General features: G+C 40.6%; 8 protein-coding genes across 15 annotated transcripts in view; 5 read left to right on the forward strand and 3 right to left on the reverse strand.

The window, feature by feature from the left end:
* The first annotated feature begins 434 nt into the window (after nucleotides 1–434).
* LOC103978633 (squamosa promoter-binding-like protein 12) lies at nucleotides 435–5,906 on the forward strand. Of its 3 annotated transcripts, none has more exons than XM_009394483.2 (5): nucleotides 435–591; nucleotides 910–1,515; nucleotides 1,643–1,779; nucleotides 3,848–4,108; nucleotides 5,197–5,906. In XM_009394483.2, exons 2-5 carry the CDS (start codon nucleotides 932–934, stop codon nucleotides 5,526–5,528), a joined length of 1,314 nt encoding a protein of 437 aa, XP_009392758.2. In that variant the 5' UTR covers nucleotides 435–591; nucleotides 910–931; the 3' UTR covers nucleotides 5,529–5,906. The 3 variants fall into 3 exon arrangements, with proteins under 3 accessions (XP_009392758.2, XP_009392759.2, XP_018679621.2); XM_009394484.2 differs by having other exon boundaries at nucleotides 453–754; XM_018824076.2 differs by having other exon boundaries at nucleotides 453–1,515.
* Nucleotides 5,907–6,334: 428 nt separating this feature from the next.
* LOC135632677 (pollen receptor-like kinase 4) lies at nucleotides 6,335–10,101 on the reverse strand. The gene is made up of 4 exons (XM_065141341.1): nucleotides 10,017–10,101; nucleotides 7,947–9,017; nucleotides 7,224–7,844; nucleotides 6,335–7,149 (listed from the first exon to the last, which is right to left on the reverse strand). The coding sequence occupies exons 2-4, from the start codon at nucleotides 8,623–8,625 to the stop codon at nucleotides 6,506–6,508; spliced, it is 1,944 nt and encodes a 647-aa protein (XP_064997413.1). The 5' UTR covers nucleotides 8,626–9,017; nucleotides 10,017–10,101; the 3' UTR covers nucleotides 6,335–6,505.
* Nucleotides 9,835–18,037, reverse strand: LOC135585809 (uncharacterized). Of its 3 annotated transcripts, XM_065141342.1 has the most exons (10): nucleotides 17,916–18,037; nucleotides 17,679–17,793; nucleotides 16,651–16,832; nucleotides 16,371–16,516; nucleotides 13,732–13,823; nucleotides 12,035–12,378; nucleotides 11,099–11,168; nucleotides 10,719–10,781; nucleotides 10,289–10,475; nucleotides 9,835–10,099 (listed from the first exon to the last, which is right to left on the reverse strand). In XM_065141342.1, exons 1-9 carry the CDS (start codon nucleotides 18,014–18,016, stop codon nucleotides 10,290–10,292), a joined length of 1,299 nt encoding a protein of 432 aa, XP_064997414.1. In that variant the 5' UTR covers nucleotides 18,017–18,037; the 3' UTR covers nucleotides 9,835–10,099; nucleotide 10,289. The 3 variants fall into 3 exon arrangements, 1 of the variants encoding a protein (XP_064997414.1); XR_010494740.1 differs by lacking the exon at nucleotides 9,835–10,099 and having other exon boundaries at nucleotides 10,390–10,475; nucleotides 10,719–10,966; XR_010494741.1 differs by lacking the exons at nucleotides 9,835–10,099; nucleotides 10,289–10,475 and adding an exon at nucleotides 10,913–10,966 and having other exon boundaries at nucleotides 10,742–10,781.
* A 413-nt stretch (nucleotides 18,038–18,450) lies between these two features.
* On the reverse strand, nucleotides 18,451–24,169 carry LOC135634329 (probable serine/threonine-protein kinase PBL17). The gene is made up of 6 exons (XM_065144739.1): nucleotides 23,906–24,169; nucleotides 21,994–22,319; nucleotides 21,057–21,192; nucleotides 20,080–20,216; nucleotides 19,441–19,564; nucleotides 18,451–19,182 (listed from the first exon to the last, which is right to left on the reverse strand). Exons 1-6 carry the CDS (start codon nucleotides 23,934–23,936, stop codon nucleotides 18,587–18,589), a joined length of 1,350 nt encoding a protein of 449 aa, XP_065000811.1. The 5' UTR covers nucleotides 23,937–24,169; the 3' UTR covers nucleotides 18,451–18,586.
* Nucleotides 24,170–26,910: 2,741 nt separating this feature from the next.
* On the forward strand, nucleotides 26,911–32,616 carry LOC135581084 (transcription termination factor MTERF2, chloroplastic-like). 3 transcript variants are annotated; one of them, XM_065143493.1, is made up of 7 exons: nucleotides 26,911–27,631; nucleotides 28,489–28,626; nucleotides 28,731–28,977; nucleotides 29,629–29,738; nucleotides 30,488–30,670; nucleotides 30,992–31,209; nucleotides 31,787–31,923. In XM_065143493.1, the coding sequence occupies exons 1-7, from the start codon at nucleotides 27,044–27,046 to the stop codon at nucleotides 31,800–31,802; spliced, it is 1,500 nt and encodes a 499-aa protein (XP_064999565.1). In that variant the 5' UTR covers nucleotides 26,911–27,043; the 3' UTR covers nucleotides 31,803–31,923. The 3 variants fall into 3 exon arrangements, with proteins under 3 accessions (XP_064999565.1, XP_064999563.1, XP_064999564.1); XM_065143491.1 differs by having other exon boundaries at nucleotides 26,912–27,631; nucleotides 31,848–32,616; XM_065143492.1 differs by lacking the exon at nucleotides 28,731–28,977 and having other exon boundaries at nucleotides 26,912–27,631; nucleotides 29,625–29,738; nucleotides 31,848–32,616.
* Nucleotides 32,617–32,754: 138 nt separating this feature from the next.
* On the forward strand, nucleotides 32,755–37,232 carry LOC103975200 (putative disease resistance protein RGA1). Its single transcript, XM_065143485.1, has 2 exons — nucleotides 32,755–37,059; nucleotides 37,154–37,232. The coding sequence occupies exon 1, from the start codon at nucleotides 33,848–33,850 to the stop codon at nucleotides 37,049–37,051; it is 3,204 nt and encodes a 1,067-aa protein (XP_064999557.1). The 5' UTR covers nucleotides 32,755–33,847; the 3' UTR covers nucleotides 37,052–37,059; nucleotides 37,154–37,232.
* A 4,579-nt stretch (nucleotides 37,233–41,811) lies between these two features.
* LOC135633694 (disease resistance protein RGA2-like) lies at nucleotides 41,812–45,457 on the forward strand. Its single transcript, XM_065143490.1, has 2 exons — nucleotides 41,812–45,063; nucleotides 45,156–45,457. The coding sequence occupies exon 1, from the start codon at nucleotides 41,879–41,881 to the stop codon at nucleotides 45,053–45,055; it is 3,177 nt and encodes a 1,058-aa protein (XP_064999562.1). The 5' UTR covers nucleotides 41,812–41,878; the 3' UTR covers nucleotides 45,056–45,063; nucleotides 45,156–45,457.
* Nucleotides 45,458–47,868: 2,411 nt separating this feature from the next.
* LOC135633693 (putative disease resistance protein RGA3) overlaps nucleotides 47,869–52,011 on the forward strand; it is a 5,122-nt gene continuing 979 nt past the window's right edge. The window contains exons 1-2 of one of the 2 annotated variants that reach the window (XR_010495093.1): nucleotides 47,869–51,416; nucleotides 51,512–51,564. Coding sequence is in view for 1 of the 2 variants with exons in the window: in XM_065143488.1 (XP_064999560.1) it covers nucleotides 48,217–51,408 (3,192 nt within the window). In the remaining variant the exon portion in view is untranslated. Of the gene's footprint in view, nucleotides 51,417–51,511 lie in introns of both variants that reach the window. The other variant, XM_065143488.1, reaches the window with a different exon arrangement.

The following is a 52,011-nucleotide window of genomic DNA, read 5'->3' on the forward strand; positions in this document are numbered from 1 at the left end:
CCTGAGAGGTATGCAACAGAGCAATCAATCCATTAAGCTTTGCTGCTGTTTGTGTCAGGAATGCATGTGGTCATCCCCACCCAGAGATCACTGTGGCATTTCACCTTTTTACTAAGCTTTGATTAGATTCAGTAAACTATCTTCCAATTCACCTGGTCTCTGATGCTCTCCCTGTCTGCGGACTGATCCAGTGTAGTAAAACAGTAAAAACCTTTCTTGTAAGGATGAGAGATGGAGGTGACAAAGGTTGATGATTACTGTCGTGCACAGTGCTACTGTGCAGAGATAACAGGGACATAAAGAAAGAGGTAATTGAGAGATGGCAACAGCCCACTTGTCATTGAATGGATAGCAACAGCCCGCTTGTTTGATTGCTGGCTCCTGCCGTGGACAAGGAGATGGATGAGTAGGAGGGAGGGTGTGGGTGCTGCGAGGGGCGGGGGTGGGGTGGCGGGGTGGGGTGGGGGAGTATTCTTGAGCCTGTCACTGTACCTGCTTGAATAGTTTACTCCCCACCATGGATTGAAGTCGCTGGAGACCTCTTCTCCTTGCCTCTTTGACTTTGGGGTTTGGTCGGCGGCAACATTACAGGTACTCCGACTGCTTTCCCTAGGTTTTCAGATCTTGATTCCTGTCCATGCTGCTTGACGCCCATGAGATCTTGATCCCTGGTAACCCTACGGAGCAACCGTACATGAAATCTTGATTCTGGGGCGAACAGTACATCAAATCTCTTGTTCTTGATTACTTTTGGGTAATAGTACATGAAATTTTTGATTTTTTTTGGGGGAAACAGTACGTTAAAGATCTGATCTTTTCAGAATTTTTTTGGGTGATGGTACATGAAAAAGCTCATCTTTTTTCCCCCTCTGGCTTTGATACTTTATTTCGGTCTCCGTTGGTCGATAGTGCATGCAATCTCTCTGCTCGGATGATGGATTGGAATGCGAACGCTTCCTTGCTGTGGGATTGGGACAACCACGCGCCGTTCGGAGGGAACTGTAAGCTGTTCGGCGGCGGTGCTTCCTCTGGCTCGGAATTGGGGAACGGTTCCTCATCCAAGAGCACCATCTCTGCTTCCTTTGATTCCTTATCGAAAGCAGGAAAGGAACCAGAGGCTGATGCAAACCCGAAGACTCATGAGAAGAACAAGTTTTTGCAGGAATCTGGTTCTTCCCTGCTTCCGGCGGCCGCGGCCGGGTTGGAGGAATCACAGATAGGGCTAAAGCTCGGTAAGAGAACCTACTTTGAGGATGTTTCAGCTGAGAGTAACTCAAAGAACCACCCTTTGTCGTCGTCGTTGGATTCTGCGTCGGTACCGACTGCTGTGCTTAAGAAGTCGAGAGTGTCACATCAGAGTGCACAGAGTACGTGCTGCCAAGTTGAGGGTTGCAACATTGACCTCAGTGGAGCCAAGGACTATCACCGGAAGCACAGGGTCTGCGAGATGCATTCTAAATGGCCCAAGGTTATCGTCGGTGGTCAGGAGCGCAGGTTTTGTCAGCAATGCAGCAGGTTACTTGAGACTAAACGACTTTGAGCGTCCTTTTCTAACAGAATAAAAGTCCCTTGAATTGTTATACATATTACCCCAATCATTATGCTGCAGTGATTTCTCATCTCATTGTTTGATTTGTTCAAGGTTCCATGAGTTGTCTGAGTTTGATCAGAAAAAGAGAAGCTGCAGGAGACGTTTGTCTGATCATAATGCACGACGTCGGAAGCCACGGACGAACTTAATCTCGTTCAATTCGACAATTTTTTCTTCATCGCTTTATGGTATAAACATTTCTTTTTTTACCACTGTTTCCCTTTTGATTTGTTTTAATCATGTAAAGTAAGTATGATTTACGCTAGGCTGTTTACGAACATTGTCTTCGCACAAGAAATGGTATCTTAAAGGTACGCTTCCCCGCTTATTTAGGAGAAGACTCTTAAGGAGTATTGTTGGAACCTAATGGACCACTACATTACTCGACTCTGCGTTGATCGTATCATTGCTACTTTATATATGTGCCTTGACAAGTTGAAATTGCGAGACAATAAAAATATTGCAGTGCTTTTATGTAGCTGTGGCTTACTAAACTAGAACTAGTGCGCTCTTATTTGCTCCTTCTCTTGACATGCAATGACATCTGCCTAAACATCAATTACTTTTCATTTCTTTGTAATTTTGTGAACACCTATTTTTTCAACACATCGACAAAAAAAAAATCTTCCATTTTTTGATCACTCTCTGGTGTTATAGACTCATGTCAAGTTCATGGTTTCTAGTTCTTAGTAGAATTATGATCCTTTTTCACTTGATAGTCTTGATTCCTTTTCATCAAAACAGAGTTCTATGATCCTTGTTTTAAAAGATTGCTCAATAAGTTTCAGATCTGGACAGTCAAATGACTTTAGCAAGGAAACTTCATTGTAAAAAGCTGGATGAAAGCCATAGTTAACTGAATAACCAAAAAAGCACACACTAGTTTTGATAATTATCAAGCGTGAGGCTACCTCCGGAAAGACTGCACTGGTGAAAAAGATTATAGGATATACATTATTTTTAACTTGTTGTCTTTGTTTGTGGACTTTGTGTTACACTTATCTTGCACTCATTTGACCCAGTAAACGTATTCGTTTGTGATGAGGACTTTTTTTCTACATAATGTTTGTTTTTTGTTCTGCAAAATTACATGATGGACGAATGATAATTGGCTAAACACTCGAGTCTTCATATGATTGTTCGAAAGGCTTTGCGACAACACCCACCAGATTGACAATTTATCCTATGAGTGAGTTTAGTTTGATCGAGCCTGTCCTTATTCAAGCTCTGGGTGAACTTTGATTAAACTAAGTCAAAAGTAAGTTGAAGAACACAAGAATAAATTATGATGTCTTGTTATACAATAGAGTATGTAATTACAATCCTTTGCTTGGTTTCATTACCTCCGGTAGGGCAATAATCATATCTGTCTGTTGGAAGTTCAACTCTACCTTGAATACCTATTCTTTATCCTAAAACCGAGAACGAAACATTCATTTAAAGATGCATTCATGTTCATTTCACTCAACTCTGCTTATTGCGTGAAGTAGGCTTAGAAGGCCATTCTAAAGAGGTAAAGGGAGAGCATGATTCCTTCTGGTCTCTAAATATTATCTTAAACTTAACATGTCACCACAGATTACACTCATTAAAGAGTGATAATAATTGTGCCTGGCAGAGTTATGAAATGTAAAGTTTCTGAACACATTTTCCATGGTCATTATTCTTTAAACAGTAGGTCAGATACCACATACGGTATGAATGTTGTTATTTGAGAATATATATGTTATTTATTCATTCAATGATGATGACCCATTCTAACCAGAGAACATAGATCAAGGACAACAGAATCTTGGCCTTAACAATTTCTTTTATCTTATGTTGTCTATAAAACATTGACAACACTCGGTTGTACATCTTCCATATTAGCTCTTCTAAAGGATTAAGAACAATTCAGTTGTGTCTTATTAAGATGGTGATCAAAATGGAACCACCATCTGTAATCAAATGACACCTTAAGACAATTTGCAGATTAACTATCATTGTGCTAAAAAAAATTCCATTGTTCTCTACTGTAGCTATGGCGATTGAACGCCAAATAGCAATTCTATGAGTTCTTACATAGTTTGTTCATTCTTTTCATCTTACGGCATACTTCTAGCTATGATCAACTGTTATATTATCTTGCTCACACCAGTCTTCTATTGACTATTTTTCATATACTATATCCAAAAACCAACGAGATACTTCATAATTATATGAAATAGCTTTTCTGTACTGCATTTCTCATTGCTGAACATTACCTGGCTTTTGCAGATGATAAACATCAGATGAACTTGCTATGGAATAAGGCTCCTTTTGGTCATATGAAACCTGTGGCAAGCACCAATATTGAAGGTTTGCCAAGTTTCAAGCTCACACAAAAAGGGTCATGGGAAAAATCACCAAAAGACGGTGGCACTGATGCACAATTGCATTTGCCAAATGCTCAGCTATCAAATGGATTTTTTACGCTTTATCCTGATGTAGACAAGCTCTTGCCACTCAAAGGCACTGCCACTGAAGTTCTCAATCAAGGTAACTTATGTGTTGACATGAGCTAACAGTTAGGAAGCTGTCATTTATCTGTTGCTTTTGTCGAGTGATCTATGGTGAGCCCTCAATATTCCAAATTGTTCTCCTTGGAATTGAAATTTATATCTCCCTATGCACAATTCATATATCCCTATTGCTAAACTTTCAAATATTGGAATCCATATGATGAATATCCCTGGTGTGATCAATATCATGATTGAAATCTTGGGACAAGAACTCCCCAGTGCAGTCATTGAACACGTATCAGTGGGAATTGACCTCATTTATATCTGTTTTCATCTTTCCTATATATCCTAGACAAGTTAATCAGTCATGTTTTGGTGCTTTCAGTCCATCGATATTGGCTGTGATTTCATCTTAGTTTGCATTTTACGTTATATCTACAGTTGATATTCTATGTTATAGGTATGCACGCTGTTTTTCCAGATTCTCCCTGCATAAGAGAATCTGACTTTTGCATCAATTTTTCCGTTAAACCTTCCGGTTTGTTGGCATCTAGAGTAGTTTTTCTTTGTAAATATCAATTGTCTTATAGAGAGTAAACACGCGCAGACTTCTTAGAATTGTTTTATGGGATTGTCATTGGTGACGTGTCATATGCAGATGTCTATAACGAATCAGGCACAGGAACATTCAAAAAACATGAGGGCAAACCTGCCTCGTGTGGTTTTTGTCTGCAATTCCATTTGCTCTATGTGTGCTAAGTTTGTATTGTTCCATTATTCACTTAAGTTGATGTAACTATGCATAAAGTCATGTTAGATTTTGTGGCTTATAAAAAGGAGCATTCATGATGCAATGGTAATAGGATCATAATTTATTAGAGATGATATCAAGAAATGCCTCGAAGTGGCCAGAAGGGGGTTTGTCAATGTCAAAGCTAAAAAACCTAAACTCGGTTCTCCTTCAAGCACATGGTATGGGCATTTGCCATTTTGATTATGTAGAGAGCACTCAACCAAGGCATTTGTTTTCTGGAGAACAATCGTGTTTCTTTCTTTGTGGAGAATGTTATTATCCTTTGTGTGATCAACCACAATAGTTTTGCTGATGTCTGTTCTCTTTTACAGGTTCAGAGGCATCTGCAGGGGCTTTGAACTTGGGCGGAGCACCAGATCTTCGTCGTGCTCTCTCTCTTCTGTCAACCAATTCTTGGGGCTCTCCTGACCCTGGACAAACTTCTTCCATCGTCGAGTTTGTCGATGCTAGCCACACCAGTACAGCACAGCCCATGGTACCTACGATCAACTCCTCAAGTCACTGGATACACGGGCAACCTCTAGCTCAACAACCTCAGCTGCTACCATTTACGATGCACCGAAGTGGCAACCAGCCCCAGGAGCTACTGCTGCAAAACACCCCATATCGGGACAATCTATTTGATCCCAGTCAGATTCACTGACATGGGCTGAAGAAGTCGATGGTTGGTTTTTTACGGTAGGCGACAGCTTGTTGTAACTCTCCACTTATTTTTTTAGATGCCAGACTTGCATCATCTTCAAACTGCTGCATCTACATTTTGGCTCAAGCTGCTGCTGCTGCATTGTGAAGAACAGCTTTATGAGTTGTTCTTGGTTGTGTTCATGCAGAGTAGGTAGTAGGTTATGGTGGATTCAAGGACATGATCTGTATTATCTTTCTCAGACTGACCTCTTGTGCCTCCCCAAACATTTGGTACTGAGTTGCTGTAGTTTCTTTTTTCACCTTTTGCTTGGCACTCATTTAAGTAGCAAGAATTCCTTGAAATATATCTTTGCATCCGTGTCGGTGATTCTGATCACAGCATAACTCATGCTTGAAGATAGTCAAATTATATGAATGTCAGCACATATATCTGTTTCTTTTACTCTTTATTCTTTCAAATGTGTTTGCCACCTCGAGTTAAATTGTCTCCAACTATTTATGTGTGTCACCGTTCATTTTTCACGGACTTAACTGGTTTTAATAATTTTACGACATCCGCTCATTAGTTCATAAACGATCATCTTTTATATTGACTTTCGTATTATTTTATAGAACAAGAGTCATCTTATCGCAAAACAGAAACATCGAAATCGCACAAGCAAATAACACCATATCGAATTATAGATATCAAGATCACACAACCAAAATAGAAGGAATGCCAACCATCCATGGAGCCACCGGAAGATCTCCAGGAAGAACAGGGAAGAAAAAGACAAATATGTGATTTTGTCCTAAATTAACATATTAAAAATAGACAAATTTGATCAGTTTACACACTCCACTTGTATCAAGAAACATCTACAACACTAATCACCCACATCTGCTTTTAAATGTTTGGAATGGAAAGGTAAATCGTGTCACTTTTCTTTGAAGTCTTCCCCTCGAGTCATTTCTTCAGTTTCGTGGACAGAGAACTCATCTTTCCATCATGGCTTTCGAGGAGAAGCCTTCGCCCTCGCTGCTGATCAAAGAACGCTCCGTACCACCTTCTCTTTCCTTTAGCTCTTCGATCTTCTCCAGCGCTTCCTTCATCTCCCACCTCTCGTCGACATCTGCCTCACAGCACGCAATACCTATCTTCAACAGCTTCAACATCTCCTCCTCGCTGTCCTTGGTTCCCTCCATGTTCTTGTCGAACACTTTGCTGGTCCCCTCTTCTCCGGCGACGGTGTTCACCCAGCTCGCCAAGTCCGCGCCGGCGCTCCCCTCCGCCAGATGATCCGCCGGAAACTTACCTGTTAGGATCTCGAGTATCAGCGTTCCGAAGCTCCACACGTCGCTTTTCTTGGAAGGTTCGCCGTGTTGGGCGCACTCCGGGGACTTGTAGGCCACCATGACCTGAGACGCGGCAGCCTTCTTCATCACCGGGACGAGGGCGTAGTCTGTGAGGATGGGCTCAAAGGAGGAACTAAGCAGCACGTTGGAGGACTTGAGGTGGCCATGGGGGACGGTCAACATCGGGAGCTCGTCGTAGAGGTAAGCGAGGCCTCTCGCGACGCCTTTGACTATCTTCAACCGCGTCGGCCAGTCGAGCGGTGGAAGCTTCGAGCCGCGGTTACCTGCGCATGGAGGCAGCTCATGATCATGTGGAGCATGAGGTCGCGAGGCAGATCATGATCGTGCAGTTCACTACCATGTAGCATATGGGCCAAGCTTCCATTGGGGATGTACTCGGTGATCAGCAGCTTCTCCTCCTTCTTGTAGTAGTAGGCCACCAGAGGAAGCAGGTTGGGGTGGGACAACCGCCCCAGCCTTCTCATGTGCTCTTGGAAGTCTTCTCTCCCCACTCCTTTCATCTCCTTGAACCGCTTGACGACGACGGCAGGGCCGTCGACCAGGGTCGCCTTGTAGGAAGACCCGAAGTTTCCGCTGCCGAGGACCTCAGCGGAGGCCCGGAGGAGATCTTGCATGTCAAACTTCCTCCTCCACTCCACAACGAACGACAGCTTGCCCTGCTCCTTCTTAGGGGCCTTCTTCCCTCCGCCGTGGTGCTTTTCTGGTCCAAGCTCAGCATCGGCTGCTGCCTCCAAGTGCTCGATCTTTTCGGAGTTAGTACTGGTTTGAGGTCGGTCCACCGTGGTCTCTTCTTTTTTGTTACGGCGGCGGAGGAGGAGGAAGACGATGAGTGCGATGACTGCTAACAAGACTGCGACTGCGATCAGAATGATAGCGACGAGGAGAGCGGGCGCGAGCTTATGCTTCTTTGGTAGATTGCACGAGACAAGCAGCGGCGGGCCACACAGATTCTTGTTGCCTATGGAGTTCATTTATGACTCGGTTACGTTGATGTGATGTGATGTGTGTGTGTATATATATATATATTGATGAGAGAGAGGGGAAGAAGAGGAAGGCTGACCTTCAAACAAGGTTGCACTCATATTGCTGAGCCTCACCGGAATCGGGCCCTCGAGGTTGTTGTAGGAGACGTTGACGACTTGCAGCTCCGGCTGCCAGAGATCCGGTAGGTGCCCCTCGAAGCTGTTGCTGTCCAGCCCCAGATCCATCAGTTTCTCCGGCACCGTCAGAGAGGTCGGGATCGGCCCCGAGAAGTTGTTGTGAGACAGCCACACCTTCTTGAGCGCTCGCATCGTGGAGAACATGCCGTCCGGTATCTCGCCGGAGAACCGGTTCCACGATAGGTACAGAGACTTCAGCGCCGGCAGCTTCGTGAAGTCTGGTATCCCTCCCTCGAGGCTGTTGTTGCTGAAGCTGAGCGCGCGGAGGCTCGGCAACCCCGTGAGGATGTCGAGGTCCAACGCGCCCAACAAGCTCATGCTCTCGAGCTGCAGCGTCGCCACCTTCCCGTTCTCGCAGTAGACGCCGGCCCATGCCGACACGTTCTGATCGATGCACGGGCCGCGGGTGTCGACCCAGGTGGCCAGCACAGCGTCGCCGCCGACGCCAGGGGACAGCGTCGCCTTGAACTGGAGGAGAATGCGGCCGTCGTCCGACGCGCCCGCGGGGTGCCGCCACGGAATGAGAGAGAGGAGGAGCGTCAGGAGCTGCAGCGGCCATGGCACGGACTGGTCGGCCATGGCGCGGCGCCAGGGAGCCTATGGGGTGGTCCAACCGGCAGTGGCGCGGACTGGGATGGGAATGCAGATGGGTTGTGACAGCATTGTGGTGGTGATGGAAGAAGGGATGGGAGGAGGGAGAGGAGGGGGAGGCGGGTGGAGGGTGGAGGTGAAGGGCTAAGAATAGTTGGGGAACGAGGTTGGGATGAAAGCGACGGAGTCCAATTTTGGTTACATGCTATGTCTCAGGTTGCCTACGAGCTGGTTTAATCTGTTCACAGAGACTTCCATGGCCAGCCATCGAAGAAGAGGACGACACAGGTTCCTCCATGTCAGGGGGGGGCCGCATGCATGCACCAACCTCTCCATGGCCACCACTCTCTGATTGGTAGATGGATCAATGGCCCACCAGCCTGCAGATGGGTCCCACATGAAAACCAAGGTGAACGATACAACAATATAGCATAGCATGGAAACAGGTGAAAAATGCTACATCTCTGTGAAGCCTGATAGGGTGTAATTAAAGACTACAGATTGTATATTAGCTGATAGAAATTAATATTCCCATATGATGTATGTAATGAGGGAAAGCATGCACATTGGTAATTGGCACTTGATATGCATGTATCATAACATTATTTCAGAGCTTGTTGAACAGTAGTTTTGTGCAGGCTAAACAATATGAGATGATAAACTTCTTCCATGGCACAAATAGCCCATCAGAATGCTTCATCATTCATAGAGTTTTCCTGCTTGCAATAATGAATTAATCAATCAATGCAGGTATCAAAACTTGGTTCACTAATATGAACAGCTCAAACGACAATCTGAATACTGTAAGTTCAGTGTCTTGACTTCAAAGCTCAATCTTTTAACTGACTGTCTTTTGTCTGGAGATTTCATAATTAGCTCACAAACAAGGTAACTCTGAAAAAGTTTTCTTGAATTTGATAGATCAATTAAAAAGTTACATTCTAGATCAAATCATAGAATAAGCATGCAGGAGAGTCGAAGAGGTCAAGACTATCTTATTTATTCAGATTGTGCATGTTCTAATTCTAAGATAAAATTGGTGGACAAGATTTATGTGCACAGATAGCCATAATGATAAATGCCCTTGCTGCCATGAAAATTGGAATTGTGTGTTGACTTGAAACTCTGGAAATATCATCTGCAAAAGGGAGTTGCACAAAGATTACTGCCACTAGGGTGCACATATTAGGAAGCAGGTTCAAATCAAACAAAATTCCTGACATTTTATATCAACTTAACATTCTTAATTCAACATGTAGTTTACAGATAAAATATTAAAAGAAAAAAATTAACAGCTCAAACAAAAAAAAGCTTGTGTAACAAGTGTTGGCAATCTAAATGGAAGTGAACACTTTGATCACAATCAGAGTTCTCTGTACCTTTGTCTTCTGGAACGTATGTGAGCAGGTCAGGTTAGGCAACAGCAAAACCATTTAGAGAAGCCAGATCAGACTTCACCAAGCTGCAAGCAGGTACAGCTTCGAATTCAATAGCTGGCTACTTGTGAAAGAGAGTGTGCTACACTTAATAGCTAGAAATGCCTAAAAGAAATGAAAGTTCTATGGCTGTGGATGATATCATCCTAGTCAGCATCTTTAAAGCCTTAAGTTAGCATCTTTAAAAAAATTAAGGAAAAAAGTGACTATTTCACCTCATCTAATCAAACAAAATTCTTGTTTGAATTCTTCATATCCGACGTTAACAAGGCAAACGCCGTCAGGAGGAGCAGGAGGGGCTGTGGCACGCCTGCATGTGGCATCCATCAGCTTAATTAGAGCATCATCATCTGCGCCTGCTGCTGCCTCTCTGATGGCAGTTGCCACCAGAACTCGGACCATCTGCAGGAAAACCGTGCAGGGCACCAAGAGTTGATTGATGATCTTAACTGGATTATGAATAGGCAAACAAGAAGAAACCAAATATTTCGCCAAAATGAACTAAAAGCAACAAGTTGAATTTATCAGATAGTGGCTGGTTCAAAACAGCCTGTTACTGCATATCAATATCATTTAATGTTAGAAGATTACTGGTACCTTAGCTGCTTAAAAGTTTCAAAGCCATGAGTATAACAGTGATATTACCTTCCTTAAGAAGCGATTAGCAACAAGCTCCACACACATCACCCTTTGAAGATGTTCATAGTCCTAGAAACAAACAAGCATCCTCTCAGAATAAAAACACACATTTTTCAAATTATGACATGTTTCAGTTGCACAACAATGGACAGGGATAACCAAGACATAGGAGTGACATGGACACAATTTTGAACCATTACCGTATTCCAGTCAAAAACAACCCAAAAACAATCTGATTTGCAGAAAGGAAGTCACTGAAGTTGAAACATTTTAAGATAAACAGTTTAGTAAATAAAAGGTGAATCTCATATATAGGCAAAACAATTTCCAAACAATAAATCATTCTTGCGACTTAAGATGCAGTCATGTTTGTAAGATAAAATAACCTCAGTGTCACTGGGCAATTTAGTTTCTGCAGCTCGAGCATGAAACATAAAACACTCTGTTGGTGGTCCACTGCAAGAATAAATCAGGGGAGAAAGAAAGTCATATAGTGAATTGAAATAACTTCTATATCAGTAGAACAATAAAAGATTCAGAGTCCCAATATATTAAACTAAGAGAAGGAATCAATAAAAAGTTCTATAAAACAATTCAACAACTTGGTCATAGGTGATATTTAGACCAGTATGAGGACTTCCATGATGAAAATTACTTAAAAGCTGACAACAGGTTTGAAAACTAAGGTTTCATATTTATTTGACAAGCAATTCCTCTTTTCCATCTAGGTAATTGTTGAGTGTTATAAACTTGATCTACTTGTTGAGCTTTGCAGATGAACAGAGATTCAAATTGACTAAGGATTTATGTTCCATGTAACTGCAAATTGAAACATGATCAGTTGAAAGCTGATTATTGTGGAAATCAATAATCCAATAATCAATTCAATTTGAACAGTACAGCTTGCTCAATGAAAGAATCCAAGAGTAATTGCTCCAGGAATTCATACAAGAGAATGGTCACTGCAGCTACTCCTAGCCAGGTCACAAATTCCTAACAGTTACATGAAATCTAAGTCCTATCGTAATATATATATATGAGAGAGAGAGAGAGAGAGTTGGTGTGCTTGTATGAACAATTCTTGTTTTCTTAATCTCTAAGTTATGCATAATCCTTTGATAATCTAAATATTTGATGGAATCATTTCCAGCCACAATTTCATTTTTCCTAAAAGCAGAAGTACCTTTGGCACACTTCCTATATTAAACACTTTAAGTTTCAGATGCCATCATTTAGTTCTTTTTAAGAAAAATATCCAGTTTGTGTTTTAACTTGTTTCCATTAGGTACTTGTTTTTGTTGTTATTAAATAGCAGTTCTTACACACTTCTTGAAGCTTTTGTATCACGTGCAAACATTTTGTATGACAGTGTCTTCCCTTCTAACTCTCTTAGGAGTTGATCCACCTTGCTTACACTAAAGCTTCTTCGTTTCAGTCCAACAGTATCTGGGCTATCATATTCATTCACATGGGAAAAAGTTTGTTGCTGCTCTTTCTCATCACCCTCCAGCAGTCTATTAATCTGGTCATCCTCCTCTCCATCAGAAGTCCTTGTCCAGTCACTTTCAGAACTACTTATGATTGATTCTTCATTATCATTAAGGGGAAGAATGTAAAAGTATCGCCTCCATTTGGCTGCAAAATTGGGATGAAATACACGTCCAACCTGCAATAATTCTTTCGCATCAGGAGCTTGAAAAAGGTGACTTATAAACTAAATAAAGGTGGTAATGAACCTCAAGTTGAGGAAGTCAAAAAACAATTATAATGTGATAGAAGTATACATTTAAGAACCAACAAAAAATTGATAGCATGAAACATTTACAGATTCTACTTAAGCTGGAAAACAAAACAAAAGCAATGAGAATTGTCAACAATAAGGGAAAAGTTGAGAAGCACAATAATAACAAAAAGTGTTTGGAACTCCCAACAAAAAGAAGGGTCTTTGTTCCCCAAAGAACCTATTCAAAGAAGAGATTCTGTTATATCTTTAATAATGCCTTGCCACCAAAAGTCCAATTGTTTCTCTTAGTCACTACTGATTGAAATTACATATCCGATCGTTAAGGTGCCCTACAATATAGAAAACATTGTGGCTAAATCATGTAAGAATTAATTTAAAGATGGCACCAAAAAGGTTTACTTAAAAATAACAAATAATGTGGGGCATGTAACTGAACCAGGTAATAATTAATCCAGGCAGATAAAAGAAAGAAACAGGATCACAGGGTAGGCCAAAAAGATAAATTGTCATACTGTATGTGACGTTTGCTACTTGAGCACCAAAAACAAATTAGCTGTAATTTTCTAGATCCTCGTCCTATAATGAAATTTATGCTGCAGGAAAACTGCATTTCAGTGAGCTATCTTTAAGCTTATTAAGTTTAATTATTTCCATTGCTGTCAGAAGAGAGATACTGTATACAAGTATAAGGGATCAACATCCCAGTGTCCCAGCAGGGAAACCAGTAGTATCCAAGGACCATCTACATCAACCTAAAACTCCACCATAATAAAAGAAAGAAACAAAAGCATATCTTTCCCTCTGTTAACCATTATATAAACCAGTCTCACTTCTTTATCATATCTAGAACAGTCAAAAAGAGAGAAAAATATAATTAATTGCACAGGCAGATTTTTTGGTAAAAAATATGTGGGAGCTCAACCAGATGCATGGACACAATGTAGCCTATTAAGGAAAGATTTTGTTCAACAAAAGCCTCGAAACCACCAACAAAGAGATTAAAAGAAGTTCACAAAACCAAGGTTCCATGAGGTTTTCTACATACCTAAAAAGTCACCAGATGATAAAGTCTCGATTAGCAAACAGCTAAAGACAGTAAAATAAGCTTGTACTACCAGGTCAGCAGTTGCAATATTGAAGGATATAATAGACAAAGAAATTTCAACTACATAGTTGCAATACGTTAACTTCATTAAATGGTCCCCTGCCTAGTCCAATTAATGTCCCTTATATCAAAGACCCTTAGAAAGAGAATGCACTTTAGTAGAAACCTACCTCAGCCACATGCAAAGCTCTGAGCTTCCCCGGAACTGCTTCATTGATGGTGTCCTTTATGTCTTCACATTTAACATCCTTCCTCCAGGTATCTAGTAATTCGGAAAAGATATAATTAGGTGAAACCAGAAGAGTAAGTTTATAAATGCTTCTGCGTCATCTAATAGAAATGAACAAAATTTCTTATGGCAAAGAACATGATCTTATTTATGGAAATTACAAGGTCATTATTAAAAGAGGATATAGATACAGCACCAAGATTGCGCTACCAGTCATAATTAAAAAAAAAAAATATGTCTTGGTATTCATTGCAAATAAAGGTACATGCCAAATTCATGAATGTATCTGGGAACACATTTTACTAAATGTATGAACTAAAATATGTACTGTTAGTGCTCACTACTTAATTGTTGTAACTAGAAATCCACCCTCCAGTAATTATCAGGTACTAATTTCAGTAATGAAAATATACAAGAGGGAGAAACAAGCTGCAGTGCACACAGGAAGGAACAATTTACATTTAGGAATCAATTGCATAGCATGCAATTACTTCTTCATATTTTAGCATTTTAAGGACAAGAAAGCTGATCAGAAGTAAAGCAAATGATGCAACAAAATTATCATATAGCATGCCTTCAAGAGTTATTATTTGCACCAGTAAAGGATAAAATAAAAATTAAGAGGTATGGAAACCAATATCTAGATCAGCTTAAGAAAATGAATGGTCAATAATTTTCATGACAAGTGGAATTTTACTTCAAACTAATCGATAAAATGTCCAAGTCATAGTGTCTATCTGATTCATAAAGTATGTTAGTATCTAACCAATTGACAAAATCATGTAGGTCTAAATCAAATGAAGGATATCAAAAGATACAGATTTTCAGGAGACAATCTTTTATGCAAATGCATGAAAACACTAAATGTCATTTTTATGTTTCCAACCAATACAGAATTCCTATAAATAACATTAGTAACATAGTAAAGGTGTACATGTTTACATGTGGTATCCAGTATGGTAAGATTTCTGTTTAACAAAGAACTGGATAATAGCACATTCCTATGTTAAACGTCTGCACAAAAACGCTCCAACCCATTTATCCATATACAAGTAGAACATTTTGCATATGCAGAAGCTAAAATATATATCATTCGCCAAATAAGAAATTGTCCAATGCAGTTGGCTTTCAATCACAGGTGAACACAGGTCTGCTATAATAATTTACAGTTTGGTGCTAGCTTGCTTTTCAACAAAGAATCAAGAATGAAACCAGAAAAATCATACTTTCATTAGAAGTTTGATATAGAAATCTGATCTCATCAAAAGCGACAAGGATAATAATTAATAGATTTCAAATCACAGCAATAAGGATAGTAACTAATAGATTTCATATCACATAGAGTCTTATCAACAATCAATTTAATAACACAAACAAAGGAAAAGGATCAGCAATACTTAGTTCAGCTGGGATCCTGAAAAGTAATTAGATTTATCTGGATGTATGCAAGACTTGCATTGCATCAATCCACTTCCACTTTTTAGATCTCATCAACTACATTATTGTTTTCTAAATTCTTGGGTGGCCAAGAAAAACCAATAAACAGAGGACGTACTCTCAAAAGTAAGTTACTCAATGTCCAATTGCCAATACATGGATTCACAGTGTTTCTGTTAACCCTTCAATACTCTTATTAACACCCTTTTCTTTCAAATTTTTGGTGGATTGCCAAAAAAATAATGAGAACTGAATCTTTAAATCTCTTGCACTCTATTTTGATCTTACCTCTATTTCTTTTCTTTGAACAGGACAACTCAGATGTATGACCAAAACGCAAGACTGCCCATACATATGGTGGTTTAGCTTGAATATTCTACCTGTGTGTCTAGGATTCTTTTAGATGCTTAAAAAAATAATAAAAGCCAGTTATTTTCATTATAACAGTTTGCTGCTCCTTCTAATGGATTGAAGCAATCTCAGACTATAAATTGGATGTTCTTGAAAGATAACTAGCTGCTAAACTACTGATATTAAAACATTACCGATTTACCAGAAGAAATGTCAACCAATAAAGGGAGATTACTGACAGCGTTAACAGACAAATTAAAGCTTTTCCATATTGACCTATCATAAGAAAAGGGAGAAAACCTATACTGATCTCCAAATGCACTTACTCAATTGGAGGCCCTAATCTTCAGATTAAACACATTCAATTAAACTTGACTTTCTTAGTCTCAAACTAGGCTGACTATAGGCTTCAATATGCTGGTCTTTAACATTCGCAGACTGCAACAGTTCTTTTTCAATATGATCTACTGGATCTGGACCAATTTCCTAATTGGCAGGTTAAGTAAGAACCAGCAAGGAATAAGTGATCCATTAGGCAGAGTATACAGTAATCTTTGAATTTTTAAAACGAAACATTTAGGATGCCAAATTTGAATAGCTTATATAAAATGTTTCATGATGTAGAAAGTTGAACAACCTAAGGACTGGGATGTTATCCTGACGAGTGGAAACCAGAATGAATTGTCAGTAAACGACTGGAAAACCAAAAAAATATCAAACAAAAAAAAGTAGCAAAGATATGTAAATTGTAATTCTACAGTATGACAAAAAAAATAGAATCTTTGAACTAACAAAATGAACAAACTTGCTGCAGAGCAGTCACCCCCTTGTCAGTGCGTCCAGCAACAACAGCACAGCCTTCAACAGGCATGGACTTCTCTTTTAGTTGCTTAGCTTTATTCTCATCAACAAATCTTCCAAGAAAATGTTCGACTATTCTGTAAAGAAGGGGAATATAAACAATAAACAAGATGAAAATACTATGACCTGTATGGTGATTGTCTTTCCTGAATCAAAGAGTCAGTACGAGCTGACAATTAAGCCTCATTCCTATAACGTGACCACAGCTTACCCTTGAACAGTGTGCAAACCAGGCTGCTTTTGCCACCCATCGAAAGTTCCACCATGATATGACAAAACAATCTTAAATGTTAATCTTTTCCACCTTCCTGTCCGATGTTTACTGGGTTCAGTTGATGTCTCTGTTTCCTCACAGCCACAAGGCGTCTCCATAGTAACACCTGCACTATGGTCCTATCGAGAAAGGTCAGATACGAACATTTATTATGTGGCACAACCAAACTAATGTTTTTGAGGATAAAAGCATAGTGACACGACTGTGCTAGGACATGTTTTCTTTGATTTAAAAAGAATGGAAAATTTGGTAAAATTAGTATGAAAAGACAAGCAAGAGATGGCATATTAAGTAATACCAAATTAGCTGCTTTGCATTGTTAAAAACATACCTCTTAGAAAAGAATAGGAAGAACAACGTGCTAAAGTGATACATTTTGTTAGTACAAAACTAAAATAAAGGTGAAAAAAAAAGGCAAATGGTTACCTCGGCAAGGAACAACTTGAGTTCATTTCTGGCTAACAAATATCAGTTATGTATATCTTGTTATCCGTGCTCAACTTTAAGTTAAACCAAGTCAAGGTCAAGCCTTCTACAGTTGTGCCTCAATCGATCTGATGTCTTGCGCATCAAGTATATATGGTTTGTTAGATCAATTTGGGTTTTGTTTGAAGTTCTATTGCATCACTTCAAAATTGGTAATACCCCAAACTTAGTCATTTGCACAGAGAACCCGACACACTAACACCTAAATAGATAACGAAACCAAAAGGCCAACTACACGATGGCACTATGCTGACCATATCGTCAAATCTAATATGAAGTTCATAAAGCATAATCAGAATAGGAAAAACGTGGAAGTTTCCGAAAGCTCTAGCTTTGAAATTAATTTGGCAGCGGGGAAATTTCACATTCCAAAATAATGAATAGAAAAGACTTCGCCTTCGTTTTTCCTCCTTATCAGTTCAAGCTCCAACATATTCCAATAAAACCTTGAAATAAACTACACCAAGAATAACTCTTACCTCGGAGGGAAACAAGCTACGCAACGAGGAAGCCCCATTCCCGCTGCTAACCAAATCCGCATAGAAATCCACCACTTTCTGCCACGGCCGTGCGTACAGATATTGGAAACTCTCCCTGATTCCAAGGCGAAACACCCAAAAAGAGGAAACAAAAACCCTCAGAATCTAGAATCTAAGATTTCTCATCACGAATGGAGCCACAACACAAAGAGAGATCGGAGAATGATCCATCCGTACCCGGTGGTCCATCTGGAGAGGCGACAAGCGTCGGTGTGGTTGTAGTGGAAGTAAACCTTGGCGCCCTTCTCCATCGGTGCCGCGACTCGACTCAATTCCATAGATGTCGGGATCTTGGCGATTCTGAGATCATATAACCCCTTAGATGTTTGCGTTTCTATGGGCCTTCCCATGGATTTGGGCTTTAAAACGACTGATGCTCCCTTTGATGACTCCACGAATAAATTAGGGCCCTTTTTTATGCATATATTTGGCTTCTTTAGTTTCTTGTTTTATAAAAACAAAATTATATCTGATAAATTAAATATTTTTTATTTCTTGTTTTATATTTGGCTTTCTTAGTTTTTTTGTTTAAATAATCAATTTTATACATTTCCAAGGGAGAATAGAAAAAAAAAAATCAAGATTCCATCAAGATCTTTACCAATTGGCTAGTTGATATCTTCAATAACATCAACACCATCGAATTCCTGTATCTTAGTGATGATTGCTGCAATTCCATGTCAGAATATATCTGAGATTCACAAAAACAGCCTACTTCAAATAGTTGGAGGTCATAAATTTCCATAAAAATTTTCATATATGTCTGATCTCATGTTATATTCCTAGATTTAAATGACAGATTCTAGAGGAAAGGAAAAAAGAAGAAATACAATTTATACGTTGTTGACTCAACAGGCAGGTGGCCTTGGAATTCTGTCATGATCGATTGATCTTCTACTTGGCTCATGTCTATCAGACTCAGGTGAAGGACTGTACTGACTGAACTCCAACGGCGGTGGCTCGCTGTTGCTTCTGCCATTTCCAAGCTTCTTTCTTCCCTTGGCATGCACATTTGATCCATTCTCTCCATTCTCGCTGGAGTTCTTTTCTAAATGGTCACTCGCAATCTCTTTTGGAGCCTCATAGAGAGTCACAGCAGCTTCACTGCTCTGAAACAGGATGCCTTCCCAGTTCTCAGGCAGGTCTTGAAGGCTCTCAAGCGACTCGACTACTTGGTTCATTGTTGGCCTCCCTTTCGGGTTCTGGCTCAGGCATCGATATGCTAAACTAGCCACATCTGTTGCAACTCTGTTAGAATATTGCCCTTCCATTCTTGGATCCAAGATCTTTAGCAACTTCCGACCATTGATCAGGAGTGGTCGAGCCCACTCAACGAGGTTCTGGTGTCTGCTGGGCCTGCTCTTGTCCATTGCCCTTCTCCCTAAAAGCATCTCCAGCAATACAACTCCAAATCCGTAAACATCACTCCTTGCAGTTAAATGGCCTGGAATAAATGAAAGAAGTTATTAATTTAAGTTATACGCCCTAAAATAGAGGTAAAGTTGCTCAGACACATGGGTTTTCTTTAGAGAAAAGGAATAGAGAACCAGAAAGAGTCACCTACTGCAAGGCATCTAGAGAAATATACAAAACTACATGTAACCGCTACACATTTGAGACACTCGATAGAAAGTGGCTAGTAGTGCTTAATTATCTGCACTCCCTTTTGCATAAAGTTGGGATTGTGGTTTGAGAAGCTCACCAGTCATTATATACTCGGGAGCCGCATATCCATATGTACCAACGACCCGAGTGGAAACGTGAGTTTGGTCACCTGTAGGCCCCTCTTTTGCAAGGCCAAAGTCTGAGAGCTTTGCATTGTAATCCTGCAAAGTGAATCCAAGAATTAGACAATTGATGAGAAACAACTATGTTTTCATGATTTCTATATTTTCAGGTTATGAAAAACATATAAATGACCTTTCACAATATCGGCATGCTTCAAAAGGGTATCCTTAATATTATTATACGATGGAGTTCCTTAGTTACTTGTTTTCATTGATTCAGTAACCACTTTTGTTGCTCACATACTGGACATTTGCAATTTTCTTTTTCAAATAATAAGTATGCATATTTTTTTGAATGGAACAGACTCATTATTTAGAAATTGATGAGTTCACACTGAATGAAATCTTTTTTATGTAAGTAATTGTGCTCTTAACCATATAACAGATTTATCTAATTTTGCCAATGTAATGGCCATAAAATTTATGGACTACAAATATATATAGGAACTTAATAATCTGTAACTGAGTTGTGTTTGCTAAATATAATAATGATAATGCAGATAGCTCTAGGGAATTTAAATATCCAGTCCAATGGTGCAGGAAGAGATACAAACTTCATCCAGTAAGATATTTGATGTCTTGAAGTCACGGTAGATGATTGATCTTTCAGCTGCATGAAGAAAGGCTAGTCCTTTTGCAGCACCGAGGGCAATTTTCATTCGAGTAGACCATGGCATTGTAAGACAAACCCCTGCCAAGAAGGTAGAAATATTTCAGACACACACAATGAATATAGAAAGTTACCAAGTTGCAAAGTTGTTTTTAGTGTATTGTCTTATACTTAATCATTGTATATTTCAGAAACTTATGTTTATTATATGGGAAATTAGATAGGGGCAATTGTGCTCATAAGCAAAAGGCAACAACTCATCATGTACAATTCCCAATACTTACTAATTTTGCCCCTAGCTTACTACTTACCCACCGGTTTACTTGTCACTTAGTAACTAGGAAGGATAAAGGATTAATTATTATTAATTGTTAGCCACATATGAGGATAACAAGATAGATTTATGTTATTATTATAAAATATAAGATAAAATTTATTTGAATATATGAAAAAACTTGAGGATAGATGAGATCTTTTTCATAATTCTTTCATACATAAAGATATCTAGATGTTTAAGTAGGTTATTCCAGATTAGTGGTTCCAGGGGAAAGAGTCCATAAACAATTATAAACTACTAACATTGCTCTTAACAGAGCCCAGTGGCAGGAAGGAATGATATGATGAAGATAGTTAGTAGTTACAATTAATTGCTCTTGTTATACAAAGGCATAATAAACAAATCCATGCATATATACAAAAGGTACATATATCCCAGCAATATCTAGTTTCTAGTAATAAAGTCTTCCTTCTTCATAGTAGATTAAAAAATTATTTTTCTGTTGTCAAAAACGAAAAATGAAGTTATAATGGATAGATGGCCACAAATGACCATTTACTAAATTCCACAAACTCAGATATTAATATTTTTATACAATAACTAGTTAAGTATTGTAATGATATTCATGTCAGAGAAGTACTTACGTCGGAATAGGTGCTTGTCAAGGCTGCCAGAAGCCATATACTCATAAACTAGCAGCCTGTGATCACCTTCACAGCAGTAACCAATAAGTTTGACAAGATTGGGATGACTAAGTTGCCCCAGATAGTTTACTTCTGCCTGAAAAACCCAAAAAGTAACTCATTTAATTAGTATTCTAGATGGATCACAGAGGTATTGGAAAAGGAATCCATCTTTGGTAATCATATGGCTGTCCAAATTTCTATTATAGGGTTTTGTCACAGGTTCCTAAGCATCTTGGACTTCCAAATAAACTGATATATGGATATATCTTATAATAGAGGAGCTGACCAAGACAAAACTTGGTATTAGTTTACTACACATGTCATGTACTCCTGAATTTTAAGTTGAGATGGAGCCAAAGGGGGACCGACAACGATTTCTCTTGACAGTAATGCCTCTCTGGATTTCCATAAGATATCTAAATAAGGTAACATAAATTACATCTTGGAAGATACCGTGGTTACTTGAAGAAATTTCATATTCCCATACATCTTTAGATATCTGCTTTTAGGGATGAACATCCCTTTAAGCCTAAAGTCAAAGAAGAGCAAATATGTAATATATATTTCCCAAAGAACAATAAAAGTGTTTCCAACTTATACAATCAGTGATATTGCCATTAAATAACATAATCATGATCTGCAGAATGCAACCGTTTGTTGTGTAGGTGACTTCATTTTATATAAGTTGAGGGTGTTTACAGCATTAACTCAACTACATACAAGAGGATGAAATAGATAAGGCCTTAGGTGTAATCTCCACACCATTTTTCAGACAACTTGTTTTTCACTACAATTGCCAACTCATACATGGTGCAGTGAAGAAAATTTCATGCTGATAGAAAAAATATCACAAATTTGGCTTAGAAATATTGAAAAAGTACAAGGGAGAAATTACCAGCCACTCTTTGTCTCCCTGCAAGCCATCTGACTTTAGCTCTTTCACAGCAACTTGGATGGTTTCAGAACCTGGCCTGACACTCTCATCAATAACACCTTTATATACAACCCCAAAGCCACCCTCTCCAAGAACCTGATCTGGCCGGAAATTCTTGGTAGCAGCTCTCAATTCACTATACGTGAATATATTGACATTTCCATATCCAGATATCAGCCGCAGATCATCCACATCCTTCGGAGGGGCTAATGCACTTATAACATTATTTTGAGATGTATCATTATTCTCGTCAGGATACAGCGATGCAGTTGCTTTACCGATTTCAACTGGCAACATTGATGATAAATCAGGTACAAACATATAGTTGCTTTAACAACAACTCTCATTTAATATGGATACAAACTGGACTACCAACACATAATAGAGTTGCAAGACCATTTATTATTGATTTATAGTAAGGATATTTATATCCGTAACTTTGTTAATTTCAGCACCCATTCTTTAGATCTTATTGTTTGTTCTTCTTAGATTTTGAGCTATGATTACTCTGTCAGAAGAAATATGGATAGCTTATTATGATGGGCGAGCAGGGAAATATGTTTATTAGAAAATAATGAAAGAAAAGTAGTTAACAAGCCTATCTTCATCATAGCAAGTTTTTTTTCCCCCTCTAAAAAGTATAAACACAGCCCATGCAACGCAAAGATATATCTTTCTTTGTTTTAACATGGTTTTTCAATAACGCAAATGGGTTATGGTATAGATGGAGAGTTCTGTCAATTGATTGACTTGCGATATTGCTTACAATTTCTTCCAATTCGGCCACGTCGCTATGAGCAGGATTCTGACCAAAACATAATTGACAGATCTAAAATGTAGACCTCAAGTAAAGGTGGTGGGAATATTATTGGTTTTACTGAAAGGTCACAATTTCAAACCCAAGTTATGTCGATAAGAAACCTTTGTTCTGGCATCTCAAGATGCATTCAGAGAACATCAAAATACAACCAAGAAACCACCACGATAATAACCACAGCAAAAAATGCATAGTCATTTTTAGTCAAAGCAAAGTCTCTCCCTTGACGTGTTCCTAAAAAGACATTATTCCCATGCATTATGGCATTCTGGAGGTACGAAATTCTCACAGGATCCTTAGGAAGCATAACAGGTCCATATTTTTGGTCCCCCTCAAGCCCATGAAAACTATTACCCTAAGATGTAGCAAATCATAGGTATCCTGATGCACGAGCTTGATATCCACATTCCTAAGAACGCTGTCCAGTAAATGCACACAATTCTTATAACCTTCATAAAAGAAAGTATGGAAGTACCACAAACGTAAACAAATATTTGGTTAGACTATCACATTGCACTTGGGATATGCAAATCCCTAAAACAAAATTTTACAGCAAGATGCAGAAATTGATGCAAAATTTTGCCTCGAATCCTAACATAGATACACCTGCAGCTGATAGAACAGTGAAGAGACAAATGCCCTCTTCTACACAACCAAGGAAATGCAACCTGAATCAAGACCAACTAGTGATACTCTTGCACGACCATACCTCATCCCACGTCAAGATGCTAAGACGCTTTCACTTCTGACTTTTTTCCCCAAAATCTGAGTTTGACCTATTCAGACACCTGGTGAACCTAAAGATCCACTAATCGGGACAATGCGATCAACCACAGTGCTTCATTCCACATGGGACGAGCTAAAATTCCACCAAGCAGCATAAAGTTGCAATCTTGAACGAAAACCATTCAGCTCAATCTAAACCCAAACAAACAAATCTCGCTAGAAACACTCAAAATCGTCGGTCAACGAGAAAGCCCTCGCAGCTCCTTCCTCCACTACGGTTAAAGATCCAGCATCTAGGGGATGTAAGAAAGAAGAAGAGAAGAAGCTTACTTTGCTCCTCCAAAGACATGCAAGCCCCCATCGCTGTCGGATCAGGTCCGAAGCGTCTCAAGAGTTCATCGACGCCGATCTCCCGCGGTCCGCCGGCGAAAAGATCGGATCCGCGTCGGCGAGCTCGGGATCGAGGAATTGCCGGATCAAGAATGAGATCTTAAGAAGCTTCAAAGAAAGAAAAATGAGATCCTCCTATGGAAGAAAGAAAAAGGGGACATTTTTCCTTGATTCTTCTTATCATTAATTATAATTCGAGTTCTGGTGTTCATAGTGGTTTATCGGAAGGTATAAATAGTCGCCCGAATCGGGTAAAAGCTTATTTACCGGCGGATTCCGTTTACGACAATGCCCTCGTGATAATGCCAATATTACGATAGGGCCATCCTATAAATCACTGTGGCTCTAACTATTATTGATGGTTAACTTAGAAAGCATAAATCACATTAAATATCCTGGAAAATCTCATTATGAGTAAACGAAGAATATTAAGGATACTGCAATGGCATATTCACTTTCATTAAGGGTCAGAATCCAATGCATCAAATAATATAGCTTGAGCTTTAGGTAATGAATGCTTTCCTTCATCTGAGCTTCTGATAGAACTCTGAGTAATACCACAATGAATCCAGAAAACTTAGTTTACTCACCTTCTGGTTTCAGCTTTTAAGACAAACTTGAGACCCTCATATTTGTTTATCCATTTGATCATCTCAAATACTTCCTTCTTTTTAATCAAGAAATAGTTTCCCTTTATTGATCAAGATTCAGTTTACTGTCTCTTGTCAAATGTATCTCCTAATCATCAGAGAAATGCTACAATAAAACAAGGGAAACAGTAGTTGAATACATGCAGCTTAACAAAGCTTCTCGTATTGGCACTGCAGCTATCTATGCATTGATCTCACCATATCGTATGTATATGTATATATATATATATGTTTGTGATTGACTAATATTGTACTCGAAGGGTCTTTTGGGGAGATAGGGTTCACTAAAGAAATGATGGGTTGTAGACACGTCCATTGCTTCTGGCGCTTGAGATGTGCATATGAAGACATGACTACAAAGGCTTATTATACGTGCACTGGGAAAAGCTTTGACACGCACACCCACCCAAATGCAAGGGAAAGGGAGGGGGGGGAAGATGACGACAGGCTTTGTCCGACTTCCATGGATTCAACGCTTGCAAACTGTAGCCGAGACTTGTGAATGGATCATGAGCTCATGGGAAGGTCGGCCATGGTGGTGAGTGGGGTCGTCGCGAAGCTTCCTAATGCTTCTCGGTCGTCAGCGTTGTTTCCAGGTGAGGTTGGTGAGAGCTCGACAGCAGCGGAGGGAGACGGCGAAGACCTCACCGGCCCATGCAGTGCACGACTGCTTCGATTCCCTTATCATCAATGGAGATGTGTCATGTCTTGTATGCATCTGTCTTCCTCCTCTAATTATTTCTTGCTTGCTCGTTTAAGGCAGTCTTAAAACTTTGTATCCATTTGTTGAACACTTTTGCAGTTTTCTAAATCAATCTCGTATGTACATATAATTCAGAAGAACATACGAGTGCATACAATAACTCATTCATAGTATACATTCAAGAGTTCAAATTAAAGGGAACTAACTAAATAGGGTCAATATTCATTGAGATAAACATCAATATACTATTGAAAGACTCAGTATTTAAGTTGTGAGAATCTTTTTAATCTTAATAGTTGAACTATTCTCTAAACTCTCTCTATTTTCATTTGGATTGGCAAAAGGCATTCGTGTTGATCTCTACTTCATACTTGGAGATAGAGATGACAATGGATTAAACTTGTTCTTGTGACATCAATTCTATCTTACCTACTTGTCGATTTCAACTTACAAAATGCAATGCGGAAGATGCAGCGGTCAAAGCTTTGATGAGCGACATGCAATAACACGTAAACGCGTTGGGACCGATCGTCTTCTTCCCATCTCCTCTCTCCTTCAACCTGTCTTTTCTCAGTCCATTTCACAAGTCTTCAACCACAAACCTGTGTCTGAAACCAAAGCCGACTTGGTCGTCTCCCTCACTGCTCCACATAGCTTCACCGAGGACCATTTCAGCTGCCGCGTTTGGCTTCTTCTAGAAATCATTAGCTGTAGCCCATTGGTGGCGAGCTTCTATCGGAGGGACCAAGCTGACTTCTGCACACAAAAACGAAGAACAAGAGAAGGCAAATGAAAGCTGTACTAGCATAGTTCCGAAGAAGATGACCTGCTGATGCGAGCAACACCTCCACACATCCCAATCCAATTCCACGGAAAAGTTTGATGTGAAAGGAGAATCAAGTAAACGTAGTTGTCTCAGAGTCTATCGTGATTACCACAGGTGGTTGTCTCAAAGGAAAATTTGTATGTGGAATGACAATTATAACTTATGCATGTATAAGATGCGTAATTAATATATAGGTTATATAGCTTATGATTTATAGTACATATTATTAATGTAAGCATCTATTTGATTATGTATTTTATATTGTAAATAAACAAACGTATATATATATATATATATATATATATATATATATATGTATATATAACTTAAATAAAAAAGTAAAATGAGTTCCAAAGGGAAAATTTTTTATTCCTTTGAAAAATTAATAAGTAGAATCTCATATTGAAACTAAGTCAACAAAAGAATAAATGCACATATTGGATTCCTTTGTGCATGAAAAACTCTGATCTTCTCAAAATAATTGAAGGGAACATAAATATAATAGTTCAATAAGCATTTTTGTTTTAGCACAAGTTTCATATCGAAGATCCGTGATAGAATGCGGATCAAACATCCGGATCCAATAAGCTTATCGAATTTAGAACAAAAATTTATCTTGATATTTTAAATCGGATTCGGGTGTGTCAAGTCATATTGGCGTCCAATTAACGCATCAAAAAATGGACCCGGATTTTCTACCTTTCTGGGCTCCACCTGTTTCGTTCACTACGAATCTAGTTGACGGTCGGGAACGAGTGCGGAGTGGATCCGCGCGCACCTTCTTGCGTGCGCCTGCTTCGTACGATCCATGAGTAACTGCGAGCCACCATCGTCGAGCTGCGTTTTAGAGATTTAGGGATTAGGGTTTCTGCGAGCCCAAGGGAGATGATCGAGAAGCCATGGCTTGGTGGGCTCTCCCCGCTCCCACCACCGTAGTCCCAACTCTCTCCCCTTCGATCGATCGCCCTCGCTCGTGGAATGTCGCCTTCGTCCTCTTTCTCGGTTCCAACTCTCCTTCTCCCTTCGTTTCCTCGGTTTCCACCTCCTCTGTCCGCAGCTGCGGGTTCCGGGCCACGCGAGTACGGTTTGCCGCTGCCGAAGACGGGTGGTGTCCGTCTTCGACGTCCGGCTTGCCGGCCGTCGATGAAGCACGGGAAGCCGTGGTCGAGATACTGCGGGAGTTCGGAGCCTCACAGGAGGACTCCGTTTATATCGCCGCCAATTCGCCGTGCTATGTAGAGATGCTCGTGGGGAACGTGCAAGAGCTGGATGAGCTCGGCCTGTGGGGTTCATGGAATAGCGAGATTGTGGAAGGGAACGTGGACATGAGTACCCTTAGTTTCAGGAAGAAGGTGTACTACATGGCCAAAAGTAAGGGAGATAAGGGCGTGCTTCCTTATCTGGATAGCATTGGCGTCAAACTCTCCTCTGCTTTGCTCATTGCTAGGTATTTGTCCTCGGAGAAGCTTCCTCAGCTGATTGATAAGGTAAGAGCTTCAAATTATGGTAGATGGATGATATAATATGCGAAAAATATATGGTTTTGCGTTAACATCTATCTCATTTGTTTGATGAATTTAGTTGTTAAATGCAAATTAAAATTTGTCAATCATTGTTCTGACGTTTAATGTGCATCATCTTCTACTGTTCTTCCTGTAATTCCTGAGTCTCACCATCTGATATCATCATATTTTTCTTGGTACTGTTTATAGTATCTCATTCTCTTCCTTGAACTTGCTTCTATAGTATAGCTTGTCTTTCGTTACTAAATTTCTCAAGCAAGAATAAGAAAAAACTGGTTTTTCTTTTCTTACTTCTTTTGATGCTTAATGATCAACAATTCTAGAATGGCCTAAAGGTCACGATATCAAATAGTTGGGACAATTTCTCCTGCTTTTATTGCTCTGGAGCCAAGTATTATTAGTAGTGAAAATAATGCATATTTGGGATCATCAATTATTCCATCGTCTGGTCTCAGGGAGCGTCATGTTATATGGGACATAATATTACTATCCATGAATTCCATAGGGGGAGTCATGAACTGGAAGAAAGTGAATTCATGACTTTCATCGCCTGGTTGCCATTTCGACTGTTTCAACTATGTTTCGGACAACGTAGTTGTCACCTTGTTCAACATATGTTGTTACTGCTATTTTATCATTCCATTTCCAATGTAACTGTTGTTTCCCGTGATTTGTATTACCGTTTTCTTTATCTCACCTCACTTTCACTTCCTACTTTTAAGCAAACACATTCTTTTGCTAGTAGCAATTTGATTACACCATTATTTCTCTAATGTTTATGAATTTAACCACACACATCCTTTTTGTGGATTTGCTTGTAGGTCAATTTTGTGAGTGGAATTTTGTTTCCAAGCAGTATTAATAAGGCACTTATCGGAAGAAATGCTAGACGAATGATGATGCACCTATCGATTCCTGCGGATGAGGATGTTCAGAGCACTTTGTCCTTTTTTGAAAAAGTGTGTAATATTAAATGTTACCTTTTTACTTATCTGGGTTGTAGCATTGTACATCTTTGTTGTATTGAATGCTTTATAGCATTTGTGACAAATATTTCATGCAGATGGAGGCAAGACACGGAGGTCTAAGTATGTTAGGTCACAAAGATGCCTCATTTCCCTATCTGGTCGAATCATTTCCAAAGCTTCTTTTGTGCTCTGTAGAAAACCATTTTAGACCGTTGGTTGGCTTTCTTGAAATTCTTGGTGTTCCTGAAGCAGGCATTGCAACTATACTATTGTCATTCCCCCCTATCATTTTCTGTGATATTGAGAAAGAAATCAAGCCAAAACTGTGTGCATTTAGCAAAGGTAACCTAACGAATGTATCAAAAGATATGTCCTTTAGTGTTAATAGATATTTATTTCAGTTTACTTGTCAGTAGTTGACTGGATAATCATTCTGTTGAAGGATAACCAGGGAATACTATCGTGCTTTGGAAGTTTGTATTTTGTTGGATAATTTTTTTTATTGAAGCTTGGGAAACATGCTTTTGTCACAGTATTGCCAGTTTTAATTATGCAACCACTCGCATGCATTTGGGTTTGGTCATCATGCATCATTCTATTTTGATTCGTGCATGCCTTGAAATCTTAAATTAAGCTGGAATAGATATTTTGTTACTAGTGGAGTCTACTTACTACTTATAATTAAATTGTGTTTAAATTGTTCTAGGTATTTGTGAAAAGCATTTGTAAATTTACAACTCAAATCAGCGGATGCTTCATAAGCCTTTAGTAGTAGGTGCCTGAACCTTTATAGTATTATAGAGATTAGAATCTTAAGTTGTAGGTTTATTTGCAATTATTCTAATATTATGTATAATGATATTATATAATTTTAGGAAACTGAACTTTCACTAAGATTTCTTCCTCATCAGCATACTTGAACAACTGAGTTTTGTAGTAAGATTCTGTCATGGAGTCTTTAAAACCATTTTCATGTCTCATTGTTCTAGGCAGGTTTGGAAGAAAAAGATATTGCAAAGATGCTGATGAAATATCCATGGATTCTTTCAACCAGTATTCAGTGGAATTATGAGAAGATACTGGCTTTCTTCAATGAAAAGAAGGTAGAGCCCATCTATTCAAGTTACATCCATGTTTAAGTTGAATATAATATCATGTCAGAGTGGATTATTTTTGGATATTGCAAGACTTATATGCAATTGTTGGTCAAGAAAGCTAAGTTTCCATAAATCCTAGGCGCATATGCTAGATGCATTTTTTAGCAGTCGTTGCTTAGTCATGCATCATGACCTGCTCGCTGAAACTTGTTTGCAACTGATAAGTATTCAGATTTTTTGACATATTTTCATTACTTTAGATGAATACTGTACATATTTCAACACACACGATGCATCTTTTTTATTATAGCATTACTTATCTTGCAACACATTTTTGCTTCTATTATATGTATTTCAAGATTCCCCCATCTGTGCACTATTGTTATCCGCAATAACTACTATCACAATACACTAATAAGAACACCCAAAAGCTATAAACAGACATTTAAGTTTTTTCTGTTGCAACCAAATAGCATTTATGCATCTACTTCTTGGCCATTTTTAGTTAGTCAATTCTACTTCTTATGGTATATAACATTTGCAAAGTCATGCACCATATATTAAGTGGAATCTCCTACTCAAAGTTGCCACCTTGATTGATGAGGTTCATGTAACTTTCTGACCAACTTTATTATTCTTATTCATCTTTTGCAAATTCATGAATTTTGAAATATATTCATTGTATAGATGGTTTGTTGGTTCATATTCTTGGAGTGTTTATATATTTAACAAAACCTGATATCACTTTACTTCAGGTTCCAAAATCAAGTGTCGACCTCGCAATTAGGAGTTGGCCACATATATTGGGTTGTTCGGCTACAAAGATGAAGTCAATGGTGGAGCAATTTAATGAATTTGGTGTTAAGAAGAAGATGCTGGTTCCAGTTATTACCTCTAGCCCACAGCTCCTACTGAAGAAACCTAAAGAATTTCAAGAGGTATCAAATTGATTTTTTGTATAATTGCTAATTTTTTAAAAATATATGGTTTTCTGTTGCTTATCTATGAAGCATTAATATGGACACTGTACATCGGTTAATGTTAGTAGTTCTGTTGCATTGGCATTAATAACATAGCATATGCTGCATTAGCATTAATAATGTGGTTCTGTACATTGCTTATTGTGCTGCATTAGCATTAACAACGTACCAGATGCTTCAAAACATCAATTAAATTATATTAACTTACCTAAAATTTAGATTCATGCTTTAATTTGTGTTAGCTAATTAGTTTTCTCTCTTCTCTCTCTCTCCTCCTAGGTCGTATCATTTATGGAAGAAATTGGTTTTGATAGCAAAACCATTGGTAGGATTTTATGTCGCTGTCCAGAAATATTTGCTTCTAGTGTTGATAACACCTTGAGAAAGAAAGTCAATTTCCTTGCTGATTTTGGTGTCTCAAGAGACTGTCTTCTTCGGATTGTCAGAAAATATCCAGAAATGCTACTTTTGGATACTGATAACACTTTACTTCCCAGGTATAGCGACGAATACTTCCACCTATATGTGGGTTTTAACATGTTTATTCATTCTTTCATAACCATTTTTTGCTAGGTTGTTTTCCCTCCTCTTGGTGGTTTGCATAACACATTACCTACTTAAATAATGGTTTTGCATCCCAACGTGAAAGGCAAAATGAAAATCCTTTCAGCGGCTTGTTTACTTAAACATTCATCACACTCTGAGCAAGAATACATAGTTTGCTTGTCATTAGCGTGGATTTTGCCTGAAACATACCAGTTGTATAGGCATGCTCATAACACAGCCCAAACTTAAATAGCATTTTCATGTCAGCCAGAAATATGCCTGTCATTCAGTCTTACATGGTCTAGGCCAGAGCTTCCTGACGTTTATTTTTTTTGCTTCTGTGAATTATCAGCAAGGGAGGATGTCTTGTTTTTCTCAGGAAACATAGATTAATCACCTAAGTAATACTTCTCAGGAAACATAGACTAATCACCTAAGTAATATAGAATAATAACGTTTACATCTTTATTTTCACTTTGTGTGCACTTAATTCCACTCACACTGATAATTCTTTATGTACATCCCCAGTAACAATGCTATATAGCAGTTGGTGGGATATTTGCTCGTCTTGATTTCTGATGCATTGCAGGATGAGCTTTCTTATGAGGGTTGGGCTGTCTAAGAGGGAAGTATGCTCCATGATCTGTAGATTTTCTCCCATACTGGGCTATAGCATTGAAATGGTTCTGAAACCAAAGCTTGATTTCCTCTTAAGAACAATGAAGAAGCCACTCAAGGAAATTGTCGAATACCCAAGGTACTTCAGCTACTCACTGGACAAGAAGATAAAACCCAGATTCTGGGTGATTCAGAGTAGAAAACTCGAATGTAGTTTGAAGGACATGTTGTCTAAGAATGACGATGAGTTTGCACAAGAATATATGGGGATCGGAAGATTACTAGTGGTGCCCTCGGTTCCACCCAAAGATGGTTCATAGAAGAAAGATGTGAAACCATTTAGGAATCAATTCCAAAGTGCATGATTATTCTCATGTATATGACAAAGGCAAAGCTGGATCCGTACTGCTAGTTCCATGTGATATGACTATGAACATTAACAGCCACATCCAGTATTTCTATGGGTACAAGTCATCAAAAGGGGTGAACCTGTTCTCCACTATCAAAGCTAAGGCAACTTGATATATATCAACATCACAGTGTGTTATATGTTCACAGAGAGATTTGGTACTGTTCCAAATAAGATCTACCATGTCTGAAGAGTTGATGATGTGGAATCTGTGGGTTATGGCTTTATTTCTTGAGCCTTTTATGTTTTTCCCACATTTTGCATGTATCAACTGCAGATGTTTATAGCTTTGTGCTTATGAATGCAGAGTATTGATGTGAAATTCTATTTATTATTACGAAATAACTTCTCACCCATATATCCCTCTATGCTCGAAAATTTTCATATATATGATTGTAAATTTAAGGTTAGCATATATATATATATGTATAATATTTGCTTGAAAAATAATTATGCTTTTTTCTGTGTCATTATTCTTTAAAGTTATTTTAGATAATGCTTGCTTTAAACTTGATGATGTCTTATTTTGTGTCGCTTTTCTTTTGAGTTCCTTTAGGATTGTGTTTGCGGTTAACGCACTAATGTTTTATTTTGTGCCATTATTCATTAAGTTCCTTCAAGCTAATGCTTGCTTTAAACATGATGATGCCTTAGTTTAAGTTCCTTCAAGCTAATGCTTGCTTTAAACATGATGATGCCTTAGTTTAAGTTCCTTCAAGCTAATGCTTGCTTTAAACATGATGATGCCTTAGTTTGTGCTACTATGTTTTAAAGTTCCTTTAGATCCTTTCGTTCTGCACTAAATATTATAGAAAGATATGTCCTTTAGTGGTTTAGATATTTTCTATAATATTTTGTATTTGTCTCAAGGTTTACAATTTTGTATATTGGCACTATACCAGACGAGGTTATGATTGGTGTTATATTGTTCGTTATTGGTTGTGTATTGGCACTATACCAGATGAGGTTACGGATTATAGAGTATATATTGTACTGTCTTATATTATCAAGTGGGGTACCCATCATATACTAACTATTAGTGATCTTATTGCTGACATATTATCTGTTAGTGATCTTGTTTGTCTGTCAGTTTATAGGTTGGTTTAAAACGTTGATCAGTATGACAAACCTTAATGTATACATAATATCTTTTACTTGAAATTGTTAGATGTTTGTATGTTATTCCTGTCATGTGTGGAACCCCTTCTTTGCAATGGTAAGTGAGAAATTATTTTTCAACTAGATAGAAGTAAGTGTGAAGAAATTATAATTTGATGGAGAATAAAATATTATCGCGTTTGTTCTGTCTTCCACCCTATTCCCTCCACATCTCCATTAATGTCTTTTCTTTAGTTGGTAGCATGACACTAACTTTATTTGGATTTGAATATAAAAGACACTCTTGTGTTGTTCGTCCAGCTAATAAAAGTATTTTTCTTTTAGAAAAAAAAAAGAAGAAGAGTTAATGCAGGTATAACTTTGCAACTACCCTACTCACCACCCTTGCCTTGGCTGCCACAAGACTTTGGGAGAGAGCTACTCTACTCCCACTCTGATCAAAGATGGCCGTTGTTCTTGATGCCTTCATCTCCGGGCTGCTCGGTACGTTGAAGGACATGGCTAAAGAGAAGTTGGACTTGCTGTTGGGCGTCCCCGGGGAGATCCAAAAGCTCCGACGCTCTCTCCGCAACATCCACTCTGTCCTTCGCGACGCCGAGAAGCAGCGGATCGAGAACGAGGGCGTCAACGACTGGCTGATGGACCTCAAGGACTTCATGTACGACGCCGACGACCTCCTCGACGAGTGCCGGATGGAGGCCCAGAAGTGGACTCCTCGTGAGTCCGATCCGAAGCCGTCCACCTCGTGCGGATTTCCCTTCTTTGCTTGCTTTCGCGAGGTCAAGTTCAGACATGAGGTGGGCGTCAAAATCAAGGATCTCAACGATCGGCTGGAAGAGATCTCGGCCGGAAGGTCCAAGCTGCAACTCCATGTGTCTGCGGCCGAACCAAGGGTGGTTCCTCGAGTTAGTCGCATAACTTCCCCCGTGATGGAGTCTGACATGGTTGGCCAGCGACTGGAGGAGGACTCCAAGGCACTGGTGGAGCAGCTGACAAAGCAAGATCCGAGTAAGAACGTGGTGGTGCTGGCAATTGTGGGGATCGGTGGCATCGGAAAGACCACCTTCTCTCAGAAGGTGTTCAATGATGGTAAAATCAAAGCCAGCTTCCGCACCACCATCTGGGTGTGCGTGTCCCAAGAGTTCAGCGAGACGGATCTCCTCGGAAACATCATCGAAGGTGCTGGTGGAAAATATAATAGAGAACAGAGCAGGAGTCTGCTGGAGCCCTTGGTGGAGGGTCTCCTGAGAGGGAACAAGTTCTTGCTGGTGTTGGATGATGTTTGGGATGCTCGGATCTGGGACGACTTGCTCCGCAATCCTTTGCAGGGAGGAGCAGCAGGCAGCAGGGTGCTGGTGACAACCAGAAACGCAGGGATCGCGAGGCAAATGAAGGCGGCCCACGTCCACGAGATGAAGCTGCTGCCTCCGGAGGATGGCTGGTCCCTCCTGTGCAAGAAGGCGACGATGAATGCAGAGGAGGAAAGGGATGCCCGAGATCTAAAGGACACAGGCATGAAGATTGTTGAGAAATGCGGAGGGCTTCCCCTGGCCATCAAGACCATCGGAGGGGTCCTCCGCGACAGAGGACTCAACAGAAGTGCGTGGGAGGAAGTTCTCCGCAGCGCCGCATGGTCACGGACCGGGCTTCCCGAAGGTGTGCACCGAGCACTGAATCTGAGCTACCAAGACTTGCCGTCCCATCTGAAGCAATGCTTTCTCTACTGTGCCTTGTTCAAAGAAGACTATGTGTTTGCCAGGTCTGACATCATCAAATTATGGATAGCCGAAGGGTTTGTCGAAGCACGAGGAGATGTCAGCTTGGAGGAAACTGGGGAGCAATATTACAGTCAGCTGCTTCATAGGAGCCTTCTACAATCGCAACCTTTCGGTCTGGAATACAAGAATTATTCAAAGATGCATGACCTGCTGCGATCGCTCGGTCATTTCCTCTCGAGAGAAGAGAGCTTGTTCATTAGTGACGTGCAAAACGAGTGGAGAAGTGGTGCCGCCCTGATGAAGCTACGTCGGCTGTCGATTCGGCTCGCTGTAACCACGGACATCCAGCATATCGTCAATTTGACCAAGCGACATGAGTCAGTGAGGACATTGTTAGTGGAGGGATCACGCGGCATTGTGGGGGATGTAGATGATTCCTTGAAGAACCTTGTGCGACTTCGAGTCCTGCACATTAAGTACACAAATATCGAGAGCATATCACACTATATCGGAAATTTGAGACACTTGAGATACTTGGATGTGTCTCGTAGCCATATAACGGAGCTTCCAGAAAGCATATGCAATCTGACGAATTTGCAGTTTTTGATCCTCCAAGGATGTTTCAAGTTGAGACAGATCCCCCAGGGTATAGATAGGCTGGTCAATCTAAGGACACTCGATTGTAAAGAAACACGCTTGGAGAGCTTACCATGTGGAATAGGAAGGTTGAAGCACCTCAATGAACTCCAAGGATTCGTGGTGAACACGGCTACTGGTTCGTGCCCATTGGAAGAATTAGGCAGCCTCCAGGAGCTCAGATACCTCTCCATTCACAGGTTGGAGAGGGCGTGGCTGGAAGCTGAACCGGGAAGGGATACGAGCGTATTAAAAGGTAACCATAAACTGAAGAATCTACATTTACATTGCTCATCCACACCGACATCCGATGGTCACACTGAGGAACAGATCGAAAGAATCGAGAAGGTGTTGGATGTGGCACTTCATCCACCATCGTCTGTTGTTTCGCTCACGTTAGACAATTTCTTCGGCCTCCGGTACCCCAGCTGGATGGCGTCTGCAAGCATCAGTTCGCTTCTTCCAAACATAAGCCGCTTGGAACTAATTCACTGCGTTCAGTGGCCACTGCTTCCACCGCTAGGGAAGCTCCCCAGTTTGGAGTTTCTTAAAATAGGAGGTGCACGTGCAGTGACCACCATCGGACCGGAATTTTTTGGGTGTGAAGCTGCTGCTACTGGTCATGAACGGGAACGGAATTCAAAGCGCCCTTCTTCTTCTTCTTCTTCTTCTTCTTCACCTTCTCCTCTGTTGTTTCCGAGTCTAAGGCAGCTGCAACTCTGGAATATGACTAACTTGGAAGTGTGGGATTGGGTAGCGGAAGGTTTTGCTATGCGTCGCCTAGACAAATTGGTCCTCCATAATTGCCCCAAGTTGAAGTCTCTACCGGAAGGCCTGATCCGACAGGCAACCTGCTTAACCACATTGAATCTGTGGGATGTGTGTGCTCTCAAGTCCATCAGAGGTTTCCCTACTGTGAAACAACTGAGGATAAGTGGTGAATCAGATCTGGAGATTGTTGCTGATCTCCCTGCACTGGAGGTCTTGGAGTTGGGCCCGTTTGGGCGTCTCAACAATCATTTACCAGAGTGGTTGGCGCAACAATCATTCACTGCGCTCCAGAGACTGGACGTAAGTGGAACCACCCAACAACTCGTCAGATGCCTCCAAAATGGCGCAGACTGGCCCATGATCGAACGCTTTCCAATTTTTTCCATCAGAGATGGCCGAGGCAATTATATAAACTACATCAAGCATTCCTGCACCTTCGACACAAACCTAGTCGATGATGATGCTGTTTTTGCTGCTGTTGCTGCTGCCGAAGAAGAAGAAAAAAGAAGAAGACATCAATGATCTTTGAGGTAACTTACCTTTCATGCTCACGTCTCGACCATCTAACGTCTTCTTTTGGTTTTGGAGTGGCAATTCACAGTCATCTTTCGCTGCTTATGGCAGGGAGATCGACATCATTCACGATGTAATTGGCAGTCATGTCTAATATGATCATTGCAAGTGGAGCTGACCATTGTCTGTCTGTTTCCTCGACTTCCCTCACCTTCTTATACCTGTAGCTCTTTTTTTTATGGTGATTAATTCAATGCTGTGTATGTTGGCAGTGAAATGTCTTGATCAGAGTATTTGTAGCATGTCATTGGTTTTGGAATGTTAGATCGGAAAAAAGATTATCAGAACGAATCAGGATTATTTATATATATATATATATATATATATATAGTTTTATAATTATTTATGAGATTTTGAATGATCAAAATGCGGCTACCAGATATCAAAATGACTCTTATCAGTAATAGCACTGCACATGGGAGTCTAACATAGCTTTCCATTTAATATTTGTGAGGATTTCATACATTAAACTATCTCAAAAAAATTAAAAAGGTGTAAACATTTCTGTGAATCACCAATATGCGAAGAGACCGTGACTTGCCATCTATCTCAAACCATGCCTTTTGTTTTGTGGCTTGTTCAGTGATATGCCTCGTTCAATTAAACTTATAAATGTCAATCTCTCTCTCTCTAGGTTGGATTATAAAGTTGTGATATCCAATTAGAACTCTAGCCCTTTATCGTCATATAGTATTTTTTTGCTTCCATAAAATTCTAGCAAGCAATGGCAAGATACCATTCGAGCTCAACCATCTTTTCTTTGTAGCTTCTATAATGCTTAGATTGTTTTTCAGATAATATCTTTTTTTATATAAGAGAAAGCTCATTCCATCGTAACACCATTATAGATGTCACGATTCAATACATGGAGAATTTTAATAAATAGTTTCCCTTTATTGATCAAGATTCAGTTTACTATCTCTTGTCAAATGTATCTCCTAATCATCTGAGAAATGCTACAACAAAACAAGGGAAACAGTAGTTGAATACATGCAGCTATATATGCATTGTTCTCACCATATTGTATGTATATGCATATATATATATATATGTTTGTGATTGACTAATATTGTACTTGAAGGGTCTTTTGGGGAGATAGGGTTCATAGAGCTTTAGATTTACACATGAAGACTTGACTGCAAAGGCTTATACGCGCACTGGGAAAAGCTTTGACATGCACACCCACCCAAATGCAAGGGAAAGGGACGGGTGGGGGGTGGGGGGAGGGGGGGAAGATGACGACAGGATTTGTCCGACTTCCATGGATTCAACGCGTGCAAACTGTGGCTGAGGCTTGTGAATGGCTCATGAGCTCATGGGAAGGTCGGCCATGGTGGTGAGTGGCGTCGTCGTGAAGCTTCCTAATGCTTCTCGGTCGTGAGCGTTGTTTCCATGTGAGGTTGTTTAGATCTCGACAGCAGCGGAGGGAGACGGCGAAGACCACACCAGCCCATGCAGTGCACGACTGCTTCGATTCCCTTATCATCAATGGAGATATGTCATGTCTTGCATGCATCTGTCTTCCTCCTCTAATTATTTCTTGCTTGCTCGTTTAAGGCAGCCTTAAAACTTTGTATCCATTTGTTGAACACTTTTGCAGTAGAATTCCTTTCTCATTCGTTCACAGTTTTCTAAATCAATCTCGTATGTACATATAATTCAGAAGAACATACGAGTGCATACAACCACTCATTCATAGTATACATTCAAGAGTTCAAATTAAAGGGAACTAACTAAATAGGGTCAATATTCATTGAGATAAACATTAATATACTATAAAAAGACTAAGTATTTAAGTTGTGAGAGCCTTTTTAATCCTTAATAGTTGAACTATTCTCTAAACTCTCTCTATTTTAATTTGGATTGGCAAAAGGCATTCGTGTTGATCTCTACTTCATACTTGGAGATAGAGATGACAATGGATTAACCTTGTTCTTGTGACATCAATTCTATCTTACCTACTTGTCGATTTCAACTTACAAAATGCATTGCGGAAGATGCAGCGGTCAAAGGTTTGATGAGCGACATGCAATAACACGTAAACGCGTTGGGACCGATCGTCTTCTTCCCATCTCCTCTCTCCTTCAACCTGTCTTTTCTCAGTCCATTTCACAAGTCTTCAACCACAAACCTGTGTCTGAAACCAAAGCCGACTTGGTCGTCTCCCTTACTGCTCCACATAACTTCACCGAGGTGGCTTCTTCTAGAAATCATTAGCTGTAGCCCATTGGTGGCGAGCTTCTATCGGAGGGACCAAGCTGACTTCTGCGCACATAAAAACGAAGAACAAGAGAAGGCAAATGAAAGCTGTCACGGTACCGTAACTTTTTAAGTCATGAACTTGGGGTCGACGCGGCTGGTTTAGGGGTCCGAATGGCTGGGATCAGGCGTAGCTCCTCCCGAGATCTTGTGGCGGTCGATTGCGGGGGATTTGGCTGGACAGTGCCGCGACGCCGTATAGGGTCAGCTTCGGTCGAGTACCTACACACAGGTCGGGTCGGCGGTTCGGTCCGACCCCTCCGACGATTAAGTCAGTGATTCGGAGAGGAGTTTTTGGATGGAGCAACCTCCTGTTCGTGTAGAACTCCGGGGTATTTATAGATGAGTTTGATGTTACCTGATGTGCCCGCTTGCAGGGGCAGGACCATACCTCGCGTGACGTCTGACATTGTCACTGGGGTTGCGTGAGGAACCGGGCTGCTGCAGGGTATGGGCGAGCCTCGGTCGATGTGCCCTCGTGCCTCGACCGAGCGCTCGGGGTCAGAGCTGAGGTTGTTGGCTGAGAGTTGGTGACGCTGGCGCACGTCGAGTCGGCATTAATGCTTGCTTCCTCGGGCAGTGTGTCCACCTGGCGTGGCTGACGTGGCGCGTTGCCATTTTTGCCCTTATCAAAAGCTGTACGAGCATAGTTCCGAAGAAGATGACCTGCAGATGCGAGCAGCACCTCCACACATTCCAATCCAATTCAATTCCACATAATAGTTTGATGTGAAAGGAGAATCAAAGTAAACGTAGTTGTCTCATAGTCTATTGTGATTGTCACAAGTGGTAGTCTCATAGGAAAATTTGTATATGGAATGATAATTATAACTTAAGCACGTATAAGATACGTAATTAATATATTGGTTATAGATTATGACTTTAGTATATCAATATGTAGTATGAAAAAATATTACTAAGTTCTAATCACATAGGTAAAATTATATGTAGCATTATGCCTATAACTTAAACATGAATATAGATAATTAATATATATTTTATAGCTTATGATTTATAGTATATATTATTAATCTATTTGATTATATATGTTATATATATATATATGTTATATATATATATATATATATATATATATATATATATATATATATATATAACTTAAATAAAAAAAGTAAAATGAGTTCCAAAGGGTAAACTTTTTATTCCTTTGAAAAATTAACAATTAGAATCCATATTGAAACTAAGTCAGCAAAAGCATAAATGCACACATTGGATTCCTTTATGCATGAAAAACTCTGATCGAAAGGAAATCGTATAGCTAATTGATTGATCACTCATTCAAGAGCCAACGATTTTTTTAATCTTTATTCACACTGTATAGCACCCTTTCTTTCAGCCTGCCAAATCACAGGTCAAAGTTGCCTAAGGAAGAGTCTTCCTCTTCTTTCTTCTCCTCTTGTATTCTCACAGCCGCTCTCCCTATCCTCGTCTCTCCTGTTCTTTTCTTCCTTTTTTTCCGCAGCGTCACAATCACCTTTTGTATTTTAGTCCTTATTATTTCTGTATTCTCGAATAGGTCCTCAAATTACATTTAAGGTACTACCAAAGTAGCCCACCACGGAGCGTGGTTGGACTGTCTAGAAGAGAGTACGCTACTATATATTCTTCCAAATTGGCGCCTACTAGTGATCTTGTGTGGTTCATATCGTTGATCAGTAAATATCGCCGCCTGTACCGAAGACTTCCACCACGTCTCAATCATTCGCTCATCCTTTGTCAATCGCCTTCTTTCTATCGATTGATATCAAAGGCTATTTTATCCTGCAGCACGTTTTAGAATCGGTCAATGATTGTGCGATGGAAGATAGACTTCAATTTATTCACACTGTGTATAGCATCCTTTCTCTCAGCATGCCAAATGACCACTAGTCAAAGTGGCTTACGGAAGACAATAGAATATTATTGCACCGATAGAATATTACGGAAGACTCTTCTTCTTCTTCTCCTCCTCGTCACAATCACCTTTTGCATTTTAGCCCTTATTATTTCTGTATTCTCGAATAGGTTCTCAAATTACATTTAAGTTATTACAATAGTAACCGACGGAGCATGATTGCACCATGACTTGGTTCTTCTGCGCAATAACGAAGGAGATACTATGCTTTGTTCATGAGATCCTGCTGAGAGTTCAGTGGTGCTTTGACATCATAACAATTTTATTTTCTCCACATATTATATATTTTAAATAAACAATCTCTTACTCTGAATTTTGAAGGATGTTAAAGGTATTTTACATCTAATATTTATTATGGGTGATTGGAAGATATCACGTGCAACGAAATCATATAGCTAATTGAATGGTCATTCGTACTCTTGATCTTTAGAGGAATTTTGATCTTTTGGATTTGGATATTATTGTTTCCTATCGATTTCATTAATAAAGTTTTTTTTTTTTTTAGAAAAAAAAAAAGAGTTTATGCAGGCATAAATTGCACCTCACTCACCCTTGCCACAAGACTTGGAGACAGCTACCATACTCCCACTCTGTAACCAAAGATGGCCGATTCCTTCGTCTCCGGGCTGGTCGGTACGTTGAAGGACATGGCTAAAGAGAAGGTGGACTCGTTGTTGGGAGTCCCCGGGGAGATCCAAAACCTCCAAATCACTCTCCGCAACATCCAGTCTGTCCTTCTTGACGCCGAGAAGCGACGGATCGAGGACAAGGCCGTCAACGACTGGCTGATGGAGCTGAAGGATTTCATGTACGACGCCGACGACGTCCTCGACGAGTGGCGGACCGCGGCCGAGAAGTGCACCCCTGGAGAGTCCCCTCCGAAGCGGTTCAAAGGCAACATATTTTCCATCTTTGCTGGCTTAAGCGACGAGGTCAAGTTCAGACATGAGGTGGGCATCAAAATCAAGGTTCTCAACGATCGGCTGGAAGAGATCTCGGCCCGAAGGTCCAAGCTGCAACTCCATGTGTCTGCGGCGGAACCAAGGGTGGATGGTCGAGTTAGTCGCATAACTTCCCCCGTGATAGAGTCTGACATGGTTGGCGAGCAACTGGAGGAGGACGCCAAGGCACTGGTGAAGCAGCTGACAAAGCAAGATCCGAGTAAGAACGTGGTGATGCTGGCAATTGTGGGGATCGGCGGCATCGGAAAGACCACCCTCGCTCAGAAGGTGTTCAATGATGGTAAAATCAAAGCCAGCTTCCGCACCACCATCTGGGTGTGCGTGTCCCAAGAGTTCAGCGAGACGGATCTTCTCGGAAATATCATCGAAGGTGCTGGTGGAAAATATAATAGAGAACAGAGCAGGAGTCTGCTGGAGCCCTTGGTGGCTGGTCTCCTGAGAGGGAACAAGTTCTTGCTGGTGTTGGATGATGTTTGGGATGCTCGGATCTGGGACGACTTGCTCCGCAATCCTTTGCAGGGAGGAGCAGCAGGGAGCAGGGTGCTGGTGACCACCAGAAACGCAGGGATCGCGAGGCAAATGAAGGCGGCCCACGTCCACGAGATGAAGCTGCTGCCTCCGGAGGATGGCTGGTCCCTCCTGTGCAAGAAGGCGACGATGAATGCAGAGGAGGAAAGGGATGCCCAAGATCTCAAGGACACAGGCATGAAGATTGTTGAGAAATGCGGAGGGCTTCCCCTGGCCATCAAGACCATCGGAGGGGTCCTCTGCACCAGAGGACTCAACAGAAATGCGTGGGAGGAAGTTCTCCGCAGCGCCGCATGGTCACGGACCGGGCTTCCCGACGGTGTGCACGGAGCACTGTACCTGAGCTACCAAGACTTGGCGTCCCATCTCAAGCAATGCTTTCTCTACTGTGCCTTGTTCAAAGAAGACTATGTGTTTCGCAGGTCTGACGTCGTCAGATTATGGATAGCCGAGGGGTTTGTCGAAGCACGAGGAGATGCCAGCTTGGAGGAAACAGGGGAGCAATATCATAGAGAGCTGCTTCATAGGAGCCTTCTACAATCGGTGCAACTTTACGATCTGGACTACGATGAGCATTCCAAGATGCATGACCTACTGAGATCGCTCGGCCATTTCCTATCGAGAGATGAGAGCTTGTTCATTAGTGACGTGCAAAACGAGTGGAGAAGTGGTGCCGCCACGATGAAGCTGCGTCGGTTGTCGATTGTGGCCACTGAAACCATGGGCATCCGGGATATCGTCAGTTGGACCAGGCAAAATGAGTCGGTGAGGACATTGTTATTGGAGGGAATACGTGGCTCTGTGAAGAATATAGATGATTCCTTGAAGAACCTCGTGCGACTTCGAGTCCTGCACCTTATGCCCACAAATATTGATATTCTACCGTACTACATCGGAAATTTGATACACCTGAGATACTTGAATGTGTCTCATAGTCGTGTAACGGAGCTTCCAGAAAGCATATGCAATCTTACGAATTTACAGTTTTTGATCCTTAAAGGATGTAGACAGTTGACACAGATCCCCCAAGGTATCGTTAGGCTAGTCAATCTAAGGACACTCGATTGTGGATGTACACACTTGGAGAGCTTACCATGTGGAATAGGAAGGTTGAAGCTCCTCAATGAACTCGTAGGATTCGTGGTCAACACGGCCACTGGTTCGTGCCCATTGGAAGAATTAGGCAGCCTCCAGGAGCTCAGATACCTCTTCATAGACAGGTTGGAGAGGGCGTGGCTGGAAGCTGACCCGGGAAGAGATACGAGCGTCTTTAAGGGTAAACAAAAACTGAAACATCTACATTTACATTGCTCATATACACCGACATCCGATGGTCACACGGAGGAAGAGATTGAAAGAATGGAGAAGGTGTTGGATGTGGCACTTCATCCACCATCATCTGTTGTTTCGCTCAGGTTACAGAATTTCTTCGGCCTCCGGTACCCCAGCTGGATGGCGTCTGCAAGCATCAGTTCGCTTCTTCCAAACATAAGACGCTTGGAACTAAATTATTGTGTTCATTCGCCACTGCTTCCACCGCTAGGAAAGCTCCCCAGTTTGGAGTTTCTTGAAATCGTAGGTGCACGTGCAGTGACCACCATCGGACCGGAATTTTTTGGGTGTGAAGCTGCTGCTGCTTCTGGTCATGAACGGGAACGGAATTCAAAGCGCCCTTCTTCTTCTTCTACTTCTCCTCCTCCGTTGTTTCCGAAACTAAGGCAGCTGCAACTCTGGAATATGACTAACATGGAAGTGTGGGATTGGGTAGCGGAAGGTTTTGCTATGCGTCGCCTCGACAAATTGGTCCTCATACGTTGCCCCAAATTGAAGTCTCTACCGGAAGGCCTGATCCGACAGGCAACCTCCTTAACCACATTGTATCTGATCGATGTGTGTGCTCTCAAGTCCATCAGAGGTTTCCCTTCTGTAAAAGAACTGAGTATATGTGGTGACTCAGATCTGGAGATTGTTGCTGATCTCCCTGTACTGGAGCTCTTGAAGTTGGGCACATTTGGATCTCGCATCAATCATTTACCAGAGTGGTTGACGGCTTGCCCTGCATGCTTCACCACGCTCCAGAGACTGGACGTGTACGGAACCACCCAACTCCTCCGCAGATGCCTCCAAAATGGCGCAGACTGGCCCATGATCAAACACTTTCCAAATTTTTCCATCAAAGATGACCGAGGCAATTGTATAAACTACATCAAGCATTCCGGCACCTTCGAGACAAACCTAGTCGATGATGCTGCTGCTGAAGAAGAAGAAGAAGAAGAAAGACATCAATGAGCTTTGAGGTAACTTAGCCTTTCATGCTCACGTCTCCACCATCTAACGCCTTCTGGTTTTGGAGTGGCAACTCACAATCATCTTTTGCTGCTTATGGCAGGGAGATCGACATCATTCACGATGTAATTGGCAGTCATGTCTAACATGATCATTGCAAATGGAGCTGACCATGGACAGTCCGAGACTTTTGAGCGGAAATGCAGATCGAGAGGTTGATTGCGACTCATTCTACATTCCCATGATATGGTGATGAAACTATTTTGGCTTTCTGTATATTATGGTGATGAAACTACATTCCCAAGATATGGTGATGAAACTATATAAATTGAGGAACATACAGATCATGTGTTGTGGAATTACTGTAGAACTAAGATGCAGAAACTGAAATGATTTCTCCCTTCATGATCCATGTTAATGTCAAGGAATCACAGATACCCATTAATCACCTACCTTATCCAAGTTTATTTTCAGCAATGCAAAAGGAAAGGTGCATACTGCAAAACACTCGTAAGCACAAAAATTCTGCTTCTCTTTTGCCTAAGAAGAAATCAATCATCTGAAACAAAGTGGAAATCTTGATAGATGAGATATAGAATCAGTCTCGAGTTACATGCATCAGTGTGGTGCATTCTTGATACTTACCAACTACAATGGTGTTGACTCGAGAAAGAGAAAAAGTTCCATACACAGGTGTGTAGGTGACTCAGTCTATTGCCATGAATTATGTTCTATTTTACAGTTATGTTGTGTGTGGTATTGTGACCAACATCTGAATTGATAATACTAAATAGCAAGCTTGTGATTCTCAATAATGGACAGAAAGGATGAAGCAGATTAGGCTTCAAAAAAATACAATTTTCTTCAAATGATTGTGCTGAGTCCTGTGTTTCATCACTGTTGTCAAACCCTTTTTTTTTTTTTTCCTTTCTTGGAGCTGAAAAAACACAATGGAAATATGCACCAAATCAAAGTGGAGGCAGTTGAGGCCCTCTAACACATTGGATCCAATCTATATATAGAGAGTGAAAAGAGATAAGTAGGATATGACATACCTTTCTTTCTCATTGCTCCCATAACGACAATGCCATATTAGTCTTCTCCTTCTTCTAAGTCAAGAAATCTCTTCAATTGTTGCTCTGATCATTTTATGAATCTAAGTTGCAAACTGATCTTTGCCTAGATCATAATGTTTTGTCCTGGCCATCTTTTTTGTTAGTTCCTGTACAAGGTGTTTCTGTCTTATATGACTGCACATTTTATGCATGCTAAGATATATAGAAAGAATCATATCTTCGATAAAAACAATGAGTTGAGTCAGTACTTTTTCCTAGAGAATACAAGGAAATGAAGTTGAATACATTCATCCAAGTGCAAGAATTTAGAAGACTTAGACAAGAATGACTGTAACTTTGTATCTAAACCTTGTTACAATGAACTTCTTGTTGGCATTTGCTTGATACATTAAAACCTTGAACTGTGCATGAAACAGTTGCCACAGATCTTTGCTAACTTATTGACATGAGCTGTAGGTTCCTCCGAATACATGAACTGTTTGCATCCAAGTTACTGCACAAGTAGATTGATGATCTATATCTAGGAGAATTTTCTCATAAATTAGTGTTAATATAGAATGTATTAATATCTAAAGCACCTTGTATCACTATCATTTATTTGATTATCATATATATTATTTTAAAAGGCATACATTTGTAATATATTTTACATGGATATTATGTCAATTAAAATTCCAACAATATTATATCTGATGGTTAATTTAGGGGAGATTAATTTTATTGAAATATCTGTAAGATTTTTTTTTTGTTTTATAAGGATAAAAAAAATGCTGCATCTAAAATTAGAAAAGTCAATAAACTTTTAATCATGATTAATTATAATTAACAATAATTAAGAAATATTAAACAAATATATAAATACAAAAAGATATTTAATTTTATTAATCATTCCAAGTCTTGAAAGGGTATGAATGTAATTTAGAGTTACAACTAATAGTCAAACGTTATTTAATTTTTGAGATTAAACAAAATTATATATATACTATTCATATACTATATATACTAGGCAATTTGTAAAGACAATATCTTCTATATTAATATAATAAATCAAGAAGGTAGTGTTTTTAAGATTAGTACATAATATGCATGACCTTAAAAATATCAACTTATTATAATAAATATCAAAAATTATTTCTCATCTTTTTTTCTTCGATATTTAGGTCTTGTTTCATCATTTATCTTTTTCTTCTTCATTTTATATTATCGTTGACAATTAAAAGGAGAAGGAGAAAAAGAAGAAGATTATGAAAAAGGAGAAAAATAAATTATGGGTAAGAGTACAAATATTTTATCGGAAACAAGCTATAAATTAAAGATATATACATCTATTTATAATAAAATAATTTAAAAATATTTAAAATTCTTGATATGTGAGTTTCTTGAGCTTATCCTAGTTTTTCTAGAATATTTTAGAGCATCCAATTACTAATTAAAGTAGAGAAAATTTTCAAACATATGTATCTTGAGGTTAAGGTTATGATCAGTGCCTATTCTAAATCGTTTCTTATTTTAAAAAATTATTCATTATAGAGCCTCTATGTACTATCTTATATCACCGAGTGATACTCGATTTATACTAACCATCTTGTAGCCGACATATTATCTTTCAGTGATCTTGTTTGTATATGTAATATTATCTTGGTTTGAAATGTTGATCTTATACTTGCAAGACGTGCGTCCAGCTAATGATAGTATTTTTTAAATATTAATTTAAAATTTCTTGAACATGTATTGATTCGTTGTCCTGTTTAGTTGACCTTTTGATTTCTGCAAGAATAAGAATGGGTTTGGTTTATATTTTTAATCTTTTTGATTCTCGGTCACCACATGGCCTTTGATTTTGGTGAGGGTTTTGTTTTTGTTTAATTTTGAGGCTTCTTTTTAATAATATAATATGTTTTATTTTTTTATTTTTTTTTCAAAATGGTTTCACACATTCATCATATAATGAAGCCTATGAGTTTTTTAAGTTTTCTTTTAGAAAATAAATATATATAGTTTATGCAGCTATGACTTCCACCTACCTTTGTCTTTAGAGAGAGAGAGAGGTACATTGTGCTTGATGATTCCTTCACTCTGTGATCAAAGATGGCCGTTGTTCTTGATGCCTTCATCTCCGGGCTGGTCGGTACGTTGAAGGACATGGCTAAAGAGGAGGTTGACTTGCTGTTGGGCGTCCCCGGGGAGATCCAAAAGCTCCAACGCTCTCTCCGCAACATCCACTCTGTCCTTCGCGACGCCGAGAAGCAGCGGATCGAGAACGAGGGCGTCAACGACTGGCTGATGGAGCTCAAGGATGTCATGTACGACGCCGACGACGTCCTCGACGAGTGCCGGATGGAGGCCGAGAAGTGGACTCCTCGTGAGTCCGCTCCGAAGCCGTCCACCTTGTGCGGATTTCCCATCTGTGCTTGCTTTCGCGAGGTCAAGTTCAGACATGAGGTGGGCGTCAAAATCAAGGATCTCAACGATCGGCTGGAAGAGATCTCGGCCCGAAGGTCCAAGTTGCAACTCCATGTGTCTGCGGCGGAACCAAGGGTGGTTCCTCGAGTTAGTCGCATAACTTCCCCGGTGATGGAGTCTGACATGGTTGGCCAGCGACTGGAGGAGGACGCCGAGGCACTGGTGGAACAGCTGACAAAGCAAGATCCGAGTAAGAACGTGGTGGTGCTGGCAACTGTGGGGATCGGCGGCATCGGAAAGACCACCCTCGCTCAGAAGGTGTTCAATGATGGTAAAATCAAAGCCAGCTTCCGCACCACCATCTGGGTGTGCGTGTCCCAAGAGTTCAGCGAGACGGATCTTCTCGGAAACATCATCGAAGGTGCTGGTGGAAAATATAATAGAGAACAGAGCAGGAGTCTGCTGGAGCCCTTGGTGGCGGGTCTACTGAGAGGGAACAAGTTCTTGCTGGTGTTGGATGATGTTTGGGATGCTCAGATCTGGGACGACTTGCTCCGCAATCCTTTGCAGGGAGGAGCAGCAGGCAGCAGGGTGCTGGTGACAACCAGAAACGCAGGGATCGCGAGGCAAATGAAGGCGGCCCACGTCCACGAGATGAAGCTGCTGCCTCCGGAGGATGGCTGGTCCCTCCTGTGCAAGAAGGCGACGATGAATGCAGAGGAGGAAAGGGATGCCCAAGATCTCAAGGACACAGGCATGAAGATTGTTGACAAATGCGGAGGGCTTCCCCTGGCCATCAAGACCATCGGAGGGGTCCTCTGCTCCAGAGGACTCAACAGAAGTGCGTGGGAGGCAGTTCTCCACAGCGCCGCATGGTCACGGACCGGGCTTCCCGAAGGTGTACACCGAGCACTGAATCTGAGCTACCAAGACTTGCCGTCCCATCTGAAGCAATGCTTTCTCTACTGTGCCTTGTTCAAAGAAGACTATGTGTTTGCCAGGTCTGACATCATCAAATTATGGATAGCCGAGGGGTTTGTCGAAGCACGAGGAGATGTCAGCTTGGAGGAAACAGGGGAGCAATATCATAGAGAGCTGCTTCATAGGAGCCTTTTACAATGGCAACGTTACAGTCAGGACGACTACTATGAGTATTTCAAGATGCATGATCTGCTGCGATCGCTCGGCCATTTCCTTTCGAGAGATGAGAGCTTGTTCATTAGTGACGTGCAAAACGAGTGGAGAAGTGGTGCCGCCACGATGAAGCTGCGTCGGTTGTCGATTGTGGCCACTGAAACCACGGACATCCAGCGTATCGTCAGTTTGATCGAGCAACATGAGTCCGTGAGGACATTGTTAGCGGAGGGAACACGTGGCTATGCGAAGGATATAGATGATTACTTGAAGAACTTTGTGCGACTTAGAGTCCTGCATCTTATGCACACAAAAATCGAGATTCTACCGCACTACATTGGAAATTTGATCCACTTGAGATACTTGAATGTGTCTTATACCGATATAACGGAGCTTCCAGAAAGCATATGCAATCTGACGAATTTGCAGTTTTTGATCCTTTTTCGATGTAGACAGTTGACACATATCCCACAGGGTATAGTTAGGCTAGTCAATCTAAGAACACTCGATTGTCAACTTACAGGCCTGGAGAGCTTACCATGTGGAATAGGAAGGTTGAAGCTCCTCAATGAACTCGTAGGATTCGTGGTGAACACGGCTACTGGTTCGTGCCCATTGGAAGAATTAGGCAGCCTCCATGAGCTCAGATACCTCTCCGTTGACAGGTTGGAGAGGGCGTGGCTGGAAGTTGAACCGGGAAGAGATACGAGCCTCTTTAAGGGTAAACAAAAACTGAAACATCTACATTTACATTGCTCATATACATCCGATGATCACACGGAGGAAGAGATTGAAAGATTCGAGAAGTTGTTGGATGTGGCACTTCATCCACCATCATCTGTTGTTTCGCTCAGGTTACAGATTTTTTTCCTTCTCCGGTTCCCTAGCTGGATGGCGTCTGCAAGCATCAGTTCGCTTCTTCCAAACATAAGACGCTTGGAACTACTTGACTGCTATCATTGGCCACTGCTTCCACCGCTTGGGAAGCTCCCTAACTTGGAGTTCCTTGAAATAGGAGGTGCACTTGCGGTGGCCACCATCGGACCGGAATTTTTTGGGTGTGAAGTTGCTGCTACTGGTCATGATCGGGAACGGAATTCAAAGCTCCATTCTTCTTCTTCTTCTACTTCTCCTCCTTCGTTGTTTCCGAAACTAAGGCAGCTGGAACTCTGGAATATGACTAACATGGAAGTGTGGGATTGGGCAGCGGAAGGTTTTGCTATGCGTCGCCTCGACAAATTGGTCCTCGTAAATTGCCCAAAGTTGAAGTCTCTACCGGAAGGCCTGATCCGACAGGCAACCTGCTTAACCACATTGGATCTGACCGATGTGTGTGCTCTCAAGTCCATCGGAGGTTTCCCTTCTGTAAAAGAACTGAGTATAAGTGGTGACTCAGATCTGGAGATTGTTGCTGATCTCCCTGCACTGGAGCTCTTGAAGTTGGGCGGGTTTTTCTTTCCATACAATCATTTACCAGAGTGGTTGGCGGCTTGCCCTGGATGCTTCACCTCGCTCCAGAGACTGGACGTATGGGGAACCACCCAACTCCTCCGCAGATGCCTCCAAAATGGCGCAGACTGGCCCATGATCAAACACTTTCCAAATTTTTCCATCAAAGATGACCGAGGCAATTATATAAACTACATCAAGCATTCCGGCACCTTCGAGACAAACCTAGTCGATGATAATGCTGCTTTTGCTGCAGCTGCTGAAGACGAAGAAGAAGTAAAAAGACATCAATGAGCTTTGAGGTAACTTACCTTTCATGCTCATGTCTCGACCATCTAACGTATTCTGGTTTTGGAGTGGCAACTCACAATCATCTTTTCCTGCTTATGGCACGGAGATCGACATCAATCACGATGTAATTGGCAGTCATGTCTAATGACGAATTGAGAGGTATGCTATATTCAGGAAATTATCTAAGACAAATTATTGTACTTAATGCCATGCTTGCAACGATATCACATAATTGCGCGAAAACTATGCGTTCCACATGTCGGACATCGTCAGATTATGGATAGCCGAGAGGTTTGTCGAAGCACGAGAAGATGTCACTTTGGTGGAAACAGGGGAGCAATATCCTAGAGAGCTGCTTCATAGGAGCCTTCTACAATCGGAGTCTTACGGTCTGGACTACGATGAGTCTTCCATGATGCATGACCTGCTACGATGGCTCGGCCATTTTCTATCGAGAGATGAGAGCTTGTTCATTAGTGACGTGCTGGAGAACTGCTGCCGCCCCAATGACCACTAAGCTCCCGTCTCTTGTCAAGAAATGGCCGAGTGATCGCAGCAGGTCATACATGGTGCAGCTCCAGCCGACGTACAGATGGTGGGGGTCGA

The sequence above is a fragment of the Musa acuminata genome, chromosome BXJ3-3 (assembly GCF_036884655.1).
Source record: "Musa acuminata AAA Group cultivar baxijiao chromosome BXJ3-3, Cavendish_Baxijiao_AAA, whole genome shotgun sequence".
NCBI classification, from domain to species: domain Eukaryota; kingdom Viridiplantae; phylum Streptophyta; class Magnoliopsida; order Zingiberales; family Musaceae; genus Musa; species Musa acuminata.

Coding starts and splice junctions, on each gene's coding strand:
- LOC103978633 (XM_018824076.2), top strand. CDS start 836: ATGGTACATGAAAAAGCTCATCTTTTTTCCCCCTCTGGCTTTGATACT. Junction 1,516..1,642: donor TTTTGTCAGCAATGCAGCAG/GTTACTTGAGAC, acceptor GATTTGTTCAAG/GTTCCATGAGTTGTCTGAGT. Junction 4,109..5,196: donor CACTGAAGTTCTCAATCAAG/GTAACTTATGTG, acceptor TCTCTTTTACAG/GTTCAGAGGCATCTGCAGGG.
- LOC135632677 (XM_065141341.1), bottom strand. CDS start 8,625: ATGGCCGACCAGTCCGTGCCATGGCCGCTGCAGCTCCTGACGCTCCTC. Junction 7,845..7,946: donor GAGTGCAACCTTGTTTGAAG/GTCAGCCTTCCT, acceptor TGAACTCCATAG/GCAACAAGAATCTGTGTGGC. Junction 7,150..7,223: donor CTTGGCCCATATGCTACATG/GTAGTGAACTGC, acceptor CTCCATGCGCAG/GTAACCGCGGCTCGAAGCTT.
- LOC135585809 (XM_065141342.1), bottom strand. CDS start 18,016: ATGGAATTGAGTCGAGTCGCGGCACCGATGGAGAAGGGCGCCAAGGTT. Junction 17,794..17,915: donor CTCTCCAGATGGACCACCGG/GTACGGATGGAT, acceptor CCTTGGAATCAG/GGAGAGTTTCCAATATCTGT. Junction 10,782..11,098: donor AATTGCCCAGTGACACTGAG/GTTATTTTATCT, acceptor GTTTGTTTCTAG/GACTATGAACATCTTCAAAG.
- LOC135634329 (XM_065144739.1), bottom strand. CDS start 23,936: ATGGGGGCTTGCATGTCTTTGGAGGAGCAAA. Junction 21,193..21,993: donor AGGGAGACAAAGAGTGGCTG/GTAATTTCTCCC, acceptor TGGGTTTTTCAG/GCAGAAGTAAACTATCTGGG. Junction 19,183..19,440: donor TCCCGAGTATATAATGACTG/GTGAGCTTCTCA, acceptor CATTTATTCCAG/GCCATTTAACTGCAAGGAGT.
- LOC135581084 (XM_065143491.1), top strand. CDS start 27,044: ATGGCTTGGTGGGCTCTCCCCGCTCCCACCACCGTAGTCCCAACTCTC. Junction 28,978..29,628: donor ACTGTGTGCATTTAGCAAAG/GTAACCTAACGA, acceptor TGTTCTAGGCAG/GTTTGGAAGAAAAAGATATT. Junction 31,210..31,847: donor GATAACACTTTACTTCCCAG/GTATAGCGACGA, acceptor GATGCATTGCAG/GATGAGCTTTCTTATGAGGG.
- LOC103975200 (XM_065143485.1), top strand. CDS start 33,848: ATGGCCGTTGTTCTTGATGCCTTCATCTCCGGGCTGCTCGGTACGTTG.
- LOC135633694 (XM_065143490.1), top strand. CDS start 41,879: ATGGCCGATTCCTTCGTCTCCGGGCTGGTCGGTACGTTGAAGGACATG.